Here is a 71,168-nt window from a genome sequence, read left to right on the forward strand (position 1 = left end):
TGCAAACAATTCATCCATTATCATTCCCATTCAGCAATCCAGACGTCTAGATGGTAGATAGCATGTAATATGCACACGTTGTTTGGTTGGTTTGAGATAACGATATAATGAAATGGGATTCAAATGTACATTATTGACATTATTTGCAAGTTTAAGACTCAACTTAAACTTGGATATGAGTTGTATGCTATCCTCATGTCTTTCTAATATCTAGAAGTTAAGTGAGGGCATCCATTTAAAAAAAAAAAAAAAATGACCCTAATTAGCATTCCCAGAAAAGTTCAGCGCACTCCATCTTCTTTTGTAAAGCAAAAAAGGGTTTTTTTTTTTTTTTACAGTGCTAACATTATTTGTCTTAAAAAGCTGAATAATTATTTCTGCAAAGGTCGATTCCATACCTTAACTTAAAATATAGGTGCATGGTTACATATATTTTTACTCTACATTTGTTCAATTTTTACAACCAAACAATGAAAATTACCCCGTGACAAGTGCTCGGTGAAATCAATATGTTCCTCTTAATTAACAAGACTTCGTCAAATTGTCGCGTTTATTCCTCCGTGTGATTGACGAACTATTGTATGGAGCGGGATTTATTCAATGCACACTCTCGGACATCGGTCGTAGTTTCCCTTGTGAAAAATATTTTAAAAAAAAAATAAGTCTCTGTCAAATTGCATCCCTTTTGCTCAAATAGTAGTCTCATCTGGAGATTATTTTTCATCTAGTTGCATGAAAAACAGTTGTTGTCGAATAATTACTTGATGACTAGTCACACTCCTTCAATTCAGTCTTACATAAGTAGTTGTCAAGCATGTTGAACATTTAAAGCGCCACAAGTAAGCACAAAACCCTCATACCAATTCAGCTAGACATTTTCAATGCAAATTGAGAAGCTTTCCCTGTAAACATCATACCAATTGTTGTTTTGATATCCATTGTAGAACTTGATATGCATGCAAACGCACACTTGCATCGGGAAGAAGAAGTGACAAAAGGTCACTTCTGACAAACCTAAAATAATTGTACCCAAAGCCAGGAACAAAAAAAAAGAAATACAGTGAAAAGATAATTCCCATCATAATGTACAAAAGTAATGTGTAAGAGAAAACAAAAAACAGAGAAAATTTTCCTATTGGATTGGAGAGTCCATATAATTGGGGGGTGGAAACTGTAAAATAGGAAAGGGAAGTAAGAGAAAGACTGAAGGCAATATTTTCTTGAGGATAATTGGGCATAGAAGACAGTCTGCTGCTTTGTCGGTTATCTGTCTGGGGGCCCACTCACTTTTGTTTGACCCACATTTGTTGGGTGGAGCTGACATTTGATAAGACAAAGCTGACTAGCAGTCTTTCCCACTTGCAACTTACACACTACCTCAGTATACAGAGCTATTTATTGACCGCCATTGTTTTTAGCCTTGAAAATGAAAAGCATGCCGTCTGATAAGAGTCACATTTAGAGGATAGGATTAGGAGTAAGAGGAGGAGTAGGTTAGATTAATTACTATCATTTGATAAAAAAAAAAAAAAGAAAAGCATGCAAATAATGCAGCACCAAAGTTCCCTTTATCTTATTTATTTATTTAATAACGAAGTGTACAAGTGAAAGCAAAAACCACCGAGTGCTTGTACTTTCTTGAATGAATACCCAATTTCGAAGTCGGAATCTTTTTTCTTTCATGCGACAAAAGAAAATTAAATATTGAGGTGAACAAACAAAGCCAAGGTAAGTTGGCTTAATTCAATTGGTAAGGTCCGACCAATTTTTCAGTAAAAGTTTGTGCATTCGAATTGACATGATGAGGATGATGATACCGAGCAACCTATAAGAATCTTTGTAAACGACTTTATCTCGACAATATACCTTAATTATTGAATTCATTTAACCTTTTTTTTTCTCTTTCAAAAATAAAAAAAAAAAAAAAAAAAAGGTTGACAAGACTCGGACAAGTTCCTAATCCAACTCATGTTTTCCGCCTTTTTACCATGTTTTCCACCCGTTTACTTGCCAAATTTAGGTGTTGACTTATTAAGATATCCAGTCCGCTCCCATCATGCGTATGCTTAGGAAACTTGATTTTTTGGGTTGTGAATTAGCAATGTTTGTGTACCTAAAAAGTTTAGGAGACTCTCATAAAGACTCGATTTTGTGGGTTGTGATTTTTTAAACTGTGTGTTACTATCGCAATATGTAACAGAAGCACGTATATACAATCATTGCTGCGAAGTTGGTGCTCTTCTCGAAGGAATTATGGTAATTCTGCACAATCCATTGAGCTCTGCTTGAGAAGCTGTAATAATTGGGGGGTTGTAGAGAATATCCTTTGGATGCCATTCCAATGGGGATGAGTACAAAATAGGACACTTGGTCGCTGCTGCTTGTAACATTTGTTCGGATGTGCTTTACTTCCAATGAACCAGAGCCTTTATGTGAACGATCGATCACTTCTCCTTTTCGTATGAAATGGACTATGTACAACAAGCTAACTGCAAAACATTGGATAAGAAATCTGACTACCATGCCAGTACTTTTTAACCCAAATGCGAAGGGAAAAAGAAAGAAACAAAAAGATCTGTTCCAATGGGATAGTTGTGGGGCAAATAATACCGTAACACGTTTTTTTTACACGATATCTGTAAGATAAAAAGAGACAATTGAAAATGTGTGTAATCAGATAAATTTGTATAAATAATTTATTAACCAAACACATTCAATTATTGTTTCATGAATCTAAGAACAAAATTTATTGTGCATGATGTTAGGCTGCCTCGCACAAATTGACCTTCAAATAAAAAGAAAAGAAAAGAAAGATCATTCCAAATTCTGATTTCAAAGAAGTAGAGAAGATTTCGAAGATATGCTTCACCACCTCTGTCTCAACATTCATGAAACAAATAGATAAGGTCAGCATGCAGGTATGTGCACAGAGACGATTCCATCAGATTTTTGTGCCGATTGGAAATCATCTAAAGTTGATGGAGCACTTTATTTTGCTTACCAATACTTCTTTCTAACAAGAATATTGCATGGTTCATTGGATTTGTCAAAAAATCATCAGACAAAACTTTATGCACCTAACATTGGAAACTTCAGGCATCGCACATGCTTACCTAACGCCTTAGGTCATATGCATATATAATCCCGTCGTCAAACTATTCTTCAAATAATGGATATGAACATCACTTGACCTAATTTTTAATCTACTACTAATATTCATGCACTTTACGTTAAGTAATGACTAATTGAAGTCAGATTAGTGGTAGATTACACTCCTTTTTCTACCACCTTGCTTTGCTCAAAAACTTTTCTCCAACACACGGCATTATTCATCGAATTCTTCAATGTACTAAATTCAAGTCGGTTCTTTTCCTGTTTATTTTTTTTTGGTTGGTCTTCGGTGATAAAATTCTAGTCAATGACAATGAATAACTTAAACACGTATGAAAGGACTAATCAAATCATCTTTTCCCTAACTGCACAAACGTCATCGCTTGTACAGGCTCGCTTAAATTCATGAAAATTCAAGAATAACTCAGAATACTAGCCTAGAACATATAAATATATACGTACTTGAAGTCTTATGATCTGTGTTGCGACATAAGTTAAATAACATATAGATTATAGACCCTTAATTCCAACTTTAATTTGTAGAACCAGATAAAAAGTAGCTAGCTAAATTTTTAATACAAACTTAAAGACCTCAGCATCGTAGAGCAGCAATATGAGTCATGTTCAGCATAGGTTTTCCTTAGTCAAGATAATTTAATGCACTCCAACCTATGAACTAGCTAGCTAGTACTCAATCTTAATCATGCACAGACCATATGATACGGGATTATGTTATCAGGTTTTAGGTTTAGTGTTTTGCTTACACTATTGATGGTGATAGGAACTAAAGAGAATGTGGTTGGAACTTACTTACATTGTCTTTTAAGTTAACGTGTGATTGCCACTAAGGAATTCACGAAGCCAGGTATTTGGTTCCACTAAGTTATCGTCCGCATGCATTCTCTCTTCTTTCTTCGGCCTCGACAAATCCAGTGGAGTTGTTTGAAAAGGTGGCTTGAACTATAACTTCTAGTAGTATCCGTGTAGGACATTTCATTTTCAGGACTAGGTTTGATTAGTTCTCATGTAAGTTTGTGAAGTGACCTGAGCAAGTTAGTCAATTTAGTTAGCTGATGAAGCTACGGGAGAAGAATTCCCAGGCATGCAAGAAAGGTTCTTTTGAGTTTTGACAGGTATCTGGATTTCACAATCCTGCTGCCAATGATATAAATATCGATAAAAACATCAAACCTTTTATAATTAGATTTGTCAAAAGTAGCAACAAAAGCAATTGATTATTGACACATGGCATCATTTTACTTGTTTCTTGTGCATCAATATTGCTCTCATTTTAGTTAATTAACGGTTCTTATTAATAGCCATGAGATGGTTATTCTTTATTAGAAAACCCAAAAAAAAAAAGAAAAGAAAAAAATGAAGCGGAGTTGTAGGAAGAAAACTTAAAGCGGGAAGGGGAAATTAAGGGGATCAGGAAGACACAGTGAGATATAAAACAAGAGGAAAATCAAGATCGTAAATCAGTGAGTTATATCAGATCCTTCATCAGACAAAATAATTAGGAGTAAGCTAAGCTACCAAAGAATAAGCAAAAGGTTAATGAATTAGACCTTATACAGTTTCAATTCTGTCACAGTTGAGAACCAGTAATAGGTCGAGATTTTCTTGATGAGCCCAGGAATATTGTGGCGATGTGATGACCCTTTTGGCCATAATTAAATAAGTCACGTCTTGTCCAACAAAGTGAAGCAATCCAAAACTTTTCCTTCGATTTGTAATATCTAATTCCACACGAAATTGTCTGGAATTCTATTAATCTTGCCATCTTTTGGAACTTAATGCACCTCAACCTAAAATGATTTGACCCTTGTATACTAGAAAGTGTTTCTAGCTTTTAAGTTATCTCTTCCTCTCCTGTGACTGGCAACTTTCATTGAATTGGAAGATATATATATATATATATAACAGGAAATATATGATTCTTTCCATTTGGGGAATCAAACCCTCCAATACTTCTTTTCTTATACGCTACTTAGTTGTCTTTCAATTTGTCCAAAATTAAGAAAATGAATCCCATTTTGCCTCTTTCTTTTCAGATTCTCCAAAATTAGTAGATGTTTTTCCTGATTACACCCCCTCCAATTTTAGTATACTGTGCCTAGAAATTTAGTTGGTTTTCACGTAAATTCCTATTTACAAACACGGTTAATATATATAAAGTTGCACATTCATCTTTTCAAAAAAGGAACAAAGTTGAAGGGATAATTCTGGCAATTTTTGTCACTGTAAGTACCGTAAACTTCGAGTTAACTCGCTTCGCTTTCAGTTGATAGCTGTTATATTTATTACGTTTTTTTTTTTTGAAACATAATTAGCTCTCCAAACAGCTTATATTAACTATATAATTACATTTGTCAAAAAAAGAACTCTTTTATTTATTATAAATTGGAAAAATTAACGTGGGTACACTTGCTATTACAAATCAACACAAACCGTGTTCCACTAAAACTCAAGTATCATATAACCCTTTTTGACCAAACCCCATCTGTGTTAGACCCAAAAGGTTCCCCCAAGAACCCTTTTCTCTTTTCTTTTTTCTTTTTTTTTGTTAGGGAAGAAAAGATCACTGATATATTCATACATTCATTCATTCAAATCATTTAGATTTCTTTTTTTTTTGAGCAAGAGAATTTAAAGATAGTCAACTGTTATAGTGTATGGGATAATGCTGCAGTGCCCTGAAGGCAAAGGCACTTAGACATGAAAACATGACTGGTATGTTTTCTTAACTAATAAATTTTTTATTCCCAAAACTCAACATAGCTGGGAAAATCATGAGATCTTAATTCGTAAAAACATGAACATTCTATTTTCTTAATCAAGTAATTATCTTTTTCTAAAGAACCATATTAGCTAGAGAAGTCATGACTCTTAAGACCTTAATTGAATTGTTATACCATTTTCTTTTCTCGTATTCATTTCTAAATTTTAGAGTTTCTCTCAAATCAAAAGGTAGGTTATACACACACACACACATGGTAAAATTATATATATATAGGGATAATTTCAGAAATCTCCCCTGAGATTTCTGACAATTTCACTAAACTCCCTTGAGATTTTCAATATTACACTTACCTCCCTTGATGATAGACAATAACTATAATAACCTTCATAATTTTTTAAAAGATAAGCCATTGATAAAAAAGGGGAAAAGATAACAGAAAAAAAAAACAATTTTTCTCGACCAGGCCATATATATATTGTGGCCAAACTATTTCAGTTATGACCATTAAATTGTAACCTTCAATCAAATATGCTAATCAATGGAGACATCTCCTTCCTTCTATCACTCAGATATGCTACTGATGTTGATAATGATGGAAGCAACCATCATTACCAACAACCCAATTATTTATGTCATTGAACACAAAAAAAACTACTTGATAATAAGAAAGTATAATTTGATAGATTGTACTAAAACTACTACCCCAAACTTACACTTTGTTGATGTTTTGCCTGATTCCTCTTAATGGACATCAAACTTGTTCTCAATAAAATTGTGTCAATTCAGAGAAAAAAATATGAGTTGATTTAGGATAACCAACCCAAATGTTGAGAGCAAAGGTCATAAGAATTTTGGTAACTGGGGGTTTTGCCATTTGAGTGGGGAAAAGGTAAGAATTGTGAGTTTTATAACAAATGGTTTGATAGGCAATATATGGAAGAAATCTATAGAGAGGTAAAGATTGTGAAGGTAAGAATTACGACGATAGATTTTGGCACCTAAGATAAAGAGTTTGTTGGAAAGAAAAAGAAATGAAAAGAGTTTGAAAGTTTGGGTAGATGCAAAAAATCATGGGGATGAAAAATATCCGAACATTGGCTAAACAATAAAACTCATAATTTTGGTAGTATACAAGTGTATTCTTGACTTTTAAAAAATTTTACTGGTCATTCATATTAAGGAAATTTAGATGAGGGCAATTTTGGGCATTCATATACTTTTTTGGTCTTACGTTATCAAGTGAAACCCAAACCTATATTTTAGGGGAGGTATGTGTAATTTTCAAAACGTGAGGAGAACAGTCTGAAATTACTAGAAACCTCAGAGGAAGTTTCTGAAATTATCCCATATATATATATATATATAATTCTTATTACTACTCCCATAACCCTATTATTGACTTCTAACATAACTAAACATGAAGTCGTGACTCCTAGGAATTACTACTTTATAACTTAATAATATATTTACCACTCAAGCAGCATCTGACATCGGGATATTGCTCGTTATCCAATCGCTTTGCTGTTCGAGGGAGTAAAAGCAATAAGTTGGCGGTTCAATCCCTTTCTTGCTTTAATGGAGTTAATTCAATCAAAGATAAAGGATTCAAAGATATATTCCGATGTCACATTAAAATAAACGTAACCACCCAAAAAAAAAAAAACAATTTAAAGAAAGAAGATCTTGTTCAACTTTGGATTCAATCCTCATCCAACTGAAAGAAAACAAGCCATCCAATCATGCAAGTCTTTAATTAAAAAAGTGGGTACTACAAAAGCAAGGGAGACACTTATTTGACTCGTCAATTTCATCCTATAAATATAAAGGGCTGTCCAAATACTTGAGGGAGACACGAGGAATCGACTAACCAAGGAATCATACAAAAGAACGACGGAAAATGAATTTAATAGCTAAGGCTAATGCCACCAATACGTCAAATCAAAATAAACTGTTCAACGGCTAAAAACTGCCTTATTGAAATCAGCCCTTCAATTTGGGCCACGTTTACAGGTAGAATCTACTTTCCATAAAGGGATGCCCTTGTCGTCCACCTGATTAAAACGTGGTAAATTGACCATCACCGTCCTTAAGACCGACACGTGTCCTTGCGCCGCGTTTCTGGGAGCCCAGTTAACCGACACCCGCCTAAAGCTAACGGTCGAACGAAATCTTTCTTTTCGTATGGTTAGTAGATTCAGATTTGATTCAAAACCGACCGCATTTGATTGGATCTTTTGCTTTTTCGTGTTGAAAATTAAGCCGAAAAGCAAAAGCATGAATTCCATTCCATTTGGATCAAGCCCTTAATCATGCAGTTGTTCTTTCTCTCTTTTTTTTTTTTTTTGTTGAGGAAATTTGCACTTAATTTTTAATGACGGACATGCGCAAATTCCTAGGCACCAGATTTCAAAGGAGATGCATTTGAATTATGTGGTTCCATTTGGACTGCTTTTTTTGAATTTTCTATGAAAAAATATATTATAACGATTCGATACATGTAAAGTAAAAAAATTATTGAAAAATATATATAGATGCAAAAAACGTAAAAACTTTCACTTATGAAGGTGCCTTCTTGAAACGCCAAATTTACACTTCACTTAAGATGACGGTGATGATATTAGACTAAAGGACAACAAAGAAATATTGCATTGAGGTTAAATCGGTAGGTGTATAGACCATCCACCCCACTAGCTCAAAAAATTATAGCTAGTTTCTTTCACCTAATGTGATGTCGCATCGCACAAAACATCCCTCAATTTTAATTTTTGAATTCTCACAGCAAAATCATATTGATATGCTATCACAGCGAGTGAGGATTCATTGAAGTAGTAGGACATGAGAGAAAAACTTCTCAAGAAAACAACATTGCATATATTTTTAAGGGGATTTTATGATGAAAACCATCTTAAAATATGGTAGTGATCCACTCTTCCTTTTTAACACCTTGCTCAAGAAATCATACTCAGTTGCTCTTCCTATCTTCAAAGAATAATTCATTGTTATCGCATTTCTACGTGAGGTTGCATGACTACTAAATGTTGGAACAAAATATCAGCGGTCATGTGATCAAATCAAAAAGGCCACTTTTATCACCGGTGAGTGGTACACTTCACTAGAAAAATAGGTAACTTTTAAGGCGGCATTGCTTGCAAAGGAAAGGTAAATGGGGTGGCTCCTTATTATTCCCATCTCAGACTTTGTGTCGTCCGTGTTGTAAGGCCCAATATGTGTTCAAATATCCAAGCTCCATTCCAGTATAATTGCTGGCTTCCAGCCTGACAATCTTTCTCGGGCCTTTCAAGTTAGCCCAAGAGGCTAGCTTTCCATTTACAAGATAAAGTAGAAGATACTGCAATAGCTTCACCTATGAGATCTTGTTTTAAAGGCCTTTACGGAATAAAAGCTGTAATCCTCTGCTCAAATAATTGCTGTAGTTTTTCAAGAAAATGTCATATCCATTCATGTGAATAAATCACCGAAAATAATAGTGTTCGAATTGTTTCCTATCACCAAAAAATGACAGGATAATTGGTATTACGTCGACGGTGAGCCCAACAAAATCGTTGAGGCACCATCAAGTAGGCTTCCTTCGAAAAAAAAAAATTATGATTTGGTTTGGCATTAGCTACGCGTAAACCAACTCAACAAAATTCAGCATGATGAGATAGAACCTAATTAGTAATCCAAGAAATACGTGGTTGGTTCATTTGTCCACTACCTGATCAGGCCTTGCCCAAATTCTCTGATCTGGTAGAGAAGTGATTGGATTGGATTGACCCAATCTTTGCTTTGGGCCTTCAAAATTGTTGTGGTAACAATCACTTTGCTGGTTGGGGAAATAGATCAGACTAGACCATGTCTCAGGCCTAGAAAAGTTTAACAAAGCCTAGACCTTAAGTCCCGCATTACTTTTGGGGCTATTGTGGATACAAAGTATTCACTATTTTGCAGTCACAAGCCGCGAGTCCGTTTGGATTCCTCTTTTAGGAGTTCTCGCAAAGAAGACAAAAAGATATGTCATAACAATTTAATGTACACGACGTCGAAAAATAATTAGAAAATATATTTATGAAAAACGTAAAAGTTTTTCTGCTTAATTCTTACTATCATGTTTTTGGGTCTTCCATAGGACGCATCTTTCTTCTCCCTTTTGATGGGAATACATCTGGATGATAAATGTGAATTTATTTGCAAGATCCATTTTCAGTTATTTTTTGTTTCCCTATTTATTACAAGGGTCACGAGGATAACTTAAAGCAATGCTGTAAAACATGTAAATGTATTCAGCTGGCAATTGGCATAATAAAATCTTTTAACACGAAAAATCAATCAATTTGTGGTGGAGCCAACAAACGAGTAGTTGAATCTACTCAATCGATAACATTACTTCTATTGCAATTGGAATAGCTGTGGTTCAAGGAATCATTTCGAATGTTTCATTTTTTAAGACATTGGATATGCTAATTCTGTTTGAATTAGCTATTTTTTGAAGTGTTTTTGAAAAATTTTATTATAACAGTGTATATGAAAAAATTTTACTATAAAATTTTTTTTGAAATATTTGATATATTATATGGATGAAATGTTTTTAAAATTATTGTGTATTACTGTAATATTATATTTGAAAAACTTGTTTTTTTTGAAGAAATGACCAATCCAAATGGAGTTGATATGTGATTAGCATGATAGAGGTTTCAGGACAAAATCATTATAGTGGGTGATTTGTTGCTAGATTTAATTCATTCTGATTCGTCCCTATCCCCCGGTTAACATACCTGAATCACTTTCAACTTACGTGTACACACATATAATCACAATTATTACACCTTTGCATTAATTTTTTTTAAATTAAGTATTTTTATCAAAAAAAAAAAAAAAGAGGAACCCCTTTTAACAAGTGTTTATTGGCCAAACCATTTGAAATATTGGGGTTGAATGCGAATGTGAAAATTTTCCTTTTTTTTTTTTTTTTATAAAACAATTTTCTTCAAATCTAAATTTAGTAAAAAACATATTTCCAATTGGGGGGAATACTTTTAGGACAAGCCTACAACGTCCACCGATTTCTATTTCTGGCTACTCTACATGGTCTCTCTCATTATGCAATCAGGTCCCACATTTTTCACCGATAGTCAACCAGTAACCACCACCAGATCTGACTCTTAAAATCCAACGGCTGAAAACTCCCCTTGACCCACAAAAGGTCACCGCACCACCGCTTGGTGAGTGAGTTGGGAAACACTTGGAGAATTCATGTAATCGAGACACTTTTCCTGTACACTTGAAAGCACAGCTCCAAAAATATAAACAAAGAGCTTCACTTTATTTTAAATGAATTCAATAGAAACTCCAAGAATCAAAGCCTCAGAAAGAAGAAATCTGAACTGCTCATTCTTTTTCAACTTACAGTTCATGGATCTTGAAAAGAAGGGTACCCTTTACTTTTTGTTAATTTCATGAAGTTTTGCTGCTTTTTTTTTGTGTTTTTGTTCATTTCTTTTACTCTTTTATGATCTGATTGGAATATCTGAAGTGGGTTTTGATTTTTGTTCGGTTATAAGTACTTTTGCTTGTGTTTGAGTGGAATTATTGGAACAAAAACTTGATTTTGCAGGTGGGTTTATGGGGTTTTGGATTAGCTTGCATTTGTGGTTTTGTGCATATCTGGTTTTTGTGGTTAGAATTTAGTTAGGCTCCTCACCTGGGCTTTTAAACTGGGTGTTAGTATTTGTTTCACAATAATCAATTTAAAGATGGAAAAGGTTGAGTTGAATTAGTTGAAAAAAATGAGTGGACTAGGTGCATCTTATGACAAGACTTTTCTGTGGTGCAATTATGCTTAAGTTCGTGAATATCATTAGAGGGGTATGATTTTCATCGAATGAAATTTGACAACCTTAATGGCAGTCACAACGGATTAAATAGGTGATCAGTAGAGACAATGTCTATGTACTTAATCTGAGCATTTGTGGAAATAGTGAAGAGTCTTGTGTTAGATGCTGAATACAGCAGTTTGGAAAGTAATTCCGGTTAGCAATGAAGTCAATGCAAGAGTTGAATTTTGTTGATATTTTGCTTGGCTGTTTGAAGTCTGATGCATGAACAGATGCAGGGAATTTTATGTTTTAGTCTTTTGCATATTTGGGAAAATAAATTTTGTGTGCTAAAAAATCGTGTAGTACTATTTTGAATCTGGAGCTTGTTGCTAAGGCATGTGTTCTGATAAGAAAGAACAACATATGTGAATATCAATTTCTACTTTTTTAGGACATTATTTCATCTGGTAGTCACTATAGCTGAGTTAGTACTATTTTTACTACCTTGATTTCTAGTTGTGCTATTATAGTCTCATGGCTCAGAAGAATGAGGATGAGATGTAATTGTTGGTTTTGTTATTGTGTATTCTACTGCAGGTGTGTAGACCAGGGACTATCAGGGGTGGAGACAATTAACTGAGCATGGAGTCCTGTAACTGCATTGAGCCACAATGGCCTGCTGATGAGTTGTTGATGAGATATCAATATATCTCAGATTTCTTTATAGCGCTTGCTTACTTTTCCATCCCATTGGAGTTAATCTATTTTGTCAAAAAATCTGCTGTGTTTCCTTATAGATGGGTGCTTGTGCAGTTTGGTGCATTTATAGTTCTTTGTGGAGCTACGCATCTTATAAATTTGTGGACCTTTACCATGCACTCAAGAACTGTGGCCGTAGTCATGACAGCGGCAAAAGTTTTGACGGCTGCCGTGTCATGTGCGACAGCTCTAATGCTCGTACACATTATACCTGACTTATTAAGTGTCAAAACAAGGGAACTATTTTTGAAAAATAAGGCTGCAGAGCTAGATCGAGAAATGGGCCTAATTCGTACACAGGAAGAAACTGGAAGACATGTTAGAATGTTAACTCATGAAATAAGAAGCACTCTTGATAGACATACTATCCTAAAGACTACGCTTGTTGAGTTGGGCAGAACTTTAGCCTTGGAAGAGTGCGCATTATGGATGCCAACACGCAGTGGAGTAGAGCTTCAACTGTCATATACTCTTCATCACCAAAATCCTGTTGGATTTACTGTACCTATACAGCTTCCTGTGATTAATCAAGTTTTTAGTACAAACCGTGCAGTAAAAATATCACCAAATTCTCCTGTAGCAAAACTCCGACCTTCTGGAAAGTACATGCAAGGAGAGGTTGTCGCTGTGCGTGTTCCCCTCCTGCATCTCTCTAATTTTCAAATAAATGATTGGCCAGAGCTGTCAACAAAGCGCTATGCCCTCATGGTATTGATGCTTCCTTCAGATAGTGCAAGGCAATGGCATGTCCATGAGTTGGAGCTTGTGGAAGTAGTTGCCGATCAGGTTCCAACTTCCCTATCGTCTCCTTCAATTTTGCTGAGCTTTTCGCATGGAAAGTACTTCAATTTTGTGATGTGATGTATATGATGTTAAAAGGTTGTTGGGAATATAAAATGTGGTTGAAAAAACGTGTTTGTGATGCAAGCAAAATAATACTTGGGAAAATTTTGTTTCCAAACACACCAGTTAACATTAGAACTTAATAAACTTAACTGACCGTTGCAGACTTGCAGTTAGTACAGCATATTGTAATGAAAACAGGTCAATGACTTTACAGAAAGTTTTCCTGATTAAGTATTACTTAGATTTTGTTTGAGTAACTAAGCATATGTGTGGTTAATGGACTATCAAAGCAGAAAATATGGGTTTGAGATGGTTTTTGAAATTGGCATTCTCTATCAAAGCAGAAAATATGGGTTTGAGATGGTTTTTGAAATTGGCATTCTCCAATGATCGTGGCCTTTCTAAATATGATGCCAGACCCATAAAAAGGTCTTAAACCAAGTTTTCCTTTCATGGACTACTTTCGAGTTTGCTTTTGACAAGCTTATCCATTTGATCAGGAGTTACATTTAGGCTTTCCCTCTTGTTTCTTGCTTAGTTTTTATCAGTTAAATGTTCATAACTGGGTCAAAACTCAATCTGTGCATTCTGCACTACTTTTCATGGAAAAATATGAGATCTAACATAGGTTTTTTCAAAGTGTAGGGTTAAGCATTCTAACATTACTTGTCTGGATTTATGATGAACTTCACACTGTTACAGACCTGCTTTTGATCATCTACACCAACTTATTACTTGTGTAGCTACAGCAGCTCAGACTTTGGATCAGAATAGTTTGTTTTGGTGACATATGGAGTATATAACCCACGAATTTTTGTTATACCAGGCTGTTGTTCAGAAGTCTGCCCATTAACACTATTAAAGATAATTCTTATTGGTCAGTACGTAATGGTAGTGCAATTTAATGAGAACTATGCCCACTAATGTTCCAAAAGAGAACTCTAAATAGTTAGTGGAAAATGACAGACTATTGAACATGTGAGCTTCCCTCTCACAATTTTACTTTCATTTGTAATACTAAACAACCTTGTGGTATGGTGACTATGTGCTGCAAGTTCTCTTCCTTAATTCCATTTATGAAATGTGTCTCACCAAAATTGACTCCCTTCACTGATGCCTTAATGCGTGTTCCTCTTTTTGTAGTTTGTGTTACTTTATTTGGACGTAGTTGGCCTCCAAAATATGTTTGAGCCAAGAAGTGCTTATCATAATATCTTGTCCTGACCCAGGTAGCAGTAGCTCTTTCACATGCAGCAATTTTGGAAGAGTCAATGAGGGCTAGGGATCTTCTTATGGAGCAAAATGTTGCCCTTGATCTGGCAAGAAGAGAAGCAGAAACAGCTGTTTGTGCTCGTAATGACTTCTTGGCTGTTATGAATCATGAAATGAGAACACCCATGCATGCAATTATTGCACTTTCGTCTCTACTTCAGGAGACTGAACTAACTCCTGAGCAACGCTTGATGGTTGAAACAATTCTCAAAAGTAGCAACCTTCTGGCTACTCTTATCAATGATGTCTTAGATCTTTCAAGGCTTGAGGATGGTAGTCTTCAACTTGACATAGAACCTTTTGATCTTCATGGTCTCTTCAAGGAGGTAAGAACATGATATCCATGAATTTTTAGTGTTTCTATGTCAGTTATGTGTCTTGAACTTTGAGTTTTGTTTCATAAAGCACCCCTTATCCATGGCTGATTGAGGTGTTTGCTTCTGATTGCAGGTTCTTAACTTGATAAAACCTATCGCATCTGTCAAAAAGTTGTTTGTCACACTGAGTATGTCATCTGATTTGCCAGAGTATGCGATTGGTGATGAAAAGCGGCTGATGCAGATCATGTTAAATGTTGTTGGCAATGCTGTGAAATTCTCAAGAGAGGGTGGCATCTCAATTTCTGCATCTGTTGCAAAATCTGATTCTTTGAGAGATCCTCGAGCTCCTGATTTTTTCCCTGTGTTCAGTGATAATCACTTTTATCTGCGTATCCAGGTACATTTTGAATATACATGACTAATATCCTGTCACAATCCAAGTATTCTACTAAGAGACTGATAAAGGGATGATGATTGTGTGCTCTGTGCCTCTGTGTAGGTAAAAGACACAGGATCAGGAATTAGCCCCCAAGATATTCCTAAGCTATTTACAAAATTTGCACAGAGCCAGTCATTAGCAGCTAAAAATTCTGGTGGTAGTGGTCTTGGTCTTGCAATTTGTAAGAGGTATAACATGTTCCCATTTTTCTGAGGAGAGTTTTTTTTCATGTTATATGGCTATTCCAGTTGAAATGTCATTTGCATTTTTCTGATCGTTGCTTGGACTTTGCTTATAAGAATGTATCACGTAGTTTTTTTTTTTTTTTGGGTGCTACCAGGTTTGTTAATCTCATGGATGGGCACATTTGGCTTGAAAGTGAAGGTCTTGGCAAGGGATGTACTGCTATCTTTATGGTAAAACTTGGACTATGTGGGCGTTCAAATGAAGCTAAGCTCCAATACGTGTCCAGAGCCCCTGTAAATCATGGACGAACAAATTTTACCGGGCTCAAGGTCATTGTAATGGATGATAACGGGTTGGTTGATTCTGTACCCTTTTAACCTCTATTGATATCTAAGGGAAGTTATAAGCCATCTGATACTTATAGTAGTTAGAGTCTTGGTAGGCTATTATAGGGCTAAACTTTAACAAGATCTGATGTCTAGGCGGTGAGGTGGGCATAGACTGGGGAAACAGAAACAAACTCATTGAAGCACAGATTCACAATATATTGTCTTATATGGCATTCGGTAAGAATGCAGGGAAAAGGAACGATCTTAAATCTTAGAATCATTGAAGTGGCAAAAAATTCCACATCTTTGTGTCAACAAATCACATTGAAGCACAGATTCACAAACTCATTGAAGCACAGATTGCAGGGAAAAGGAACGATCTTAAATCTTAGAATCATTGAAGTGGCAAAAAATTCCACATCCTTGTGTCAACAAATCACAGTTATTGCGTGACATGTCAAGAAGATGTCAAGAGTCAGGTTTCAGCAGCTGAGTAGTTGTGGCTAAATTAGCAACTTTTTCTTGGAGAGAAGGTTGTACGATTTGTTACTGATGATGGTTACGAAGATTAGCAATATAATGTGCTTCCTTTTGGTATTTTTTGACCGACACTTTTTTTTTTTTGCGACCAACTGTTATTGAGATTTAATTGTTATTACTTCCTCAATTTGGTCTTTAGCTCCATGTAATCCATTGAGTTCACAATTTTATGCTTTTGGCTATGGCCTGTTAGCAAGTCTACCCCTGTTGTTATCCTTGACATTAGCTTCTATTAAATGTAGAGAAGACTTTTGTTCCTAAAATTTTCAATAGCAGTAATATTGGTAAAAATCAATATGGCATATGTATAGGATTCACTTTTAAACTCAGCATACTAGATGGTTGGTTATCAGAGGCCTTGGCATGATGCTGGCTTTGCTTTTGAATCTTATTTTTGTGCACCTGGAGAGTGAAATTGGCAAACTTAATTGCTGCTTGTGTTATGGGTGAGCTTTAGGTTGGTGGTCCCTGGACTGGAGAATTTTCCAGCTAATCTTCATCACTTGGGGTCTTTGTTTCTTTTTTTAGTTTTCATATTGAGAAAAGGAAGGGTTCATAAATCTTGGACTTAGTCTTGTCCGAATTCCACAACATCATTGGCTTCATAAATAAATATCAAGGTGGGTCAGTTATGCATCTGTAATTATCTGTCTATCATTGGTCCTGATGCAGGGTTAGCAGGATGGTGACCAAGGGGCTGCTTGTGCATCTAGGTTGTGATGTTGCAACTGTCAGCTCTGGAGACGAGTGCTTGAAAGTAGTTAATAATGAGCACAAGGTGGTATTCATGGATGTGAGCATACCCGGTATAGACATTTATGCAGTTGCAGTCAGGATACATGAAAAATTTGCAAGACGTCGTGATAGGCCACTCATTGTGGCCTTGACAGGAAACACAGACAGGGTGACAAAGGAGAGCTGCATGAGAGTTGGTATGGATGGAGTGATACTAAAGCCTGTTTCTGTAGATAAAATGAGAAGTGTCCTGTCTGAACTTCTAGACCACGGAGTTCTGCTGGAGGCTCAATAACCAGAACAGAACTGCATTCAGTATGAAGCAGCAATAAGGCAGCTGGTATACCCTACAGGAGTTGCTTGTACATACAAGACAGACATTGCCGCCTTGAGATTGGAGCAGTGGTGCTAAAAGGGTTGCACACATAATGGGATATGCTTGGTTGTACAAGTGATTGCAGGGTCATTGATATAGCGAACATTGGACAAACTCACAGAAATTTTTTCCCCCTCCCCAAGTACTGTGGATGCTTTGTTCATGTACTACTTAAATTTGTCACATGGTGTAGTATAATTCTGCTTTGACAAATCAAAGTTGTATAAATAATTTTGGACACTCTACAGATAATAACCTCCATTTTAGCAGCTATAACTTTTGGTGCAGCAAACAAGCTCAATCGTGCAAGACTAGTTCACTGCAATAAGGAGCTTGATTGGTGCGGTGCATCTTCAAGCTCTATTGAAGGAGATGATTTTTGCAACAAAATGTACCATTTCTAGTGAAGACGCTTCAAATGCTGATGTTCTGGAGCAGAGGAGGTGATGCATTGGTAGTTGCCTGGGATGCTTAAAATATGTTTCATGCCCGAGAGCTATTAGCAGAAAGCTCAGCAATTCTGTCCTTTTTACGTAGCAGTTCACTGGCTATAGTGCGTAGGATGGTACGAGCCTGAAGAGGACGGTCTGACTAGCTGAAATGTCTAACAAGTTGAAGAAAAGTTGGAACATGAGGTTCATGAGGGAAACCACCAGCTTTTGGGCTGGTGGTCACCACCAAGCCATTAAGGCTTCGGTGGGGTGGGAGGCAAGGTTTTGGTGGGGTGGACCCTGCCTCCCACCAAAATGCCACTCTTGTGGCTCTGCTTCAAATTCAGACTGGTGCATTATGCACCCGTTTGGTTTGATGGTGGTTCTGTCTCCATTGATCCTCATAGGCAAGGTTGAGCCTTCTCCGTAGATAGAGTAAGAGTAGGAGTAGAGATGATAATTGATAAAAAAAAAAAAAAAAAGAGGTTCATGAGGGACATTGATTGACAGTGAATTTTGAGAAAAAAACAATTCTATGCGTGCAAGCAATAAACGTATTCGTGCTCTTATTTATTGTTTTTCTTACCATACATCTGACCATACCGTCGGTTAATTATAAGTACCATAAAGTGGGTGATTTTAGCAGGAATAAGAAAAAGCCAGAATATATATATCTGAATTATTGTCTTCATTTGGAAAAGCATAACAGCCATACTCTTTTTTTCTTTTTCTTTTTTTTTTTTTGGGTTTAAGGATAACCGCCATACTTTCTTCCATCATCGAAAAGCGTAGAAGGATAAAAGGAGACGCCCCTGGAAGAAAAGGGGCCCAATATTCCATAAGAGTTTTGATGCTTCTGAATTCTGACTTATGACTTTTATGTATACGCGTCCGCTTGTATTTCTTATACTATTCTTTTGAAGAGAAAAATGCAGTTTTAGTGCTCAATATTTAGTTTTTGTGCGATTCTGGTTTTTAAAGTTTTGGAAAAAGCAAATATAGTCCTTGATGCTTGGCACGCGTGCAGTTTTAGTCATCAAAATTTTAGCGCGTACAAATGTGGTCCTTAATGTTAACAATTTGAAGCAAATTTAGGACAATTGATGAATTTTCTCAAAAATTGATGGAATCAATCACATAAACTCACATATTTCTTGAATTAAATTTTTTAAAAAAGATTTTAAAAAATAGCGAGTAACATTGAACAATAAGAATAACTAACATGATTGCACGTTATTAATTTACACGAAAAAGATTAAGTGTTACAATTGTTTGCTTGGGGTTAATGGAGATAGAGAAGGAAAATAAATTCTGAGTTGATGAATTGGGTGCTTCGGCTAGTTTTAGTTTTTTTGCTTTAATAATTTCTTCTTTTCACTAGTTAATTAGTTAGCAAGTGAGTTATTACTTCTTAAATTCATTGCCTAAAATTAGTTACTATTTTACTTCTTTATTTATGTGACTAAATTCTATTAGCAATTAAAAAATTCTTCAAATATCCTTAATCTACTCTACAAATTTGCTCTTGTCAAAATATTAGGGACTAAAACTACAAATTTACTAAAAATTGAGGATTAGATGTGCTTTTGCCAAAACTTCGAGTACTAAAACCGAACTGTAATTTTCCATTTTTTCAATGAGTTTTCAGTTATTAGATACGTTGCCCCCATGCAAAGGTCTACAACTCCAAGGTAGGAAGTCTTAACGTGGAACTTATTATTGATCAGAGCATCCAAGTATATTCCTTGAAGAGGGCGGCTTCACAATCTTGATTGGCTTTTTTTTTTCTTTTTTTTTTGGCCCACGTTTTGGAGAGACAGAGGGGGGCGTTGAAGATAGCTGTTGATGAAATTTTATACACAATTCGATTTTGCAATAGCACACTAATCTTGATGGCTTAAAGCCCCTCCCCCAGATGGAGGCCCCAAGAAACCACAGAAGAAAAAGTATTCCATCAACAACGACATGGGCTGAGAATAATAAAGAAAGGAAGAAAAGTGAAGAAAAAGAACATAAAATAGCTCTAAGTAATAGAGGCAGACAATTGATTCTCATTGTCAACATTTTCTTTGTCCATAGTTCTTTCGGACGCCACAAGCCTGTACCATATTCCACAACTGTCAATCAAAACATAAAAATTTGGTTCCAGTCTATTGTATGCATAAGATAGACCATATTAAAGGATAAATGACAACCCCCCCCCCCCCCTCTGTCTCTCTCTCTCAAGGTTTAATCAGTTTTGCAATTTACCCCCTAACGTTATTTATTTATTTTTTTTACTTTACCCCCAAAACTGTTAGTCCACTCTAACCTTGCGTAATGGAAATGGAAATATCAAACGGACATTTATACCTCTAGAGGTTAACTCCAATAAATCCTCTTAAGGTTTAACGCGTTTTACACTTTACCCCTCCAATATCATTTTTCTCTTAATCTGTATATTTGTTCATAAAACCACTTAAGATAGATAATGTTTAAAAATATCAGTATCCCTAACATAATAATGAAAATTATTGTACATATACAAATATAGGTCTTGTTAAATTTTATCTCGATAATTATAGGTTTTTAAATAAAAGAAAATATCCCGCTCATTTCACATGATAAGGGGAAAAAATAAAAATTATTAGTGAAAAAGTAAACTATAAGAATATTATTAAAGGTCTATAGATTGAGTTTGTGTGGATTGAAGATTATTTGGAAAATTTTTTTAAAATAATATTATAATACATTTTGTAATTTGATGTTTGTGAAATGAAAAAAGTGATTAAAATTAAAAAATAATAATAATTGAGAAACATGCTTATGATGCAACAAATTTTTTTAAAAAAAATTATGTTAGGAGATAAAGTGCAAAATAAGATAGGAGAATTACTGCAATTAACTATAAAGGGTATAAATATCCTTTTAAAATTACCATTATGTATCGTTGTCGAGACAAAGTAAAAAAAAAAAAAAAAAACTTTAGAGAATAAAGTGTAAAAACAGATATACCTTAGGGGAGTTTTTGTAATTAACCCTATATTAAATTATGTCAACTTTTAAATACATAGTTTTCCTTTTGATAACTACTAATTTTGGTGGTTCACATCAGTTACTACAAACATTTGCTAGAACCAAGCGTAATTATCAAAGGGTGGCCAGCGGAGCTCATTATTAATTAACCAGTACTATTAGTACAGGCCGATGTCCTGGGATTTTGTGACCCAAACAAATTCCACCAATAGCAGACTTCTAAGCTTTGCTCGATTACCACCTTAACCTCTTGTTTGGTGTACGTTGGAATGGACTGCAAAGAAAATATCTTTTTAATTTGTCCATTCCATTCCAATATTTGGTATGATTCATTCAAGTGAAAAAGCCTTTTTCTCGAAGAATGTTGGTTCAAACGCTCATTCCAACCTTTTCTTGGAATCCTATTCTTTTTTTAAAAAAAAATCTAGAAAAATCTTTTTCCACCTTCATCCTAAAAGATCTAAATAGTAGATTGGCAAATTTTTCATAACAATGAATTTCCCTTTTATTACTTTTATATTAGGAAACAAATGTTTTAAGATATTGTTTTAAGATACTTTAACAATTCTTTGACTTTTGACCAATTGTGTAAGGAATTTTTTTTTTTTTTTGAATCTCATATCAAAATTGAGAATAGATTAAAAATAAATTATAATTATTTAACTTCATGTAATTTATATTTTACGTCGCTGATTATGTTGCTAGTAAATGCAATTTTAACTTAAAAGTCTGTATATTAGAATGAATTATAAGTATTACGATTGAAGACTGCCTCAATAATGCCAATATATTGTATTAAAGTCGTATGAAAGAAACCCTTGAGCACATATTCATTTTAAGCAAGAAATCTATTAAAGGAATACAGCGTGCATGGCGGCATAGACATTATCCTCGAAGCATGTCAATAATGTAAAACATATTCTGACCTTACTAATGAAATTGAAAGCTGATCTCTAATCTTATCTGGATTTTACTTGTGCAATTGGAACTTCTCTTGCTCTGGATAATTTCCTTTTCGTGATGAACCATTTTTTTCTATTTGCTTTTGAAGCTACATTCATCATTCTGGAAGAAAAATCCAATACGCACTCAAACGCAGCTTTGCATTGATGCCATCACAACATATGACCACAAGAATATGTACAATCACCATCACGCCCCACCACCATCGAGCATCAAAATTCTAGTGCCATTATGCCAAAGCTACCCTTCAGCTTTTCTTTCTTTTTTGCCTTTTTCTTCTTTTTTTGGGTTTTTTTGGTTGAGTCACTTCCCATTTTTACTTCAATGTTTAGACGATATATACCACTATTTTTAATTAACTAACCATGGAAGCATTTAGAAAATATTTAGATTGAAAATTTTTTCCAAATCTAAAATTTCAATAAAATCACCCCATATACAGCCACGAATCCAGCCACACTAGCTAAAGTGCCAAAGTGTAGAATATGTGAGCCATTGGCTATTGGAGACTCCCTCCTTTTTACCCTATACACCTTTGCGATGAACATATTCTACATTAACGGGCCTCGAGGCCCTTGACCGCATCTCGTGTAAGGCAAGTTTGAGGTGTAGATGGAATTCGGAAAACTCTTGATTCCGACAAAAGGGCAAAAAAATATTTCCGTGTCACAAAAGCAAGAAAAATTTACCGCTGCACTGCACGAGATCAACTGGAACTAAGCACTTTAAATGGTAAAGAAAAACATGAAATGTTCAAGAAAATTTTCAATAATTAGTTTCTGAAGACTCATGATTATAGCTAGGGGTGTAACTGACTCAAATCGGCTAGCAAGCGTTCGTGAGTCGGTTTGATTAAAAATTAAATTCGAGCTCAGTCAACACTGAACTCGAATCGAGCTTGAGTTGGATTGGTGTGCCAATCGACTTAAATACTCACTCATTGGAGCTCATATATTTTAAATATTTTATATTTTTAGTGATAAAAATACATGTATGTCTCTTATATTTTTATTAGTTACTAAGATGAAATGTCAATTTTATCTTTTTTTTTTAAATAAAAAAATATTTTTTAAAATTTTTACTTGAGCTCAAATAAGTTCGAACTCGAGCTTGATTAAGCTCAAACTAGTGTTCGAACTCGAGTTCAAGATTGAATTTTAGAATGAAAGTTTGTCGAGCTCAAGATTGAGTTCGAACCTGACAAAATTGAGTTTAATTCGGCTTGATAAGACCAAAACTTGCCTTGATTTAACTCATTTGCAACCCTAGTTGTAACATTGATTTGAAGAGTGAAGGTTCATAAACTTTCGCTTTAGGATGATAAAATGGATATAAAGTTACGTGTTTAGTCAGCAGATCTAACTTTGTAGCAATGATTTGGGATAATTGTTTAAAACATCTTTCATATTTCATCAAATGAATTTTTTGTCTTTTACTTTTAAAATGGTAACTTTATATACATCAAAAAATCAAGTAGGTAAAATTTTGTCCCAACCTACGTTTTTTACCACTTTTTACCTTGAATACATCACGTGAAACACACATGATCATTTTTTTAGGGGGCAAAAATGTTACATCCTATTTGTAATTAAATAAATGACTCGATCCATATTCATTTTTGTCCATAAAAAAAGTAGAATCTGATCCGAACCATATTCATTTTTCCTAAAAAAGTGAAATCGGACTCAATTTATATTCATTTTTGCCAACTTAAATTTGTAAGGAATATAAAGTTAATATTTTAAAAAATAAAGTATGTAAAATTTTTTTTGGTGAAATGTGAGAAATGTTTTGAACGATTTTCCTGTATAGTCACATCTTTAAGAATTTCAAATTCCTTTGTATTATAATCTTTTCAATTACAAAATGATGATGTATCGTAAATGTTATGTTTTATATATTTACCTTCCCATTTTACCTATTAAGAGAAAACATAGTAGGATAGACCATGACATCGTAATGAATATAGTAATCACATCTATAAGAGTATCAAATTTTAGCTGTATTTATTCAATTACAAAGTAATGTGATGCACAAATCCCATATTTGCACTTGGTTTCCCATTTTAGAATGATAAAATGGATATAGAGTGACGTGTTGATTTGGCATAGTTACCTTTATACTAATAATAATTAATTTTTTTTGATAAAACAAGAACTTTAATAATGAAATTGCTGAATATATCCTGCACGATAGTCACTTATATAAAAATCTCAAAATTTTAGCTGCATTGCAGTCTTTTCAATGAGACAGTGATATGGCATAAATAATGGAATTATGTATCATGGAATTACCTTCTCACTTCACCCGTCAAGAGAAAACATGTTAGCATCATTTTACCTGTCAAAAGAAAACATAATAGTCACTTATGTAAAAGTTTTCACAGATTTAACTGCATTGCATTTTTTCCAATTACAGAGTGATGTGACGCAAATGTAAATGCCGTATGTTTGATGAAACTCACCTTCCTCTTATTTCAACCATCACTACAAAACGTAGTAGTAGCAGAATAAAGAGATAACATCGGCAAAAACCAAAAGAAAAAAACAAAAAGAAAAGAAATAAGTGAGGAGATAAATTACGCAAAAAGAAAAATGAAAAGATAATAAAATTACAATCCCAACAAACCCCAGAAAGAGGCAGTTACGATTTATGAAAACCCATATCCAATGTTACTCAGAAAGTAACAAAAGCCAGGCAGAAGGCTGGTGTCATCTTACGTTAGCACTCTTTTCTCTCTTTCTTCCCCCATTTTTAACGTCCCTCATCACTCACTTTAATACGCTCTTAAATTCAACCCCCATCCCATCTCTCTCTGCACAATATATTGACACACACTCGCACAGTGATATTGACATAGTAGTAGACTGCAAATTGGGTACTTGTAGCCCCTCAGCCTCTCTCCCGTCCTTCTTTTCTTTCTCTCTCACCAAAAGTACACAGGGTAGAGAAAAGCCAAAGCCACCTGTTAATACATTTACAAACCATCACCTAAAACCACTTCCACCTGTGATCACATTTGTTATAAAAACCCTTTAATTAAAATTCCCTTTTTTTGCTATTCCTGTAATTCCTTTTGTTGTTTTCCTTCCATTTCTGACCATTTTCCCCAAATGGGTTTCTATTTATTGGCTTTGTAGGCATCTGCACCGAAAATCTCACCAAGATTTTTTTTTTTTATTAAGATCACCCAAATCTGAAAAACCCTTTCTTGATTGATCTCTTATATATAAGAGAGAGAGATAAAGATTGGGTTTTTTAGTGAGGAGGAGGATAAAGATAGGAACTTTATTTCTGATTGGAATTCTTGGGTTCTGTTGAGAAAATTAGAGTAATTTTCTGGTTTTTCCTTTTTTGGGTGTTTTGGGGTTATTTATTTTAGGAGGTTCTGCTTCCATGGCTGCTGGGACAGAAGTTTCTGGTGAGACAGCGGTGGTGGAGGTCCCTCCTGTTGCTGTTCAGCCAGATGAAACAACTGCTGCTTCAAAAAATAATGTTGATTCTAATTCCAGAATGAATGATATATCTGCTCCTTTAACTAATGGTGCCAAGGAGTCTGATTCGAGTTCCAATAATTCGAATTCAAAATCAGAACTCCAAATGCAAGATATAGTTGATATGTTGAAGAAACTGAAGTTGAATCCACTGGCCAAGGAATTTTTTCCTTCTTCATATTACCGTGATCAAATGGGAGTGACTAATTTTGTGCCAGCTAATATGAATTGGGGCAATGATGGTTTCCCCAATAATCGAAGGGTATAAATTCAATTTTCTGTTTGTTGTTTAATTTTTCTTTTGGCTTCTTGATTTTATCAATTTTATTGCTTGTCTTTTATGGTTTTTTTGGGATGCTTGTGAATCTAATTTTTGCCCTGATATTTTTATCCGCAAATTTCAGTATCATTCTAGTTGTGAAACTGACACTGAAGTTGTGATTTCTTATGGGCAAGTTCTACACTTTCTGTAGCCCTTCCCTGAGTTATATTGGTTGTTGAAGCATCATGCATTGGGGTTTTAACCTATCTGTAAGTAGACAGCATATCATCAGAATGTTACTCCATGCGTGATTTGAACTAGAGTACTAAAATGGCATGCAGGAGAAGTTGGAAGATTAACATTCAATCAGTTCGGAATTAGATTATGTAAATGCTTTGTAAGGAATAATTTTTTGGGATTTCTCTATGGAAATGGGGTTTTGGAGTGAAGTTAATGTTTGGCTTGTAGTCTGCATTCATTTGGTAACATTACTTGATGCAGAGTGAATGCTTAACTTTTACCTGTCGACTTTTTCAACACAAGATATGAATTTCTAAACTTGGTCTATGATAAATGGTATCTTAGTTAGTATTTTTGTTTGTGTGCTATCCATTTTTGGTACTTTATAGGTGGATATATATTGGTTTTGGTGATCTTTCCCCTGTTTTGTTGCTAAACTAGGCTTGACACAGGGTTGTTGGTTTCTGAAGTTTGACAATTAACATTTGAATTTGTTCAAGTTAGACTGTAGGTTGACCACCAAGATTAAGTTTATATTAACTCACATATGCTAGATATTCTGCTTTGCAAGTTGTTCTTGTTGGATGGTCTTCGAAGTTCTTTCATTTGCATCCACCTATGTGTCATGTTGTAACAGTTTGATGTGGCTTTAGTTATCTAATGCACATAGGTTTTTGCAGTCAGTATGTCTGTTCCCTTAGATTGGTTATCGTCTTGGTGATAATTGCCAGCTTTATGAGCAGTGTTTGTTTAAACATTAACTATGCTTAAAACCTCTGTTCTTTTTCTTTTGATATTTTCTGCTGATTGACTTCCTTTATCTCGTCAAAGAATACTGCAGAAGCAAGAATCTGTTTGTGTTCGGTTGTGATGGCCATCGAGATCATTGTCCGTTTTGATATTCTTGTATATTATTAGCGTCGATGTGTTTCTGCTTTCGCTTGTCATTTTTCTATTTTAAATGTGTTCACTGCTTAAAAATGCTAAAGTTGTTATGGATTTGATCTTATTATCTTGATTCACTCTCCTTGTACCTAGATAAGAGTTCAATATTCTCACCATACAATCTTTGTGTTTGCAGAGAAGAAATAACTACAGTCAGGGCCGGAGGCGATTTAATGGTAGGGCTTTTAGAGCCCAAAGAGAAGATAGCATCAGGCGAACTGTCTATGTTTCAGACATTGATCACAATGTAGGAAATGATAGATGGCTATTTGGTTTAACTGTCATTTCTTTGCCTTTTATATTGTCCAAAATATGTGCTGATGTGGTTCTTAACTTCTTTAAATTAGATAACTGAAGAGCAACTTGCTGCCTTGTTTAGTGGTTATGGCCAAGTAAGTTACTGGCTTATTTCAATTGTTGGCATTAATGGTGCAATCTTGGACGTTAACTAAAATTTAACAAAAAATGAGACTGTATAAGTTAAAATTGACTTGGGTGTTATATGCTTATGTTTTTTCTTTGTTTGGGTATCCTTTTTGTCTTGCAGGTTGTTGATTGTCGAGTTTGTGGTGATCCTCACTCCCGCCTTCGCTTTGCTTTCGTTGAGTTTTCTGATGAATGTAAGAATGTTGTTTCATCAATATTTGTTTGTCAGTATAGCTGCCCACGCATTTGTTTAACTTTATACCTCTGACATGTTATATGGATTTAACTTCAACAGACTCTGCTCGAGCAGCTCTTAACCTTTGTGGGACGATGTTAGGATTTTCTCCAGTTAAGGTGTTACCTTCAAAAACTGCTATCCTTCCAGTGAATCCTACATTTCTCCCAAGGGTATGAACAAAATCTTTAGCATTTGCTGTTGCTAGTACGAGTACCTTTTTGCAATATGATTTACTCAAAATGTATTCAAATTGTGACTTTGACTTCCTTTGACTTTATGGATTCTTTCTGTATAGTCGGAGGATGAACGCGAAATGTGTGCTAGGACAGTTTACTGTACAAATATTGATAAAAAGGTATATCTTCAATTCTTTGTACTGGGATATTATAAATCTTGATGTGGTATTACTAATTCATGTATTTTCATAAGTGTTCTTTATCATGCATGGCTTATTGCAGATTGCACTGTCTAGCTTGCGAAGTTGTTGCATTTGTATGACCTGATTGTATTATTTGTCTTTGATGAAGGATTAATGAAGTTTGTCCTGTACAGGTGTCTCAAGCTGATGTCAAGAACTTCTTTGAAACTAGATGCGGTGAGGTCAGTAAGATGCAAAGCACTTCCTCCTGTATTATGGTTGTTTTGAAGTTATCAACGAAGGGATCCTCTTCATTGACCTTAGAAGTTATTTTGTTACAGGTTTCTCGCCTGAGGCTTTTGGGAGACCATGTGCACTCAACTCGTATTGCGTTTGTTGAGTTTTCTATGGTATGTTTTGACGTACCATTTTTTTACCTAAAAATTATGAAAGAAGGGAATTGTGAATGGAACATTGGATTTGTTTCCTCACTTTTCTGTTTCTGCTAATGTAAATAGATCACTATCCATCCTTTATTCTTTTGCATCTTTTCTACATGCTTCAATTTGTATGACTGGGTTTTGGCGAAGTGAGATGATGAAATGTGGAAAATCATTGGTGCGAACCTGGCTTGTACATGCTTGAATCTGTCACTCAGACAACTGTAGATTTTGCTTTATGATAATACCTCATTCTTTCCATGTCTTTCACCTAACGAAGTCACTGACCATTAGAACAATTTATTTTACTTGTTTTCTGTTGTGCAAGCTCTATTCTGATGTATTATTTTTCATACCACTTTTATTAGCTCCTTTTTTTTTTCACAAATGTGCATAGCAATCTTGTTTTTTCAGACTTTGGTATGTTTCAAGGAATGTTTTAACATCTAAGTTGACAGATGGCCAAGTATTATGTTCATTGAGCTGGTGTGAGTTGGAATTTCATACTTCATGAGCTCATGTTGCGCAAATATAGTGCATTACATGTACAGTCAGATTGTTCTCCTTATTTCCCCGTCCCCTTGAAAGGCTGAGGATGTGGAGGGGAACATTTATCACTTAGCCACCTTATTAAGGATTTTTCCCTTCCTCTTCAGATTTATGTTTGGGTTGAAGAATACAAATTCTTGAGTTGATATCTTTCTAGGTTCTTTATGGAACTGCCTTCTGATCAAATTTCTCATTTTGAGTGACTTGCACTACACTCTTAACTATGAACAACAACAATAGATGCTAATTCTTTTGGAACAATAAGACTCTCTTCAAGTGATTAATTCTTGTTTATACCGTTAATTTCTGCATTTTGTATTTCTTTAACTGTGCTTAAGTATATGTGACTGTACGAGTGCTTAAGTATATGTGACTGGACAGTGTAAGAAGGTGTGCAAAGTGAAATTTTGGGTCCTCAACTTGAAGCTTGTTTACTAAACCATGTTTGATAGTTTTCAGGGTCTTTTTATGGTTTATGATGCAATTATTCCACCAGTTATATTCTACAGAAGAAACTTTGCAATTATCCCACCAGTTATATTCTATTTATTTGTTTATTTGTTTGTTTATGTCGATGATGAGAGAGGTGGGCATGGGACATATGGATACATTAGAGAGGCTGAGAATTGAACCATTGATCTTCCAAGCAGGCAAGCTTGGAAGGCACTTGGCTATTTGGGAAATTCACTGCAGTTTTATGTTATTTTTTGTTGAGATGATAGATATTACTTAGGCTTCCTGCAGGTTCTTTCTTGTTTTGTGTTTTGAAAATACTTATTCATATATGTTAGTTTCACTATGCCTTAATACCAGACTGAAGTTAGTTATATAGTTTTAAGAGAACAAATTAACACTAGTTACCATAGGGTTGTCTTTTTTTTTTTTAAGGCAATGTTAAAATTTGGAAACGTTTTTTGGTAGGGTAAATTGGAATTCAAAGCATGAAACTAATCAGTTTTTGTATGGTTACTTGAGTTGAAGGTACTCCAAAACTTTCAAAATAATCTGTCCTATTATCAACCTTTTTGGGAATGCCAATATATCAATGATATGACAAATGCAATGTCTGAGATGCATTTGAGACATCATTCATTTGTTCTTGTTTTCAAGTCAGAAGTTCATGGAAGTTAGCAAGTCAGGTGTAGAGAAAAGCAGCTGCTAACAAATGTTAAAGAGGAAGATGACTAACTTGACAGATGCTTATGAATAGGATTTTTATTGCACCGACAAATGAAGTTGATTCTGTTGGCCTGTCTTTGTCAGTTTTTTCCAATTATGATTTTGTCTACATATTGATGCAGATTCTTATGACATTTTTCATCACCTTCCGAAATCATTTTCATGTACCATCATGATGGTTACTAGATGATGAAGTTAGAACATCTATACTAGAGGTGAAATATATAGCACATTGGAAAAGTAATGCGTTCTTTAATTTGCAGGCTGAGAGTGCAATTGTGGCGCTGGACTGTTGCGGTGAAATACTGGGGTCCCAGCGCATTAGGTAAAGTTATCATTGGAGTGACAAAATTGCCAAAGATTCTCAGTTCTTGAAATTTGGCATGTTAATATGATTCTGACATTGTAGGGTGAGTCCTTCAAAGACACCTGTTAGGCCCCGCATTCCCCGCCCTGTTCTGCACTAGCTGATCTTTGGAACCAAAGATTGGGAGGGACTTTAGCGCTAATTTTGTTGGAAGAGAAGTTTGTCCTGATGGAGGAGGGGTGAAACACGCCTTCCTCATTGTATTTCCATCTTTCTGGCAATAGTACCTTTTTTCCTGCTATCAAGCATCTCTCTTAACTCTCTGTTTAATCAGTCTTAAGGATTGTCGCAATCCTGAGCACTTTTACCAGAATGGATGATGGATTATTTTGTTTCCGCGATTATACAGAAACAGCGTAGTCCACATTTTTGATGATTGTGAGTAGAATTCTTGCATGTTTATTTCTTGCCATTGTGTCCTTAGAGGATACCTGTTATTTGTGTGATGCCACATAGTTGCTTGCTACTGCATATGATCTTTTTCCATAATGGAAAAGAAATGATTAAAGTTCTGTAGATATGAAACCACTGGTTGAACTTAAAATGTTAAATCTCTGTCGAATTCACCCATTCGCTATCTAGGAAGACGGTTCTATTAATGTCCTGCATAAACCAACTGTTGAATGCTGATATCCGTAGCTAGTCAGTTCCTGTAGTAAAATTCCTGTGCTTGAGACCAGACATCAGGACATGAAAACCCTCTTAGCTTATTTTGTCCAAAAAAGATCTGTAACTCTGTAGCAGTAGATGGTGGTAAGGTATGTTAGTGCTCTTTTTGCTCCTCATCTTCCATCCCAATGGGTCATCTAACTGGTGAGGCTCGGGGTATTTGACTCGTGATGGACCTTACATAGTTCCAATTTAGATGAGTTATTGTACTCTTTCCCCTGTTGGAGCATATTTAGATCAGCAATTCTAGAGGCTTGTCCAAAAGGCTGTAAAGCGAGTATTCTGTCTTGTCAGTCATCGCCTATGGTTTGAATCAGCTATAGCTTCAGAGACAAATATAAGCTGCTGGTCAATCACCGGGGCTCAGCACCCTTTGACTCTACAACAAGGGGTGGGTGGCACCTGCTCGTGGCGTGGGTGAGGAAGAAGCCAGGAAGAAAGGAAGTCTTGACTCTGAGGAGGGAGATTGCATTTCCTATTGTTTGCTCCTAGTTCTTTTGATCTTGCGTGCTAGATTGTGCTGCAGCAGCTAATGTAGGAATTATCTGTACAGAGTTTCCTCGAGAAGAAAAGTAGTAACAAGGAGAGCTGTAAACTATTGATTCGATCATTTGCCTAGTTCTGAAAACAACCGGTTCTAGAAAGTAAATGCTCCTCGTCTTTGGTGATGAAGCTAAAGATTTCGTGGAACTTTGCATTGAAAATAAGAAAACATCAACGCAGGAATAAGTTCCAACTTTTCAAAACCTTGAAAACGATTGTGGATGGAACGTAATAAAATCTGTTCACACGAGATTTTCATCTTCAAATTCAATACTGAAAGTGTTTTTGGATAGCAAATTATTGTAAATAATATTTGACCTGCATTAGAAGTATATTTTTCGTCTATTTTTTTTTTATCTCACGTACATCACATCATAAAAAGTGTTACATAAAAAGTGTTACAGTCAAATATAATTTTCATATTTTTCCGGTCTTTTTATTTGATTCTTTTGTTGGACTTGAGGGCAACAAAGAACCTGAAAAATGATGGAGACGTCTTGATTTGGCCACATTAGCTGGCTACTTCGATGTATGCATGAAGCGGTCTTAGTTGACAGCCCGCGTGGTCAATTTGTCCGTAGAGCACAAAAGCGTGGCTCTAAAAAAGAATTAGGGGACCATGCATATTAATCTTCTTGGACCCCAAACAATAAAGAACTCATTTTGATGCCATAAGAAACAACGCTTTCTTCTGACCAGTGTATGAACACAGGTCCACTTGTGCAACTTTTTCTCCATTTTATATCTCTTCAAGTCACTCGTAACTTGATCAATAATACACACCGTCGATATATATTTGTATTTAAGTTAATACTTTATCACTTATTTTTTAAAACAAGTTTTATTTAAAAAATTGGATGCCATTTAATTAATTCAGATGTTCTATTTTTTTATTATCAAACGTGTTAAACTTTGAATCCATTAAATTTAAGTACTGAATTGGATTATCAAATAGGAGCTAAGTTGGACTTTAGAAAAATTGAACCTCTTCTCTCAATTACGAATAACATTAATTTATTGACATGAAATTCATCCGCCACAAAATGCAGCGACATCATCATCTCTTTCAATTGATTAGTAGATGAGATTCACTTATTTTCATTTTCTCTTCAAAAAATATGGATAACTTCAACCATTATACTATTTTCAGCTTCATGATTTCTTCTTCTTGTTGTTAAACATGCAAAGTCCACAAAATTTCAGAAGGTTCATGCATGCACTTCTTTTTGTTAATTGTATTAAGGGTAAGGCGCATGCACTTCTAATATCGTTTTTTCTGAGTTCATACTAGCTATTAGTAGTTAATTAGACACTATATATGGATCAAACCCGTAATAAGAGAAGCTGTTGTTTGTTGAATTAATTCGAGGAAAGTGCAGTTGATTAACATAACCAAACGTAGTATTAAGTTGCTTGCAAGTTGTCAAGTGACTCAACTTGTGGCTCTGGTTTTGGTTCAAAGCGTATAGTAATCCCACCAGCAAAGGGGAGGGCAGAATGACAAATGACTCTCTGATTTTCAAATGATTAATTACTGTCATTTAGGACCTCGTCATGAAATTTAATTATGTTAAAATTTTTTATTTTCCTGGATTTCTTTCTTGAGGGTGGAGGGATTTATAAAAGTTTTCTTTTTTTTTTTTTTTTAAAGATCTTCAAGAAACCGTGGCAGGCAACTCTATTGACTTGTGCAACGAGGGTGGCAATGAATTTGGTAGGAAAATAAACGAGAAACTGTATTACTGTTTCTTCCACGCATACATTAGGACGACCTTTTCTGATGTTTCAGCCCGAATATGTTGTAGTCAGAGTGGATCTCATTTGTGTGACTGCCTCAAAACTTCTACATTAATCCACATGAAATTTCTTTTTGTTTTCCAATATTTAACTGCTTGTTTTGAAGCTAACATCAATTTCTAGAACTGGGAATTGGTAGATTTACGCCAAAACTAGCTTATGTCACCCATAAGATAGTCTGTCATCCTTAATGAAGACTCTGTTTTTCTCTCATGAAATACGTTTGTGACACAGGCTGATCTATTCTGACCCTAATGCTGTACAATTTTCATTGCTAATAGCGCCAGTCATCATTACATCAAAGGTTTAAGATTTGAGATGGAGGGGTGTGGACACAATCGCTTTGATTGCAATTTCAAGCGGCTAAATTAAATCATCTCTTACTTTAGGAATGAAATAGATTGAAAATTTTTACTATTTGATCTACAATCTACATTTGTGCTATAACTTGAGTGGTCCATATTAGGACTGCAAACGAATCGAATCTCACGTCAAACTTGAGTTCGAGCTTGACATTTTGAGCTTGTCGATCTCGAACTTGAGTTCGAGCGTTGTCAAATTATGTTAAAACTCGACTCGATTACATCGAAACTCGATTCGATCGAAACTCGATTCGACTCGACTCGTTAACACCCCTAGTTCTTATAGATAAGGATCACCCCTCTTTCAAGAAACCTACTAGTATCTCTTTTTTTTCCATTATCCAAAATGAAACGTGCATCTACCCCCAAAAAAAAAAAGTCTTGTTGCACAAGATGTAGACTTCAGAACTTTCTATTCTCAAGCATGGGAAAGGGGTTTCATTCTTGTTTTTTCCCTTTTAAGTTAGGGCTGCAAGAAGTGATTTTGTAATCCAGTTTTAGCTGTCCACGTCTTATTTGTGGAATTTTGGTTCTGCGAAATTAGCAGGAAGCGTAGTAGAGAAATTGAACCACGTGCGCAGTCTCAAGTATGTTTGGATAAGAAGTTACATTTTAGTCCGCTGCTGGAAGGTAGAAACTAGAAACAAAATCTTTTGATTGCCGTTTAAGAAACGTAAACAAATAGGTCGTCTAGATAAAATATTCCCACACACATGCAGTTAATTATTGCCCTCATGCCATGATTTATTTTAAAACTCATATTCTATGCTGACCAAAGTAGTCAAATTCAGCAGCTTTAGAGCATATAGGAGGAGTAATTTTTGACTGATTAACGGGATTTGATTTAGCTCTAATCTGGCCACTAATTTTGTGGGAGTTGTCAATCCTAATATCCAACATTATGGCCACATCTTGAGTTGGATCATTTAATTGACAAAATTGACTCTGGAGTTTTGAAGAGTTCAAGTTACAGAATTCCTTTTTTTTTTTTTGGCTCATTTTGGAATTACCTGCATCGAGAATTTCACCCTAGTCGTGAGGCGAGTGGCCAAGGATTTAACTCCTACTAGATATATAAGGATTCAAACTCGGACAAGGGGCACAAACTGTTGCAGGTGCAACCGTTTCTGTCGGTTGTGTGTATTTTTCACTGTGCATAACTTTGATTGCACACGATGTAACTTTCTTTGCACACGACGTAATTTTAGAACAAATTTTTATGGATCCCACACACGGCGTGAATTTCACCCTTCATACTACATTGAACTATAAATGAGGGATTACTTACATATGCACATCATTCTTTCTATGGTAGATATTTTTGGGCATTTTACGTAGACTTGTAGTCATTGTTAAGAACAAAATTTGAATGGTTCCTTCGTCTATACTCATGAATTGTTCAAGTTTCCAAACATCTAGAAATTTGGTGTGAATGATGAACAATGAATCCGCTAGACATGAAATCATTGATCACGTTATAAGAAAGTGTGGCTGAATACTAGTGGCCGCTAATGTTTACTTCATATCTTTTTCAAAGTTTAGTAGAGTTATAAACATGAAGAACTAACCATACAAGCAATCGCAAATTATCATTCCCGAACAAGTTGAGACGCTAAATTCCACATCTGTGAACAAAAAATAAAAATTGATGACTCCATTTCTTGAAGGAAGACATATTAGATTATCGTACAGAAACAGAATACTATTTCTTAATAGTATTTTGTTGACCACCCTATAGTCTATTCTTTCGTGCCTATAATCTACTAGCATCTGTTTTTGCGATAACTTTTTATATATTGATGGTATAGCGATTTTTTTAATACAAACAATTTATGTCACGTGTATATGATTTGAATTTTAAATTTAAATTCTTGTTACATAGTATGATCTAATCCTGCTAGTATAAAAAAAATTGTATGGAGATAGTGTACATAAAACTTTTTTTTTTTTGGGCTGATGGGAGATAAAACATTGACCGGAAAACCTTTGTGCCCTGAGAGAGAGGACTATCCGCAACTTGCATCGTCTTCAATTAAAATTGGGCTTCTAACTATTCCTAGTTTTAAAATCCAAGAGCCGTACTATTTCATGACTATGGAAACAATATAGTAACGGTAAAAAACAAGCGATAGCTGCGAAGACAAATTGGTGGCGGTCAAAAGAAAATTCCCTTTTTTTTCTAACTACTTTGTTGTTTGGTCCAATTAAAAAAAGGTAAATTATACGATTGGAGCTGGTATTGCAAAATGATACACAAATGATTTTTTTTAGCATTTTAATCTAATGAAAGATTATTAAAATAAGTCATTCTTTTAATTCTCCTCTATTAGAGAATATCAACGATGAAAAAAAGAAAGAAAGGAGGATCAACAGTGAAACTCCATCTAACCCTAATTAACTCATCTGTGTAACTTGTATTAGTAGTTTATAGGTATGCTGTAGGTTATCTACAAAGCTTTATTGAGTAATAGACTCAATAAAGTAAAAATCCTAAGGAATTAATGCCTGAAATTTTTCAAAAATAGTTTTGAAAAAACTAATTTGTTGACAAAAAAATTAATAGAGAAAATAACTAGAGATGAGCTTATATGCTTTTCCAATATAGATGCAAAATATTTTCTTTCTGAATATCGAAAAATGTTTCACAGTCGATAACTGAATAATTAATTGTTGAAATTACATTATGGAAAAAAAAAACTAAATCAAGAACATGAGCCCCAATACTAAAATAGACCAATAAGTACTAGCACTTGTACAAAAGCACATGCAACAATTTAACATACAAAGTGGAGGCTCTAGCTTCTTAATCCTTAATGAAAAATTCTATAATCACTTTTGAGAACCATTCCATCAATTTTTATCTCTCAATGATGATGGTATTTCAGATTTTAAACGATTGAAAATATTACAATTTAAGGATCAAAGTTACTTTTTTGTTTTAAATGTAGGTAGGGTGTCTTGAAACCAAAATTCTTCATTTACACTCTCTCTTCCCCGACCCCGACCCCAACCCCAACCCCAGGGTATAAACTTAACCTAAGGACATGATATTTAAAAGAGAACCATAGAATCTCCCATAATTAATATGGACTAAGCTTGAACATAGTCCCAACTAGTTTAGCAAATTAATTTCGGACTTCGGTTTTGACCCGAAAGATGACCATGTAACTTCCTGGCATCTTGCTTGCTTAAAATCGTGGTTTGACGCTTGACCGAATCCCTCTGGTCCTTCTAGACTGCTGCCCAATTTTACAACGGTCAACTATTTCATCCAATACCCCTCAAAAAAAAACAAAAGATATCTCAACTGTCAATATTGAGACACGTACATGTTTCAGATTCACTATAAAAACCCACCACTCGTTTCATCCCAATCATCAATCATCACAAAAATCCTCAAACATCCATATTCTCAACTTTCACAAACGTCACAAGTTTTTCATATCATCCCATCCCACAAAGAAAAACCAGCAGCAACTTTTTAATTTCATCACTATGTCTGGCTGCTACACTACTAGAGACCCTGTGAAGGTAGTGATAATCAATACACAGTACGTGGAAACTGATGCAATGAGCTTCAAATCAGTTGTTCAGAGGCTTACTGGGAAGGATTCGAAAATCGAAATCGACCCTTCTTCTAATTATTCTTCTGCTTCAGGTTTTTATGGTAATAATAAAGAAGATCATCGTCATCAGCAGCAGCAGCAGCAGCAGATGACAAGATATGGATCTGCAACAGGTTTACAAATGTCGGCCAATGTTCCAGTTATGTCTCGAGGGTTGTCGTTTAAGGATTTCGATAGGTTGCTTAAGGAGTTGCCCCCATTGGACGAGCTTTTCCGGCTGTGTCCAGAGTAGTATGCAAGAACTTTTCCATCCTAAAAACGAAAAAAAAAAAAAAGCAAGAACTTTTCTTCGCAAATACATTGCATTTACACATATCATGTATTCGTTTATTCTTTCTTAATGTAGCAAAAATGCTATCTTCTTTTGTGTAATTATCTTTCATGTGTGTATGAGATCTTCTCTACAACGTTTTCAGCATTTTTAGATGTGTTTATGAGTGGTTAGGGTGGAAGGGGCGGCGGAAGGCGGCGGGATGGAGGTCATAAGCCTTCTCGCCGCGAATGTTTAACCTATTGCTAATATCTTTTGGTGGCTGTTTAATATTGGTTAAACACAAAAACAGATGAATTTTTTATGCAATTAGATGAGTAAAATGGTTAATTTACGGCGGGATTGATTTTAGCTGTAGAAGATAAAGCACAAAATATGTTAAGTTTGCTACAGGCTACATGTACCAAAGGAATAGTTAATGGGTTTATTTGCCACTATGCATGTGCTAAATCAACTGTTTGTGGTATTGCTGAAAAAATAAACTGTGTAACCATTGTAACCAAAGCTATTTTTGAAAAAAAGAAAATAAAAAAATCATTTGAGTTTTTAAAATTTATCTTCTTTGTAGTTGATACAATTATTGTAATTGACTATCTATATAAATAGGACCTTAAAACCTTTTAAATAATATGCAAACTAATTTATGTTCTTATGTGCAAACAACAAAAATTTATTTCAGTTCTTACTATTTACGGTAAGAATTCATCATGTTTCATACACAATCAATGTATGGATCTTTGTATGCTAAGATGTTATGATAGATAACATACATACCAGAGAGAGAGAAAGAGAGAGAGAGAGAATTTGGATTATATGGATATCTATATATCATGCAAGATTCATGAAAATATACAAAAAGAGAATTTAAAATTTAAATGGATATTATATGTCATGCAGCCTGGTCTACATTAAAACAATTTTACATAAAGGTGTAGGAAAAATCAATCCATAAGTTTACGCATATGTAACCTATATTTATGGAAAATTCATCACTAAATAAGAGATAAATTATTAAATATTTATTGGCTTACGAAATAAAAATTTGTACAAACATTATAACAAATTTTTATTTTTATTTTTATTTTTTTTTCTACTCGGGGGGTATCCGGGCTTCGAGTATGCCGGACCCGAATAATCCTCCTGAGACCCGAGAGGAGAGGCCCATCCCTTCGAACCGGTAATCACTGGGACTCGATTGGGAGAGAATGGACAACGGGACCTTAGGAGGCTTTCCGAGATCAACCGAGCTTTCTAGGAGGGGCTTATAACAAATTTTTATTTGTTTGAATGGAAAATATGAATATCTAACAAATGAACAGTATAATTTCTAATCGGAAACCCGTTATAAACGTCAAACCCACATGGGAACCTCAAGAACTATATATATATATATATATATATATACATATATATATGAACGTAACACATAGCACAACGGAGCTTATGTGTAAGCTTCCAAACCACATGGTAGTCTTGTGTACTTTCTCTTCTGGCCTTTTTTTCCCCATCGAGGAGCTCACATTCTTGAGATAAAATCGCTTGTATCCGTATTTCTTTTCCCCCAACTAACAGAAAATTGGTACTCAAAAAAGCAAGATAAGGAGGGGCCTGCAAGCAATTTGGCCATTATGTCACCAAAGTACAAGAAGAATAAGTCCGAGGGCGCATGCATTTGGTGAACTTTGGCAGCCCAGAATATGTTTGGTGAAACTGTAGAATGCTCTGCCCCTAGAGTTGCAACTACAAAATGCTGATTCTGATCTAAGTCAGTTAGGTGCATCATCTCATTTCTGCCATAAAACATTAAAAAGAAAGGAGATATTCGCCCAATCCCTTCAAATTCTCCATCTTCTCCTATACAGACAAGAATATACATATCCATCCCTTTTTTTTTTTATTTTTAACAAGTGGGCTCAAACTTAAATTACGAAGCCAATTTGGTCAAAGTGTCACTGCTGCCAAAATACTTAAATGGTCTAAATGCAGTAATTTAATCTATCTCTGGAGTTTTGCAGGTCATTAGACTATTTATATTGTGGTTAGGTTTCATTAGGCAGGACAAACTCCCGTACCAAAGCACAACAGGCAGTATTTGCCAACGTTGAAAATATATAGGAGAGGAAGCAACTCACAAATAAGGAAAAGTTCAAAGAGTACCCTGATTACTTCGTTAGTTCAACTTAGAGACATAGGCAACAGCAACTGCAATGCATTTGGGCCAAAAAAAAAAAAGGGAAAAAAATGAATGGGAGCATTAGAGCATAGAATATAGACATAGGCTATGTATATCCAAGTTTTTGCATGTTAGTTTTGTTGCCCTTTTTGGCTTGTCAATTGCTAATACATATGGTACTTTTTTGAACCCGAAAAGGGACATTCAATATCCAATATCGTAGATTGAGTTTAGTTTATTAAACACATTGTACAAGTAGAGGACAATTGGTCTCGTAATCCTCTTAACAAATTGGGTGAACTAAACACCACAAGGCTGAGAAAAGATGTAGTTGGTACCGCATGATCATTAATTAATCACATGATAGGAACTAAACGTATATTTAACCATCTTGATAGACATTCCTAGTTTCTAAAGCAAAGACAGGAGTCACAAGAGATCTTGATTTTGGTCAACCAATTTAGTGTCTGATACAATGTGGTCCAAGTTATAATAATTGGAGACAAAAAGTGACCATTTCACGGGCCATAGCTCTCCTTTTAGACAAAAGTCATGCCATTGTTTGAAAGGGTCCATGCCATGCCCAAAGCACATTGATGAGTTTGGGTAGTACGGCCACCAAGATGGCCTCACAAAAATGTTCTGTTTGGATAGGAAATTATTTGCGATAATTTTGTAAAAAAAAAATACTATAGTATTTTTTGATATGATATATATGAGGCACAAAAGTGATTGAAAAATGAGTTTTGGATAGTACGGCCATCAAAATGGAAGGTTTAACGAAATGGCCTCACAAAAATCTGTGCGGTCAAGCAATCAAATGAAGCTTATGGACTCTTACCTCTTTTAAGTTCGACCCTAGCGTACTGATATTTTAGGGGAAAAAGACGGGAATAAAACATTACCTCGCAACAAATTTTTCTTTTCTTTAACCATTCCAGTCGTGGATCCAATTCTTCCTCCCTACTTTTATTCTTCTCTACATATGTAGTAATTCATTCCTCTATTATCCTCAAAACTTCAAAAACAAGGAAGCATGGATTCAATTCTGATTAAAACTGAGAAATGTTCAATAAACCTTGATTAGTTTGCATGATGTGCTGATGAAAATCAATCACGTTACTTGCCAAATTAAAATAATCATGTACATGCCAAACGTCGCGTTGGAATATGGGATCTCCAAAACACAAGTTATTACACTAAAATTTTATTCTGCCACGTATTTATTTATTTGAATGAAATGAAGTTGGAGAAGATACTTATTAAAGTGCTGTACAAAATTAAAGTTGTTGCACCCTCTTTATCATCATTTTCTTGAACATAATGTAAGTTGTATGAACGATTGGATTTTCCTCCTATGCAAACAGTAGAAAGGTTATAAAATCGAAAAAAAACAAAACAAAATGACAAAATGCTTATAGTACTTGGTCTAATATTTTGATTGCATTTCAAAACTCAATAGCATCATCATGGCACTAAAGCTTAAAGTTAGATTTCGCTCATTGACTTTAGAAAGGTGAAGTTTGGACAGTAATTTATTTGAAATAATTTTTTAAAAATATATATATTGTAGTACTTTTTAATATAATGTATGTGAGATAAAAAAATAATTAAAAATATATTTATAATATAAATAAATAAATTTATGTAAATAATTCACTGTCCAAACAAAGTTTGTGATTTCGTCCTACAGTTTCTTATGAATGTGTAGTCCAATCAATGAATCAACCAAAGCAAAAACTCCCAAGAGGGAAAGCAAAGGACCACAAACAAACAAGGAGAATAGGAGAAAAGCATCATGCCTGCACCTGCTCATATCAGCGCATGCATTACACTCGCCATAGTCAGCGCGTGTTCTTAATATCCTGTCTCACACACAAAGCCACAATACTTGCCTTTGCCCACCTCTCCCGCTCTCCATGGATTCTTTACGGGTCTGCTACTCCACCCATTCGTGCTTTGCTTTGCTTTGCTTTGCTTCTGTCGAGTATACTCCACATTTTCGTATTTCGAATTTTATTATTGTTGCAAAAAATCATTTTCAAAACCCTCCTTTTCGACATAACCATCTCCCTCTTTACATACCATTTCACGCCGAAAGTGACCAAACCAAACAAACAACAGACCAAAATGGATGGCAAAATTGTTCCCATTTGGCAACCCCACCAAGCCCAACCCACTCTATACACATTGTATAATTAATTGAAGTATTTATAATTTTGGTTTATACTCATTGTTGCAATTTAAGATTTATCAAGTTTTGAAATTCCCTAATACTTCTAAGCACTTTTTTATATAGTAGGGACCCTTTGGCATGAGCCACATTTTATGAGGATTTTTATGTCGAAAACAATCACTACTACCATGTTGCTTTATTTGAAGAAACAGGACGAGAGAGGGATTATAAGTAAAAAATCATGAATTCAAGATTTTTTATTTATAAAAAGGATTAACCTTTTCTACACCGATAGTGTATAGACTGTCAGTATTGGATGAATAACAATTATGAAAAATTTGAATTTGAAATTCAATTTTTACACATATATCATGAATCCAACGATGATAGTGTATACACTGTCAGTGTATAGAAGATTCACTCTTATAAAAAAGCAAAAAAGAAATAGGCCAATGCTAATATAGTAATGTGTTATTAATTACTAAGAATGCTTTAACTGACATATTAAAGGATTTGATTAAGATATTATTACAAGAGGAGCTCTTGTTAAGCCAATAACTACAAACAAGCACCAATAAGCTCAAATTACCAACTTATTTGTTTGATGGGCTAACAATTATCATCTTATCGAAATGAGAAAAAAATAGTGAACATGGTTATTGTGAAAGATGAGTAAATTTTTATTAGTCTAATAGTGAACGATGATAAAAGAACCTCTAAAATCCAACCAACTATAGAAACTGAATCATTAAAATGTCATTAATTCATTTCATGCAGAAAGGCAACAAATTTTTATCTTGTTTATCAGAATACAATTATAATCCATCAAATCTTTATACATGTGATGCTAGTTGCATGCCAAACTCCAACCATTTTATAGAGGGAAGTGTTATTTGCATGCACTTTTATCATTTATTTTATTATATAATCTAAAAAATGAAAATTATATAATAAAAGTAATAGTGAGAGCACGATTAAAGTGCCAATAACATTTTTCTTTGATAAATCCCTACACTTCAACCAAAAAAGAACAAGGGAAATGACAAAAAAACCTTCTTTTATCAAAAAAGGGGAATATTTACTATTTATTCTCCTATTTCATTTTTAGAGAAACAAGGTGATAAATACTAGTAGAACAAAACAAAAGTACCATTGAAAACATAATTAATTAAATAAATTTACCGTATTATTAGTGTGCTATGCAGATAAACTGCATATAAACTAGATACAGACGCAAGACAGTTCTGATCTTGTTCCCCTTCTTCCCTTCTCCTCCTTTCTCTCTACGCACCCTAATACATATTCAGATACAGATAGCATGTGCTAATATACACAACTCTGTACATGTCTACCATGCTCTACTGTTGATATTTTGGGCCAAGATTTCCCGGGTTAGTTCTCTCAAATTCTTTCAATTCTTTCATTTTGCAGTTAATATGATTGCTTTTTTCACATTTTTGTTGTCTTCTAATATATAATAAGAGCTTAATTTTGGAAAATATTTGTTATTTGCAGGATTTCAGTGTGTTTCTTGGGGCGAATTGAATTGTTCTTGCCTTCAGGTGGGGTGGTGGTGTTTTGATAGTTTAGTGATGTGAGAAAAATGGGTTCTTAATTATTTCCTAAATGTTAATCGAAAGATTTAAGCTTTTCGCAATTTTGGGTTTTGGATTTTTTTGTTGTTAAAATGGGGAATAAGCTGGGGAGGAGGAGGCAAGTGGTGGATGAGAAGTACACGAAGCCTCAAGGGTTGTACCAACACAAGGATGTGGATCACAAGAAGCTCAGGAAGCTCATACTTGATTCCAAACTCGCACCTTGCTACCCTGGTGATGATGAATGCGGCGCCTGTGATCTGGAGGAGTGCCCCATTTGCTTCTTGGTCTGTAGTCACAAGCATTCTTTTTCTTGTTTTAGGTGCTTTTATCTTATGATCATGAATTGAATTTTTTCTTGGTTCTTTCTTGATATAGAATTTGTTTGAACGCGCGACAGAATTATTGTACTTTAGACAATAGTGTATTTTTTGAATATGGCTGGGTGAGTTAACTTACTGTGTTTGATGAACCTTTGATTGTTCTGGAATGTGAATAAGCAGAAAATCACAATTTTTTGGCTATAAATTTTGAGGATTCTCCTAGTTTGATTCTTGGGATGTTTGTGCTTTTACTTTTACTGTACCATGATTGGCAATTTGAATTGTTGTATTGGCCCATTGGGGGAGTGCAGAATATAGGTGAGGCTTGCTCTATCATGTCATGCACAGTAACCGTTGCTATATGTTTATTGGCGGCTCATAGTATTGATTGCATAACTTGATACAGACTAAATCAGAAATAGATGAAAGAAACTTGAGGGAGAGAATCAACACAGCTACTGAATGTAAATGGAATTAAAACTATGTGAGATTCTGCTGGAGGTCATATAAAGATTGATTTTGAGTTTCTGAGAATCAACTTATATAACGCTTCTTTGATTAAGTTAGTTGTTACCTTCTTCCTCAGCATCTAATAGGCTAAAAATGGGAGACCAATAAGAAAAGAAGTGCTGTTATGTGAAACCTTTGTAACATTGCATTTGCTATCATCTTCTTCTCTTTCTTTTCCCTTTTTATTGAAATTTTTGAGCTGTCAAAGTAATAGTTGTATGTTGGAGTTTCTTTTGAATTACTTTCCTTCCACCAACACTGCGCTCTTCATCCAAATCTGGAAAATGATGTGGGCAGCACAGTGGTCCAACCGTCTTGTTTGCAGAATAGTTATAATAATATGCAGTGTATGTTGATCTACTAGAATTATGTGGATAGACTACCGTAATACATCAATGCTGTCACTCTGATTTGAATTCTCTTTAAAATTGCAGTACTATCCTAGTCTCAATCGTTCAAGATGTTGCATGAAAGGCATCTGCACAGGTATTTATAGCATCCTTTGGAATCTATGAATGTTTAATGAAGAGAGTTCTTGACTACTGCAGTATTAATAAGTGTATTTTCCAACCTGTTTCTTTGCACCAGAATGTTTCTTACAAATGAAGACTCCTAATTCGACTCGCCCAACACAGTATCCTTGATTTCTTGGGGTATTGTTGTTGTTGTTTTTTTTTTTTTTGGTTAAAATGAATTGGCATAAGTTCTTTTGTACTTTCTCTGCTATTTTCTTCTATCTGCTGTTTCCAACTGGGGCCTTAAGGGATTCAGTCATACCAGATCCCTATCTCTCTACCATCAATAAATCTTATCTCTTCTCATTTAGTTTTGGGAAGATTGCCTCTTTGCAAGTGCCTGGAAGGGGTATGGGCTGGGAAAGAGGAACTTTGGATTTTGGGAAGGGGTAAGCTTGCTTGTCTTCCTTAAATTTTATCAGGTGTCCTTTTTGTAAAACTTTAAATTACGCTGTGGAGTATCGAGGTGTCAAAACAAAGGAGGAAAAAGGATTAGAGCAAATTGTAAGATTTCCTGCCCCTTGTTATTTAGTTGATATTCTTTTGAGTTCAGCGTGCATTACAAAAGTGAATTTCTCATTGTGACTATTTTTACCTCTTTAGGAAGAGCAGCGAGTTATAGAGGCCAAAATAAGGATGAGGCAGCAGGAACTCCAAGATGAAGAGGATAGGAAACTGAAACGTAGAGAGTTTAATTCTTCAAACAGTATGGCTGGGCCAACTGAATCGGAGCTTTGCTCCACAGCAGGTAATTAATTCAACTAGCAAATTGGTATTGTTGGTTGGGCAGTTTCTGTTGCATTCAATTGATGTTCATTTTGTACACAGCCCCATCTTTTTCTTCTGGTGTAGAAGAAGGTGACGAAATTGTCACTTCTCAGGAGCCTTGTGCTGCCCCAGTTGTCAGACAACCTCTACGCTCAAGGCAGAATAGGTATAGAAAATTACTTACTGTTGACCCCGTTCATTTTGTTTCATTCTAAAGGTTGGAGTGTTTTGTCCTTCCACTGATTGAGCAACATAGAAAAACCACATCCTTGTTAAGCTTTGTGGTGTAATGATGTGTGGTTTAGTCTCACTTCCAGCCAAGAGCAGATTTTTTCAGAATCAGACGTCTTAGAATCATTAAGACACTTGACAATCCTAAATTGTGTTTCTGTATGTTTTCAGTCAGTTTTAGGAGAAATTGCAATCTAGGGATTTGTTATGTTTTCCTACTGGCCTTTTCATCATCTTCTATTTTTAGTCGTGGTTTTCTTTCTTTTCTTTGCTTTTTTTTTTTTTAACCTTTCTCTGTAAATGCTAGGCATTTTTTAAAAGGCATCTAAATGTCTATCTGATCAGTTTCTTGATTCCCTGAACCTGAAGGCATGCCTTTCCTGGTGACGTTTTCTGCTAGAAATACATGAAAACTATTTTGCCTTTCATGGATTAGTCATTTTTAAGTAATTTTCCTATTTTGTTTGCCTCCTTTCTTATCCCCCTCCTCCAAGATACGGTTGATTTTAGGTGATGTAAAATCTATTTAGCATTAGTTGCTTGAGGTCATTTATCTGTTGTGAGAATTTTAGACAAATTCCTGATGTTCAATACCCCTCTCTATGGCGGAAATGGAAGTTTAATCATCCTTATTTGATATGCATTTGCAATTCTTAATTTGTAAAGTTTTCAGGTTTCTCTTCAGATGGTTGACATATGGCTTGTCCTTATTACTTTGCCTTATTTCTGAGTCTCAGGGAGGATGAATTTGACCTTGATCTTGAGGACATCATGGTCATGGAAGCCATATGGCTCTCCATTCAGGTACTTGTGTGAGCAGTTGAGCAATTACTGCATTAGGATGTTTTCAGTTACCATTTATTCCTTTATTAAGCTTCTATACTTACCAAAAAGATCACACGTATTAATAAGGATAAGATGGTTAAAACCTTGAATCTGTCACGTCAAACTCATATATTGTTATTAGTTGTTTTTTATTAGCTTATCATGATCCTAGAAATTTCAGTCTAGTTCTCCTAGTCAAAGGTTCGTCTCTCTTTCCAGGTTTGCATTTAATTTATTTCGAACCATTTTTAGCTGAGCTCTGCTTGCTACTTTGTTAATATTGTAATAGCTGTACCATCGTCTGATTGTTCGCATCAGATGGTCGCTGTCATGTACTTACTCTTTGCCTTTTGAGTTGAGATGTGATTCCATAAACTGTTATCGTGATAGGATAATGGCAGGCGGCGAAATCCAGTCTACGTTGAGACTGCTCCATCAGAGCAATACACGGCCGAAGAACAGTGCAATACGGCTATCATGGGTCCAGTTGCGGGATCTTCCTCCTCTCCTTCGGGTGGTCTTGCATGCGCAATTGCAGCCCTTGCTGAACGCCAGCAAATGGGTGGGGAGACCTCCAATAGCTATGGAACAAACATGTCTGCGTACAACATGCATCCTGGATGTGACAGGTTTCAGAACACACAGCATGAATCAGAGAACTTTGCTGCTGCAGGGAACTCGGTCGAGGTGTCACCTGATATTCAAATGGCAATGACTAGAGGTGATCGAGAGTGGGTAGATAATAGATCAGAGATTGCAGATGTGGGAACCAGCTATGCAGGTTCTGATGATGTAGAAGATGATGCAGCTCATGCAGCATTGCCATCACAAGATGAATCTGATGGCACATTTCATCCTGTTGGAGGTGCAATCGTTCCTGAAACTTTTGAGGAGCAGATGATGCTGGCTATGGCTGTTTCACTGGCTGAGGCTCGAAATAGATCAAGTCCACCAGGTGTTGCATGGCAATAGCCTTAAAAGAGTCCTAAGGATTGGTTCTCGGTTCCTATGTCTCTTGTGACCCGCCTGCCTCTTCTCACGTGAAGTATTTCTCCTGTCTCTTCTTTTTTTTTTTTCTCGATATACAGTGTAAGCAGGAAAAAAGGAAAAATGATTCTAGAGAATGAATGAATGATCCTAGTATCAGTCTTTTTAGATTGAGATCCTTAATCTTCATAAGAAGTGATGTCCAAGAGATCGAGTAAACGGGGGCATGTAAATGTGGTTCCCAGAGTTGATTAGCTTCATTGTTGTATATTCGCCACAATGTCTTGGTACATGTGATCTGATTTGTTGCTCTTGATATATATATATATATATATAGACAATTTAAATTACGAGGTCTGGAAAATCAGTTTTAAATCTAGTTTGATAGACACTTCGAATAACCATGCATCTCGCAACTCGTGAACATCTATAAAGCCCAAGAAACAAGTTTTTATTTTCATTGGTGAAATAAATCTTGAAGACCTGAGATTTCCAATCTCAAACGATAGGAGTATGTTTTTGTATTGGTGTGTTGGACCTGGACTTGGAGTATGATTTGCACGATCAACATGTAAATGAAAGCATGGTGCAGCAAAGAAGTTGAAATATTTTGCTTGAAATATTATCAGTTAAAAAGTTGAAACAGAGAGAGTAGGGATGTCGCAGACTCCAGAGCAGATTTGGTAAGCCAGAGGGTGTTTTAGAAGGAAAAATAAAGAGGAAGAATGAACACGGGACTCTTAACAATTTCGCTCTGTTATAGATTTAGCCCTTTTGTATATCATGTGGTATATCATATAGATGTGTATGGTAATGTACGCGATGGTTCAAGAAAAAAAAATCAAGTAACCTTATTTGGAATAAAATAAGGTTACTTAATATTAGCTAACTTTATTTGCATTGCCATTTTTATTTTCAAAAAGTTTTTATATTTACTGGAAACAAATTTTCTAATCACATTTTACCTTACACTTGTTACATTATTATGGTACATTTTTCCGTAAAAACTCTAAAAAATAGCAATCCAAATGGGCTAAGTTGTATTATATGTATCACATACATCATATGGTATATTCTTAATATAAGAAAAGTGACGTTGAGTACACAATTTCTCAATGTTTGCTAATAATATGTGGTTATTGCCTTATTGGGTCTAATGGACCATCAGACAATTTCCAAAACACGGGCTTTATCGCATATATATTAAGGGCTGATTTTGAGCAGGTCCAGATCAATGTATCCTTGGGCTTGGACAATCCAACAATAACCGAATCTCAAAGTCCAACAATGACCGTAACTATGGCCCACTGGTAACAGTAGAATGGTAAACGTGCTGGAAAGAGTTAGATGCTCCACTGTTCTTACCATTAGGCTTCTGTGCTTCGTGTTTGGAAGCCCTTTTCGAATCATTTAATATGATCTTGATGATCAACTACTTTTTTGTCCCAGAACCAATCGGTGGGCCTTTGATGCTAACATCTTTTATATCGGCAGCCATCATACCTTACAAAAAAATCTTTCGTACAACATAAAATTAATGGAAATGTTGGATTTGCAGCAATAATGTGAAAATCTAGACTCGGGAGAATAGATATTATCTTCAGTTGGTTCATTGAATTGGGGCAAGCAAAGATTAGGATTTTAATTTAGGTTAAAAAAAAAAGAATCCAATGTCATATTTGCAGAAAATAAAAATAAAATAGGAGTGTAGCCAGGAAGACTGATGTTCTAGTACCAATCAAGTTGCACATTGAAATGTCAAAAAGTGAACTGGGGCAAAAATACAGGTATAAAGGCCCACATAGTTAATGTGGTGGTTGAATGATTGATTTAAATTATTTAATTAGTCCGCAAATGAAATTACACCCCACTTTTTTTTTTTTTTTTTATGGGAATCGTGCCTTCAATAGTACGCATAGATCTTCAATCTTGATTGTACCATGTCCACCCGATGCAATTTAATTTGTGGTAGCCAACTTCACTTAAATTTGAATGTAAAGTCTATTCAATTCCATTTTCATTTCACACTCGCAAACATTAGAGCAAATTATCTAGGTGGCCATCAAACTTTTAAAATCATTAAATTTTGATTATTGAATTAATAAAAGTTTGATTTTGGTTACTGAACTATTTAAAGTTTAGATTTTAGGTCATTTCGCTAGATTTAATCGTTAAACACGATAGATCGGAGTGCTCATACAATTCATGAGACTAAAGAAAATGATATAGTTAACGATTAAATGTGACAAAATGGTTTGAAATCTAAATTTTAAATGATTTAGTGATCAAAACCAGACTTTTAATAATTTAGTGATAAAAAATCAAAGATTTCAAAAGTTTAGTGACTATCGGATAATTAAGATGTCAGAATTTATTAAGATGTCCTTGGAGTAGTTCAAAATATTAATAATGGAATTTTTAAATTGTTCTTTCGTTACATTTATTTTGCTGTACATTTGTATATTGGTAGGGAAAATTAAAAGAGGAAAAGCATAACAAATTTTTACTCATTTTGTGTTGTTTTGAACTTAATTATAACACAGATTTTAGGAGAAGAATGGTTTAGATATTAAAAGTCTAGGACATCTCGAGGACAGTTTTCAAATATTATTATTGGGCTGTACGAACAAAGGGAGAGTATTTCCGCCGTTCTTCTGAAGCGCAATTTTGTTCCCTTCTTGATTTTATGTCCATATTTTATTGATAAGAGAATAGCAACCGAAGCTATAGCTTTGGAAAATTCCCTAACGCACACCCTATCCCTAAACCTCAGAGAAACTGTACAAATGCATTATTTAGTTTGGACCGAGGAATTTGATGAAAGATTTAAAATTCGTTGAATAGCTGTAGCGAATCACATGTAAAAAACCAGGTCCCGCCGGATCTCTGATTGAACCTCCAGATCTCGACTGAATCACGTGTAAAAAACCTTGCCTCTTTTTTTTTTTTTTTTTTTCACGCAGGGGTGTCCAGGTCAATCCTTACCTATGTTGTTAACGATCCAATCTACGATCCTATTATTTTTAATAAATTAAATAACAATTTTAGTATTTTGACTATATTTTTGTGTAGAAAACTCAAAATTGAGTGTCGTTTGTTGCGTTGTAAACTATATTCATAGTGCTTTTAATCCATGTAAATAATTAAGCCTAATTCCAAACCTAGAAAATTTGATGAATCTTTAAATTTGACTCATATAATTCACTAAAGTGAATGAATGATCTTTGTTATAGGTTATCACATGGAACTAGTGTTTTGTGTCTTTATTATAATAATTTAATATGGTTTAGAGCCTTTAGAAATGAATTAACCTTAATTAACAATATAATTATATTGATTGCACATGAATTGCAGTATTTGTTACTATATTTATGAATTGCAAACTTAAAAATTATTAATATGACAATTTATTATATTTTTTGTAGGATGCAGACCGCTCGAGATACCCTGCGGGGGCAAAGACCAGCCACGTAGAGTGGCAAGTTGTGGGAGGCAGGGGTTGAACCCCTAACCTTCAGCATCTCAAAAGAAGGGGATGACCACTGCACCAAATGGCCACCTACTGGAATTGCACCCAAACTTCAAGCCTAGTCATGGCTTTCTTTTCTCTCCCTTCATCAACTCACCCCATCTATCCAACCCAAATTTGCTCATCTTCTCACGCATTTCCACCAACTCGTGTAACAAACTACAATCTCCATGCAAAAGCTAGTACATGCAAAGACCAAAATGCAGAACATCGTCAGACCCCTAGTACTAGTACTGATGGTAGTATTAGTTCATCCAAATCCAAAAGTGGTAAAACTTCAGCAGGGAAATTTGAAAGAAGGGATGTCCTTATTGGCCTCGGTGGGCTATATGGTGCAACCACACTATCAAGGCCAGTTTCACCTGATGTTTCCAACTGTACCGAAGGCAGGAAGACTCCAAGTGGCATACCTGTCTACTGTTGCCCTCCCTCCGCCGCGGGTTACAGTGATTATACACCTTCTGCTAGCGAAGTCTACACAAGAATGCCGGCTCACACGGTCAGCCATGACTATATCAAACAATATTCAACTGCCATTGCAAAAATGAAGAACCTTCCTCTGAGCGACCCGCGCAATTTTTACCAACAAGCAAACATCCATTGCGTGTATTGTGATGAAGGGTACACTCAATCAGGCTTTCCAGACAAAAGGTTGGACATTCATAAATCATGGCTATTTTTTCCGTGGCACAGATGGTTCCTTTATTTCTTTGAAAGAATTTGTAAAAACTTGCTCGATGATGATACGTTTACTTTGCCATTTTGGCAATGGGACGATCCTTCAGGCATGCAAATTCCACCCATGTATAACGACAGCAAATTGTCCCTATACGATTTCTTGCGCAACCCAAAACACTTGCCTCCTAAAGTGGTGGATTTAGCTTACAACGGCACAGATTTGCAAATCGACCCCAATATTCAAATCCAGTACAATTGTTGCACAATGTACACTCAAATGATCACTCACTCGTCCACGCCTCCGCTTTTCTTCGGACACCCACTGTTGGGGGGTGATGATCCCGATCCAGGAGCTGGTTCCATAGAGACTACACCCCACAATTGTGTGCACAATTGGCTTGGCGACCCTTCCCAGCCTAACCACGAGGACATGGGCGTCTTATTTTCAGCCGGCCGAGACCCTATATTCTGTGGTCACCATGGCAACATTGATAGAATGTGGTACATTTATAACAATGTTTTGAAACGCAAAAATATTGAAGACGCAGATTGGTTAAATTCCTCTTTTATTTTCTTCAATGAGGCGGCGAGACCCGTTAGAGTGACGGTTAAGGACTCCACAAATCTCGCCAAGCTTGGTTATACCTATCCTGACTTGCCACTTTCTTGGTTAAAATGTAAGCCGAAAGCGCGTAGAAGGGGCCTGATCCTGACAAAGTTGTCCGTGAATGCACCTAAGGCTAATGAAGTGCTGCCAATGAAATTAGAGAAACCCATCAGCTTCATGGTTCAACGGCCTAAGAAGTCAAGGAGTGGACAAGAGAAAGCAGAGGCAGAAGAGGTGCTGAAGATTAAGGGAATCGAATTTGATAAAGGAGAAACTTCGGTGTTCGATGTGTTTGTGAACGAAGATGATACGAGTCAGAGTAATCCGTGCAAGGCTGAGTCTCTAGGAAGCTTCAGCAGCTTGGGGCATGGACATAGCATGAAATCTACCACTTCCCAGATTTTTACGATTTCAGAGGTGCTGGAGGAATTGGGAGCTGATGATTTTAACAGCATTTTGGTCACTTTGGTCCCCAGATTAGGGGTTGTGACAATAGGTGGCATCGAAATTACCTTTGTTCCTAAACCATAGCTTTAAAAGATCCCATGTCATATTTGCAGAAAGAAAAAACAAAATGTAGGACCGTAGCCTGGAAAATTGATGTTGAAATGTCAAAGGCCCACATGTGGTGGCTGAATTATTGACTTTTTTGGTGGAATCGTACCACGGTTTTCTCCGTAGTTAGACCCACAGTTAATTCAATCTTGATTGTACCGTGTCCACTCGATGCAATTTAATTTGTGGTAAAAAAACAGTTTCCTTTCTGATCCAAATTCAAATGTCAGAATTTATTGAGAAGTAGCTCAGAATATTAATAATGGTTCTTTTTCGACACGTTTTCTGTCGTTACATTTATTTTGCTGTACATACATATATAGATAGGATCTTCTGTCACACATCTTGTACCACTCTCTGTTCCACTTTTTATTATATTACTATTTTTTCTATATAAACATTATGTTTTAGTTCTTTTTTGTTTTCTTAAGATCCAATAACTATTAATTGAGTAATACACAAAATTTAACAAACTCAAAAAATTAAAATGCATAAAAAATGAGATTTTTTATGAATTTTCTGCTATATTTTTTAATTTTCTATTATATATTGCTTTTTTTAAGATGCTGTATTTATTTTTACTTAATTAATAGTTATTGGATCTTAAGGAAATAAAAAAGAACTAAAACATAATATTTATATAGGAGAAATAGCAATATAATAAAAAGTGGGACATAGAGTGGCACAAGGTGTGGGACAGAAGGCCCACATGTGGCGGTTTTTGGTGGGAATCGTGCCTGCATTACCACCCATAGTTAATTCAATCTTGATTGTGCCATGTCCACTCGATGCAATTTAATTTGCGGTGGCCAACTTCACTTTAACTTCGAATATGAAGTCAATTCAACTCTATTTTCATTTCAAACTCGCAAACATTATGATAAACAGTTTCCTTTCTGATCCATATTCAGATGTCATAATTTATTGAGACGTTCTTTTTTTTTTTTCATCGATACGATAGAATTCCTATAACCTAAACTAACCTATTCTAGGGGGAGGGGGAGGAGATTCGATGTGAGTAGAAACTCCATCATAGATGTGAGTAGAATTCCTTTTTTTTTATTGAGACGTCCTTGAAGTAGCTCAATCTTGATTGTTTGGATAGTGATTTTATCCCAAATAGTAATATTTTACTTGCATCATAAACACATTTTCTAACCCACCTTTTTATATTCCTAATCACCTTTTTATCTCACATACATCACATCATAAAAAGTACTACAGTAATTATTCCAAATAATATTTTAAATAATACACTATCCAAACATTTATATTTCAAATGGTTCCGCGTTTTCTTTCGTTACATTTATTTTGCTGTACATACATATATAGCTAGGGTAAAGTAAAAGAGGAAAAGCATAACAAATTTTTACTCATTTTGTGTTGTTTTGGACTAATAATACAGATTTTAAGTGAAGAATGGTTTAGATATTAAAAGTCTAGGACATCTCGAGGACAGTTTTCAAATATTATTAGGCTGTACGAAGTACAAACAAAGGGAGAGTATTTTCCAGAATTCTTCTGAAGTGCAATTTTGTTCCCTTTTTGTTTGTAAATCCATATTTTATTGATAAGAGAATAGCAACCGAAGCTTTAGCTTTGGAAAATTTGCTAACCCACATCCTATGCCTATACCTCAGAGAAACTGTACAAATGTATTATTTAGTTTGGATTGATAAATTTGATGAAAGATTTGAAATCCACTCAAATCACTACGTTTGTTTTAATTATTTAAGAAGCATTTGAATTTATAATTTATCAATTATTAAAATATATTTTAAAAACTATAATAATGTGTGATTCACAAGTCCAAATACCTCTTAAATAATCTAAACAATTAGAGTAATTTAAGATGATTTCAAATCTTTCGTCAAATCTCTTAATCCAAATGAAACTTAAGAAAATTTATTTTTTTTTATTATTTCAAATAATATTTTGCTTGCATCATAAACATTTTTCAACTCGCCTTTTTTATATTTCAATCATTTTTATCTCACATATATCATTACAAAAAGTGCTATAGTAATTATTCCAATTAATACTCTATCCAAACAAATCTAGGATTTGTTTAGGGAAAATGATCAAAAAAAAGAAGTGTTCTCCAAAAACAAGAAGTCCAATTACAATCATGCTGTGGAGTTTTCAACCCCTTTTTTGGCACCATTGAGTTGACTATATGAACGAGACAAGTTTTTTCTGTTTTTGAGTGCATGTAATGTTGGGATAAAGTGCCGAAGTATTAACGAGTATGGGAACTAATCAACAGTTAAATGGGATCCGGTAATGCTGAAACCGTTGCGGTTGAAAGGTGCTATTTTTTTAACATCCTCTAATGTGGGAAAAAGGATTGCAAATTTGCCAACTGACTGGTCAATGGAGTCAGTCATAGGCTCATAGTTAGTGGGGAAAACAAACTTGAAATTGACTGCACACCGTTAATAATCGGACTTGATGTATGACTGCCGGATTTGATGAGAAATTCCTAATTTTATGGTGAAATTTAAAATTTTTTTTACAAATGGGCTTTTTGAGTGTAGGATTCCGTCAAGTGATGTTTGCGTTTGCAGAATGCGAGCTCACTCAGGTCGCATTTCGCAGATGCGATTTATCATTGAATTTTAGACATGAAAAAACCAAAAAAAAAAAAAAAATTGCTTCAGTCCTCGCATTTGACAAAAGTGAGGTTTGAAACCTTTTAGTTTTGAATATTATAAATTCATGCTCATGCATTTCTATTTTTTTGTTTATAAATTCAAGCAAATTGTTTTTGTTTTTCTTGTGAGTGTGGGTTTTGCTTTTTATTTTGTGAAATTATGGAGAATGAATTTTTAGGTTAACATTAATTGAACACTAATATTACCTGATCCCATAATCGGATTAGTACCTGTTGTAAACCCTATTTAAATTCAACCACTTCCCATGCTATCCATGTATGTCTATTGTTGAGTAAGTTATTGAATTAGTTAATTATCATATTAGCATATGGTATAAAAATAATATTATTTTTCTTTGACAAAGATGTACAATATTATCTAGTCAATTAATAATGATAGAAGCAATGCGTATACTACATTGTACTACTTCATTGTACTACTTTATTGATAAGAGAGTTACAATTTTACTAAGTTCTGAATACTAAATATATATTAACAATAGTTGATGTAGAATTAGTTGTCCTAAGGCTTACTTCAAATATATTAAAAATCTAATTCTAACTACGAAATATTAATTGGGTTGGTGCAGAGGCCCCGTCCTGGGCCTGTACACGTGGCAGCCCAGGGAGCTCCGAGTTGGGCTTAGACCCCGGGCCCATGTGAACTGTCCCGCGGCCCTCCGCCGCTAGGGCTCCAAGGAGCTACAGAGAACAATCCCGCATAGGTCGGGATTGTTCCCCCCTCAGTGCGGGATTGAGGCTATTCTGGGCAAGTCCCGAAACGTATGGAGGTCGGACTCCTAAGCAGGTATAAATGGTAACGCACAGTGACTGCGCAAGGTACGCTCACTATTGGACAATTACTCCCGACCGTTCTACTTCCCGTGAACCTCACTCACCGGAAAACTAATTTGACCGTCGGAGTGCCCTCGGGGACAACCTCAGGGCCCCTGTTAGTTCACTCTCTTGTTTGTCTTTCAGGCTTAGGACGCGCTCTTTCCATGAGCAAGCCGAGCTCATCAGCTCAACTCGGTCCGGGGAAGTTCCGTGCTTCTTCAGTTGGCGCCGTCTGTGGGAAGGAGAAGGCACGAGCGTTTGAGTTAATGGCGAGAACGTGTTCAAAGCGAACCGTAGAGAACACCGATCTTGGAACCGGTGAGGGTTCCCGGCGAATGGAAGCATAGGGGGCCCGAGGCGCCGGGGGCTCGGCCCTTTCAGGGGAACGGAGACAGTAGATATTTCAGTTTGTAACGGAGAACCTCCCCATGCTGGAAGACATAATCCGGCAGGTGAAGGAGGGGGTGAAGCCGGGGGTGCGCAGACCTCTAAGGCGAAGGGGAAGGAGAGGGAGTCGCCTCCCATTCTCTCGGAGGACGAGTCACGGGACCAGCCCCCCAGGAGGAAACGGCCGCGGACTCCCCCTCGGCCGTGGGCCTCGGTGATCGGGGACAGTGAGAGATATTCTCGCGACCGGTCTGCTGGGGGCCGACCGAGGAATCTTTCCTCGTGGAAGCTTGCGCGGAACGAGTCTGAGCGTTCCCCCGCCCGATCTATCAAGAGCCGGCCGCGGGACCCTCCTCAGTGGCAGCCCGTCCGGGACGAGTTCGAGCAGATCCTGCGTCCGCAACTGTACGAGGACAACTACGCAGCCTCGCCCTTCATCCGAGAGATAGAGGACTACCCGTTACCTCGGAAGTTTAAAATCCCGAACATCGAACTGTACGACGGTTCAACTGACCCGGAAGACCACCTCTCGGTCTTCCTGACGCACATGCGTCTGCAAACCGCTGCGGATGCACTCCGTTGCAAGACCTTCCCCATATTTCTGAAGGGTAAGGCCCGACTCTGGTTCCAGGGCCTGGCACCGGGGTCTATCCGGAGTTTCAACGAGCTGGCCAGGCAGTTCGCCGCCCAATTCGTCTCCTCGAAAACTTATTCGAAAAACACGGCTCACCTGACGGCCATCAAGTAGAAGCCGGACGAGTCCCTAAAGAATTTCATGACCCGCTTCAACACAGAAATCTTGCAGATCAGGGACAAGGATGAAAAGGTAGTCATGGCTGCCTTCGTAAACGGGCTCAGGGTGGAAGAGCTTTTCTACAAGCTCGCCGAGAAGCCTCCCGTTAACCTGGAAGAGCTCTTGACCAAGGCGCACGCTACGGCCAATGCGGAGGAGGCAGCTCGCCTGAAGAAAGAGTCACATCGGGAGCTTGGAAATCGGAGAGGACGGATAAACCCCCCCGAGAACAGGGACGGCCCGGCCGCGAAGAATGTTTTCGACCCGCTCTCAAAGGATAAAGCCCCCTCTCAACCGCTGCTTCTAGAAAAAGGCTACACCCCTCTCACTCGGCCCAGAGCCCAGATTCTGGCCGTCATGGAGGCGGAGGGCCTAGTGGAGCAACCACCTAAGATGGGGACACCCCGGAACAAGAGGAACCAGGACCGCTACTGCGCCTTCCACCGTGACGTGGGGCACGATACGGAGGGGTGCTGGGCTCTGCGGAAGGAGATCGAAGATCTGATTCAGCGAGGTTTCCTAGGGCAGTTCGTGCGGCCAGGTCGACCCGGCCAGGGGCCAGGACGCGGGGACCGGGGGGAGGCCAAGCGTCGCGACCGCCCTGAGCGCCGTGACTTTTCCCGGGCCGACTACCCCGACCCGGACACCCAGAACCTAGCAGAGGTGATTAACACCATCGCTGGGGGCCCTACGGGGGGGGGACAGCCATGCAACCAGGAAGAACCGGTGACCTCCCCCCGAGGGGGATGATTTCCTGAAACGTCTGCTCATGGACGAGGAGATCACCTTCGAACCGAGGGACGAGATTCCCCTGGCGTCTGGTAACCACGAGACCATCGTGACAGACGTCGTGACCAATAATTATCGGGTGAAAAAAGTGTACGTCGACCTGGGGAGCGCGGTGGACATCCTGTTCTACCGGGTGTTCCAGGAGTTCGGCTTGGAGGACGGACAGCTCACTCCGGTTCGGACACCCCTGGTGGGCTTTACCGGACCGCCCATCACTCCGGAGGGGATGATCACCCTGATGGTTACGGTAGGGCGGGCGCCCAAGTGCCGGACCATCCCCGTCAATTTCGTGGTGGTCAAGCAACCATCCCCGTACAACGTGTTCTTGGGACGGCCCGCCCTGAACGCCCTCCGAGCTATCTCGTCGTCTCTCCATCTCAGTGTCAAATTCTCCACCCCGGGAGGAATAGCTGAGGTGCATGGAGATCCAGAGGTGGCCCGAGCTTGCTACCTGACCGTGCTCCAGGGACATGAGCAGGTGGTCGTCCAGACGACCAATTTGGAGCCTTATATCCCAGGGGAGGAGTCCCAGCAATTGGGCACCCAGGACGAGGTTGAGGAATTCCCGCTGAGAAAGGACAGGCCTGACTAGGTCCTCCGCGTCGGTGCGTCGCTACCCCCCAAAGAGAAGAATGACTTGAAGGCTCTACTAAGGGAGTACGCCCAGGTCTTTGCGTGGACAGTAGAGGACATGCCTGGGATTCCGATTGACCTGGCCGTCCACCACCTCAACATAGATCCCCGCTTCAAGCCAGTGAAGCAGAAGAAGAGGAACTTCACTCCAGAGAGGAAAGAAGTGATCAGGAAGGAGGTCGGTAAGCTGCTGAAATCCAAAATCATCCTGGAGGTCTACTACCCGACCTGCCTAGCCAACCCTGTCCTGGTGAAGAAGGAGGACCAGTCCTGGAGAATGTGCGTGGACTTTACAGATCTAAATAAAGCCTGCCCGAAGGACTGCTTCCCCTTGCCGAGGATTGACAGGTTAGTAGATGCTACTGTTGGTTTTGACGTTTTGTGTTTCCTGGATGCTTTCAAGGGATACCACCAGATAGAGATGGTCGAGGAGTATCGGTAAAAGACTTCATCACCGAGGAAGGAACTTACTGCTACCGGACCATGCCGTTTGGACTAAAGAACGCCGGAGCTACCTACCAACGTCTGGTCAACAAGCTGTTCCAGAATCAGATCGGCAGGAGTATGGAGGTCTATGTGGACGATATGATCATCAAGAGCCGAACGGATCAGCAGCTCGTTCCCGACCTGAGGAAAATCTTGAACATTCTGCGGGAAAGCCGGATGCGGCTGAACCCAAAAACGTGTACTTTCGGGGTTAGGTCGGGAAAGTTCCTGGGCTTCCTGGTCTTCCGGGAAGGGATCCGGGCCAATCCGGACAAGCTCCAGGCTATCATGGACATGGTCCCCCCAAAGAGCGTCAAGGAGGTCCAACGGCTCGCGGGGAGGATGGCCGCCCTGAATAGATTTCTCTCACGCTCCGCGGTGAGGAGGTTACCCTTCTTCCGGATCCTGAAAGCGCCAAAGGACTTTCAATGGACAGAGAAATACCAGAAAGCCTTCATCGACCTGAAAGCATACTTGACTGAGTTGCCTGCTTTGACTGCCCCGGAGCAGGGGGAGACCCTGTTCCTATACCTGTCTGCTTGCAACGAGGCCGTTTCGGTTTTGGTGCGGGAGGACAAGGGGGCTCAAAGACCGATATACTACGTTAGCCGAGCCTTACAAGGGCCGGAGACGCGGTACACGCCGGCGGAAAAGTTGGTTCTCGCTTTGGTGCACGCTGCCCGGAAGCTCTGACCTTACTTCCAGGCCCACAGCATCACTGTCCTGACGGACCAATCCTTGCGGTAGATACGCACGAAACCTGAAATCTCGGGCAGAATGACCAAATGGGCCGTCGAGCTGGCCGAGCACGACATCGGCTACCAGCCTCGCACCTCTATCAAAGCCCAGGCCCTGGCAGACTTCCTCACCAAGGGAACCAGTTTACCCGTTTCTGAGCCGATCTCTATGCTCGAGGCGGCGCGGCCGGAAGAGCCGTGGGTACTATTTGTTGACGGGGCTTTAAGTAAGGAAGGAAGCGGAGCTGGCCTGCTACTCACCTCGCCCATCGGGGAGGAACTGACTTACGAACTTAGGTTTGACTTCCCGGCATCCAACAATGAGGCTGAGTACAAGACCTTATTGACAGGATTGCGGATAGCCCACCAGATGGGTATAACCGCGATCAGGGTACGGAGTGACTCTCAACTTGTAGTTTACCAAGTCCGCGGGGAGTACGAGGCCAAGGAGGACGTCATGAAGAAGTATTTGGCCAAAGTGCAGGAGGCGATAAAACTGTTCGACATCTTCAAGGTTGAGCGGGTACCAAGGTCACAGAACAAGCGGGCGGACGCCCTATCAAAGCTGGCGTCCTCCTCGTTCGCCCATCTGAGCAAGGAAGTTTTGGTGGAGGTGGTCAAACAAAAAAGCATTGACCCGGTACGGGTCTTGGCCATAGACAGCCCGGCCACTTGGATGACTCCTCTAGTGGACTTCCTCAACTCGGGTGTCCTCCCCAAGGATAAAACCGAGGCTCGCCGACTCCAGCTCCGAGCTGCTAAATACGCCTACCCTGGGAACACCCTCTACCGGAGGTCATATTTGTCTCCCTGGCTAAAGTGCGAAACCCCCGAGGAGGGTGACTATGTCCTACGAGAAGTGCACGAAGGCCTGTGTGCGGCACACGTAGGGTCCCGAGTGTTGGCCTTCGGTGTTTCCGGATGCCGCAGTCCTTGTTCAGAAATGCCGTGTTTGCCAGGTGCACGCCCCGCTGCACCATCGACCCACTCGGGAGATGGTCCCCATCCATAGTCCTTGGTCCTTTGCCCAGTAGGGGATTGACCTCCTGGGTCCCTTCCCCCGAGCTCCTGGAAGGTACGAACAACTCGTGGTGGCCATCGACTATTTCACAAAATGGATAGAGGCCGAACCCCTGGCCGCAATCTCCGGAAGGGCGATTTAGAAGTTTTTCTGGAAAAAACATAGTCTGCCGCTTCGGGATTCCGCATGTCTTGATATCCGATAATGGGCGACAATTTGCTGAAAATCCCTTCAAAAGTTGGTGCGTTGAGCTCGGGATCAGCCAACACTTCACCTCGGTCGGGCACCCTCAGGCCAACGGTCAGGTGGAGAATGTTAACCGAACCATTCTGCAGGGCTAAAGACTAGGTTGGAACTAGCCCAGTCTAACTGGCTAGATGAACTCCCTAGCATCCTCTGGGCTTACCGCACTACGCCAAGGACGGCCACTCATGAGACCCCGTTTTCCCTGACCTACGGGGCGGAGGCGGTGGTGCCGCGGAGGTCGGTCTCCCCTCGCCTCGGACACAGAACTTCGTGGCGTCAGCCAACGAAGAAGAACTGAGGTGCAACTTGGACAAATTGGAGGCTAAGCGTGAGGAAGCAACGATACGGATGGCTAAGTATAAAAGCCAACTCGCCCGCTATCATAATGCGAGGGCGAGGAATAGGCAGTACCAACCGGATGACCTCGTCCTGAGGAAAAATTCGGTCAGTCGAGCTCATAGCTCCAACAAGCTTGACCCAAACTGGGAGGGGCCATAGAAGGTCTTAGAGACAAGCCGGACTGGGTACTGTAAGCTTGCGAGATTAGACGGAGCAGAGGTACCCCGTACTTGGCACTTCTCAAATTTACGGTTGTTCGTAGGATAGGCTAGTTCAGGGTATTTTACTGTATTTTTTGGAATTCTCGTACAAGTTCATCATTGAATAAATGTTGGCTTTCCAAGTTTTAAGTCCCTTCTCATTTTTATTAAACTTCTCACTTCTGCACTAGCACACTCAGATAATCCTGAGTGTCCTAGTGGGAGGCTCGGGGGTGATATGACCGAGATAATGAATTGGCGGAGATAATGAACTGACTGCCTTTAAAGTTGGGGTTCGACCCAAGAGGTCGGCATGATTATCTTCAGGATTTTGACGCTCGACCCGGGAGGTCGGCGGCAAGGGGACAAATCGGAATAACGAATCGACGGAAAACCCTCAAAGTCTGAGAATTGATGCTCGACCCAAGAGGTCGGCAGGGCATAAACCCTTAGAATCTGACGTTCGGCCCAAGAGGTCGGCAGAACTGCCTTTAAAATCCTGCCGCTCGACCCAGGAGGTCGGCGCAGCTCAAAAACCTCAGGGCTCGATACTCGACCCAAGAGGCCGGCACGCCGCTTCAGTAGATCAGGTTTGACGTTTGACCCAAGAGGTCGACGTAGCTTGAAACCTAGAGGTTCTCTGTTCGGCCCAGGAGGTCGGCGGGTCACTCCGATTATTTGGAATTCGACTGCCAAATCAGCCTGATGGTTTGATGGTTTGGTGTCCCTGACAACTTAGTTGTTAGCTTAAAGGGCGATAGATGTTCGACCCAAGAGGTCGACACGCGACCTTGGTGGATCTATTTGATGCTCTACCTGGGAGGTCGGTGTTCCTTTTCGGTCACTAGAGTTCACCGTTAACAGGGAATTGGAAGACAAATCAGATAGCTTCATTCAAACTTCATCTCATATATACATTCAGGCCCTATCTATTACAAAGCCTACCGAGCTATGCAAGGAAAGGAAAACCTAACTATGCCTTCCTCTTATTGACGACCTGCTTGAGGTGGGAGCTGAAGGTACACCTTAAGCATGTTGAGAGGAGGGGGGAGAAGGCTGTTAAAAAGGATCTGTGGAGATCATGAATTGCGGGGCAGGGTCACATCCTTATAAGAGGATGGAAAGGGTTTCTGGAGTGACCGCTGCCCTAAGCCACTGGCTCCTTCCCGGAAGCCCTGCCAGGAGTCTCCTCCTCCTCCAGGGGAAGCTCCGCCAGCTCGGTCCCCACATCGCTCCTGCCCACCAGGTCCTTCAGGGCATGCCCTTTGCAGTACTCATCGAAAAGCCAGTCCAGCTTCTCCTCGGCTGCGGGGTTGTAGTCTTTGAAGTCAGCCAAGTTGAAGCCAGGTGGATTGAGGCTCTTCACCAGGTTCAGGGCCCGCGTGGCGTCGACCTGGAAGATGGGCTGGTTGAGGAGGGCCACGTCCTGGGCAAATCGTTCGGAGGAGATGAAATCCAGAATAGCCTTCTTGCGCTCCCGGCTGACGGTGTCGGAGAGTTGAATGGCGTGGTTTTCCCTCAACTTCGCCACGCCCTTCTTCACCTGGTCCAGTTCGGATCGGGTGGCGGCGAACTGGACTTGGGCCTCCTCCAGCCCCTTCTCGGCCTTGCCCAGTTTGGCCTTAAGGGAGCCTGCCTCCTTAAGGGCCTGGGAAAGCTTCTGCTCGGCTTCCCGACTCTTCTTTTGTAATTTCTCCAAGTCGGGAGACAGTTCGAAGAAGCGGGTCACCATGGCTGCACCGGCGGCATGGGCATAGGGAGAGGAAAGTAAACATTAGCACTTCGTCAAGGGAAAGAACAGAAACCCAAGGGGCGTAAGCGAAAAAGGGGCTTACTTAGGCCTGGGCGGTGCAGTACACGTTCTGGAGCTCGGACGGGGTGGCCAGTTCCATCCACTTTCTGTCACGTGGAAGGACTGATCCCGCAACCCACTCGCGAGCCACCTCGGGGAACTGGACTCGGTCATTGAGGGAGAGCTTCTAGGACAGGCAGAAGCGACGGGGGTCGTGCATGGTGGGGGCCTGTCCCGGCTTCACGGGGGCCACGTGGCGGAAGTGCCACAAGCTCGGAGGAGCGCTCTCCCGCGCGCGCTCCTCCGCAGAGCCAACCCCCAAGTGGACAGGGCCCCCCGACGTCAGCTGGAGAGGGCGCTGTGCTGAGACCTGAGTCGGCTTCTTGCCGGGTTAGGGAAGGCTCGTCCTCTCGATCCCTCTTCTGTCCCGTCGCCTTCTTTTTCCCGGCGACCTGGTTGGAGGGGGACTGAGACTGGGAGGCCTTCTTCTGGGGGGCCGAGCTGCCCCCAGGTGTCGCAGAGGCCTCCGGGGCCTTCTTCGCCGTCTCCGTCTGCGTGGTAGGGTCGGCCTGCTCAGTTGGCGCGCCCAGTAGCCTTGAGAGCTTCCTCACTGCAGCAAAACACCGCAAGGTCAGTAAAAAAGGTTAGTAACAGAAGGGAAGATGAAGCAACAGATAACAAAGGAACATGTGCAGTATTACAGGTCTCTTGGTCGGCGGGGGAGAATGCCACTTCTCAAGGGGACTCGGACAACGACCCCAACAGCCCGGCCGCGAAAATCTGCTCGGTGGAGAATTTGGCTGCGTACAGCTTCACCGCAGAGCCCAGCAGCTGGCCGAAGGCCTCAGGGTCCAGGTCCTCTGGACAGGGGTCGTCCCCGACCCCCCCAACTTTCCACGCATTGGGATGAAAGTGGGTGATTTTAACGAAAAAGAAGTCCCCTTTCCAGTTTTTTACGGAAGAGGGGACCCCGTAGAAAAGATTTTGGGTGCCTTTCCCGCCGCGATTGCTGGCGGACCGGCGGGAGAATTAGTACCACCTAGGGAGAGAGGCCTTGAGGGCGTAGGAAGCACGGAAGAGAGAGAGAGAGTAGGGGATGAAGCAGATTTGACAGTAGATCAGGAATCCGATGATGATCCTGATCGAGTTAGGGTGGACTTGGGCGATCCTGAGCCCCCAGTAGCTCAGGATCTCGGCCAGGAACGGAGGAATGGGAAGTCGGAGCCCCGCGACCAGTTGCTCTTTGTAAATGGCTACAAAGCCCGGGGGAGGTCGGCAGGCTCGATCGGCGGGTCCGGCGGCTCGAAGGCCGGAGGGATGGAGAATGACGCGGCCAGCTCGGCCACCGCCCCGGGTAAGAGGGTGACCTTCTCCCAGTCGGGGTGACCGTAGTTGAACTCATAATCGTCCCCCTGCTCGGCAGCAGGGGTCCCCTCAGAGGAGTCCTTGTCCTCCCCAGCTTCCCCCTGGGTTCCGCCGGGGGAGTCATGTGGAGACTTGGGGGAGGGAATATGATGAGATTGAAGATGAATTAATAAAAAGAGAGTTGTCTCCTTTTATGGAGTTCCTTGATGGAACTTGAGTTTTTCTTGAACTGTATCAATTATTTAGCTTGGATACTTGTGGTGTTCAAGGCAAAATGATTACATCATCTTGTTCTTTCAAGCCAATAGCCAATCCACTATGTTTCTAGAGACGGGTTCTTTTTAGGTCTAGCAAAGTAGTTATTGTTCCTTAACCAATAATCAATCCACTAGGTTTCTAGAGACGGGTTCTCTTTAGGTCTAGCAAGGTGGTTATTGTTCCATAACCTGATCAAGATAGATCCTTCCGCTGCCTGATCGACTTGGTTCTTCAAGACAGGTTCTTGCCAATTTCGGGACGGTACTGTTCATGACTGTAGTAGTACTGTTCATCCGATTTTTTTTTTTTTTTTACCTTTGTTTGTTTCTTGATACTTTGAAAACCCTAAAAAAATCATCCTCTTGAATCTTGAAGTGCAGCTACCTTATTTTCTTGAATTGGCAGGTTAGAAAAACAAAAAAAGGGAAGAAAGAAGGAAAAAAAAAAAAGGCAGCATTGCCTTGAATGGTTTCCAAATCTTGATTGATATCTTGATTGATTGCCAAATCTTGATTGATTTTCAAATATTGGTTGACTTCCAAATTCTAGCAAAGTACAATTGGGTGAAGATATTCTTGACAAATGGAGCGTGTGCAATGGTCCGTGTTCATAATCAAGTTGAGTTGGCGATATGATTCTTGGATTGCATTTATCAAGACATTCTCCGAGTTACTCCTTTGTAAGCAAGCACTCGATTTTAGGACAAATCGTCTTTCAAGAGGAGGGGAATGATGAGATTGAAGATGAATTAATAAAAAGAGAGTTGTCTCCTTTCCTTGATGGAACTTGAGTTTCTTCTTGAACTGTATCAAGTATTTAGCTTGGATACTTGTGGTGTTCAAGGCAAGATGATTACATCATCTTGTTCTTTCAAGCCAATAGCCAATCCACTAGGTTTCTAGAGACGGGTTCTTTTTAGGTCTAGCAAGGTAGTTATTGTTCCTTAACCAATAACCAATCCACTAGGTTTCTAGAGACGGGTTCTCTTTAGGTCTAGCAAGGTAGTTATTGTTCCATAACCTGATCAAGATAGATCCTTCCACTGCCTGATCGACTTGGTTCTTCAAGACAGGTTCTTGCTGGGTCGAGTTCGTATCAGGATAGAAGTGGCTTGCTGCTCGATGAGGGCATCGAGCTCGGCCACCTCCTCCAGGAGTCGGGCAGAAGGAGAATGGACGGATGGAGAGCTCATGATGTCAATGGGCTCTAACAAGTTAGGAAGGAGGAAACTGGGATTGGAAGCAGAGGAAGAAGAAAGAGGAGGAGGAGAAGATGAAGAGGAAGACGGGGACGAAGACGAGGAGGAAATGAAGATTCTGGGGGCTATACGGCGGATAAGAATATGGGATGCGGTGGAAGTGACGCCGGAATGATCAGACATAAAATGCAGAAGGTGGCTAAAGGAGAAGAGGAAATGTGAAAGAGGAGGGGAAAGAACTTACTGATGATCGAAGTGAAAAAAGGATGGAGAATTCGCCGGAATCTGGGTGCTGGAAGCCGGAAGCCTTGTTGCTGGAAAATTGAAAATGCACGAAGGAAGGGAAAATGACGAATAGAGCCTGAGAGAGTTTGGGAGTCCCTATTTATAGGGGAAAGAATGGGGGGAAACGGTTGCTTGAATTTGAACCGCCCCATGTGAACGCATTTAAGAGCGGTACGGAGACCAAGGGGATGCGACAACTGAAGGGACGCGGACGCCACTTCCCAATAACAGCACTGTACCGGAGGTGACCGCGGCAGAGCAGTGCAACGATGGGCTCCCACGTGACAAGGGAATAGATTAGGTCTGTCTGGAAGCCCTACCTAATCTAGGGAGCTAGTGCAGAGGCCCCGTCCTGGGCCTGTACACGTGGCAGCCCAGGGAGCTCCGAGCTGGGCTTAGACCCCGGGCCCATGTGAACTGTCCCGCGGCCCTTCGCCGCTAGGGCTCCAAGGGGCTTCAGAGAACAATCCCGCATAGGTCGGGATTGTTCCCCCCTCAGTGCGGGATTGGGGCTATTCTGGGCAAGTCCCGAAACGTACGGAGGTCGGACTCCTAAGCAGGTATAAATGGTAACGCACAGTGACTGCGCAAGGTACGCTCACTATTGGGACAATTACTCCCGACCGTTCTACTTCCCGTGAACCTCACTCACCGGAAAACTAACTTGACCGTCGGAGTGCCCTCGGGGACAACCTCAGGGCCCCTGTTAGTTCACTCTCTTGTTTGTCTTTCAGGCTTAGGGCGCGCTCTTTCCTTCAGCAAGCCGAGCTCATCAGCTCAACTCGGTCCGGAAAAGTTCCGTGCTTCTTCAGTTGGTATTTAGTATTGTTTAGATTAGTGACATTAGGGATCGTACAAGTCAATAGATTATACTCTTATATGACAATTAAGCACCATTAATGCTAAAAAGATTAGCTAGAGTATGTTGAGTAGGTGTTTAAGAGAGAGCTATCCAATATTATTTAGCTTTATCATTAAAGCATGCAACTGTAACATGTGCCGAGGATCATGAAAGGCTGCACCCAGGTGCTATTGCCCATCCTATCAAATGTACAATTTCCACCAGTTTTACCAATCTACTAAAGCAAGCAGTGCATCTTGAGCTTTTAAAGGCGTTGTCTAGGCTCATATCTAAACAAGATATTATTAATTCTTCACTATAGATGCTTGATTTAGATATCTCATCATGAATACCATTGAAATAACTTTACAACATTGATGTACACGAAACAACAAAGCCTTGATCAATCTTCTGATTTGCGTGCTCCCGCGTGAATGGTCCAGCGGTAGCACCTCTCACCGGTGACCAATAGGTCCCAAGTTCGAGTTTCTACTCTGCTGGATTCCTCCGCCCACATATCGTGCTTGGATCGGGTTGGGGCGCCTGGCTGGGCCGCAGGGGATTAGTCGGGCCCTGTAAGGATTGACTCGGACACCCCTGTGTAGACAAAAAAAAAAATCTTCTAATTTGCGCGGAGAAAGATTTCAGGTTTGCCCAGAAATACTCAGTTATTAAAGTTTGATTAGTGATGCACTACATTGATCCATAAAGTTACATAAACCATATTATAATTTTGGTATTGACACAAGGGAAACTAGTTTGTGGTACAAGGATGGGTATTTAGTAAACTAAATGCACCATAAAAACTAATAAATGGATAAATGGTACGGTAATGTTGCCCAAAAACTCTTTAAAACTTAAGGGCTTGTTTGGGATAAAGCGCCGAAGTATTAACGAGTATAGGAACTAATCAACAGTTAAATGGGATCCCGCAATGCTGAAACCGTTGCGGTTGAAAGGTGCTTATTTTTTTAACATCCTCTAATGTGGAAAAAATGATTGCAACTTTGTCAACTGAATGGAGTCAGTCATAGGCTCATGGTTAGTGGGGAAAACAAACTTGAAATTGACTGCACACCGTTAATAATCGGACTTGATACACCCTTCGTCCCACTTTGATAGTGCTGGTTTTTTTTTTTCACACAGTTCAAGAAAAAGTAATTAACTTTGTTGGAACAATCAATTTAGGTAGTTAGTTTCCTAAAATACCCTTACATTAAATAAAGTTGGCTTTTCATATATCAATATGTTTTGGAAAATCTAAATGCATTAAATGGGTAGGTTATATTCAATACTAACAATCTATATTAAATAAGGTAGTTTATAGTAATAACAACTTATATTAAATAAGGGTATTTTAGAAAAATTAAAAAAACAACTACATTTTTCAATTGAAAAGTGGACTACAATTTAGAACAGACGAAAAAGGAAAACAGGACTATCAAAGTGGGACGGAGGAAGTATATGACTGCCGGATTTGATACTTCCTAGGAGATTTAAACTTCAAAAGAGTCTTGGAATCAATAAAAACTATGGTTAATAAGAGAAGAAGCACAGATTTCATGCATATAATTCTGTCAATGAGCTGATTAATTGGGCTTCTATTTTTTCTTTGTACTTTTAGTTCTTCAATGCTGCAGGGAACTCGGTCGAGGTGTCACCTGATATTCAAATGGCAATGACTAGAGGTGATCGAGAGTGGGTAGATAATAGATCAGAGATTGCAGATGTGGGAACCAGCTATGCAGGTTCTGATGATGTAGAGGATGATGCAGCTCATGCAGCATTGCCATCACAAGATGAATCTGATGCTCACATTTCACCCTGTTGGAGGTGCAATCGTTCCTGAAACTTTTGAGGAGCAGATGATGCTGGCTATGGCTGTTTCACTGGCTGAGGCTCGAAATAGATCAAGTCCACCAGGTGTTGCATGGCAATAGCCTTAAAAGAGTCCTAAGGATTGGTTCTCGGTTCCTGTGTCTCTTGTGACCCGCCTGCCTCTTCTCACGAGAAGTATTTCTCCTGTCTCTTCTTTTTTTTTTCTCGATATACAGTGTAAGCAGGAAAAAAGGAAAAATGATTCTAGAGAATGAATGAATGATCCTAGTATCAGTCTTTTTAGATTGAGATCCTTAATCTTCATAAGAAGTGATGTCCAAGAGATCGAGTAAACGGGGGCATGTAAAGGTGGTTCCCAGAGTTGATTAGCTTCATTGTTGTATATTCGCCACAATGTCTTGGTACATGTGATCTGATTTGTTGCTCTTGATATATATATATATAGACAATTTAAATTACGAGGTCTGGAAGTTGGTTTGGAAAATCAGTTTTAAATCTAGTTTGATAGACACTTCGAATAACCATGCATCTCGCAACTCGTGAACATCTATAAAACCCAAGAAACAAGTTTTTATATTCATTGGTGAAATAAATCTTGAAGACCTGAGATTTCCAATCTCAAACGATAGGAGTATGTTTTTGTATTGGTGTGTTGGACCTGGACTTGGAGTATGATTTGCGAGATCAACATGTAAATGAAAAGCATGGTGCAGCAAAGAAGTCGACTTGAGTTTAATTCATTAGGTCATATTTTGCTTGAAATATTATCAGTTGAAAAAATTGAAACAGAGTGAGTAGGGATGTTGCAGACTCCAGAGGAGTGGCGAGCAGATTTGGTAAGCCAGAGGATGTTTTAGAAGGAAAAATAAAGAGGAAGAATGAATACGGGACTCTGACAATTTCGATCTATTATAGGTTTAGCCCTTCTGTATATCATGTGTAGAGGTGTCAAAATAGGTTACTTGGGCGGGTTTGGGTTGGGTAAAATGGGTAATGGGTATAAGTGAGTCAACTCATTTATACCCATTTAATTAGATGGGTATAAATGGGTAAGTCAAAAAATGAATTGGGTAACCCAATTACCCATTTATAACCCATTTATTTTAACTTTTTGTAAACTCATTTAAATTCATTTTTGCAAACTAAGTTATCAATTTATACCACTCTTTGTACCCATCATTAGTTTTAAATATTTATTTATAATGTTCAATAAACTTAATTACCAATTTTTTTTCATTTATACTCTATGTCACAAAATTACCTATTATTTAATAATTGAATAATAAGAATATAAAAATTTGAACTAAGTACTATAAAAATTAATATAAAAACTTAATCCAAAAATTTTGA

At 38.2% G+C, this 71,168-nt stretch overlaps 6 protein-coding genes across 7 annotated transcripts; all 6 read left to right on the forward strand.

Moving 5' to 3' along the window:
- Nucleotides 1-11,123: 11,123 nt before the first annotated feature.
- On the forward strand, nt 11,124-17,748 carry LOC113770046 (ethylene receptor). Its single transcript, XM_027314395.1, has 7 exons — nt 11,124-11,285; nt 12,268-13,215; nt 14,505-14,873; nt 14,998-15,264; nt 15,367-15,494; nt 15,647-15,844; nt 17,034-17,748. The coding sequence occupies exons 2-7, from the start codon at nt 12,313-12,315 to the stop codon at nt 17,389-17,391; spliced, it is 2,223 nt and encodes a 740-aa protein (XP_027170196.1). The 5' UTR covers nt 11,124-11,285; nt 12,268-12,312; the 3' UTR covers nt 17,392-17,748.
- A 6,932-nt stretch (nt 17,749-24,680) lies between these two features.
- Nucleotides 24,681-30,786, forward strand: LOC113770717 (polyadenylate-binding protein-interacting protein 8-like). Its single transcript, XM_027315276.1, has 10 exons — nt 24,681-25,637; nt 26,959-27,069; nt 27,170-27,214; nt 27,370-27,442; nt 27,544-27,656; nt 27,782-27,841; nt 28,039-28,086; nt 28,186-28,254; nt 30,276-30,337; nt 30,422-30,786. Exons 1-10 carry the CDS (start codon nt 25,278-25,280, stop codon nt 30,477-30,479), a joined length of 999 nt encoding a protein of 332 aa, XP_027171077.1. The 5' UTR covers nt 24,681-25,277; the 3' UTR covers nt 30,480-30,786.
- Nucleotides 30,787-37,143: 6,357 nt separating this feature from the next.
- LOC113772326 (VQ motif-containing protein 10-like) lies at nt 37,144-37,748 on the forward strand. The gene has a single exon (XM_027316919.1). The coding sequence runs from the start codon at nt 37,246-37,248 to the stop codon at nt 37,606-37,608; it is 363 nt and encodes a 120-aa protein (XP_027172720.1). The 5' UTR covers nt 37,144-37,245; the 3' UTR covers nt 37,609-37,748.
- A 5,496-nt stretch (nt 37,749-43,244) lies between these two features.
- Nucleotides 43,245-48,100, forward strand: LOC113770548 (E3 ubiquitin-protein ligase DA2L-like). Of its 2 annotated transcripts, none has more exons than XM_027315036.1 (9): nt 43,245-43,387; nt 43,512-43,878; nt 44,859-44,910; nt 45,013-45,058; nt 45,362-45,443; nt 45,543-45,687; nt 45,768-45,873; nt 46,676-46,742; nt 47,154-48,100. In XM_027315036.1, the coding sequence occupies exons 2-9, from the start codon at nt 43,684-43,686 to the stop codon at nt 47,733-47,735; spliced, it is 1,275 nt and encodes a 424-aa protein (XP_027170837.1). In that variant the 5' UTR covers nt 43,245-43,387; nt 43,512-43,683; the 3' UTR covers nt 47,736-48,100. The 2 variants fall into 2 exon arrangements, with proteins under 2 accessions (XP_027170837.1, XP_027170838.1); XM_027315037.1 differs by having other exon boundaries at nt 45,792-45,873.
- Nucleotides 48,101-51,200: 3,100 nt separating this feature from the next.
- On the forward strand, nt 51,201-53,355 carry LOC113770547 (polyphenol oxidase I, chloroplastic-like). Its single transcript, XM_027315035.1, has one exon. The coding sequence runs from the start codon at nt 51,302-51,304 to the stop codon at nt 53,093-53,095; it is 1,794 nt and encodes a 597-aa protein (XP_027170836.1). The 5' UTR covers nt 51,201-51,301; the 3' UTR covers nt 53,096-53,355.
- A 4,416-nt stretch (nt 53,356-57,771) lies between these two features.
- On the forward strand, nt 57,772-58,539 carry LOC113771880. The gene has a single exon (XM_027316428.1). It carries the CDS (start codon nt 57,772-57,774, stop codon nt 58,537-58,539), a length of 768 nt encoding a protein of 255 aa, XP_027172229.1.
- The last annotated feature ends 12,629 nt before the right edge of the window (nt 58,540-71,168 follow it).

This window comes from Coffea eugenioides, chromosome 5, assembly GCF_003713205.1.
Source record: "Coffea eugenioides isolate CCC68of chromosome 5, Ceug_1.0, whole genome shotgun sequence".
In the NCBI taxonomy this organism is placed as follows: Eukaryota; Viridiplantae; Streptophyta; class Magnoliopsida; order Gentianales; family Rubiaceae; genus Coffea; species Coffea eugenioides.

What these genes read in the sequence shown, in the direction of transcription:
- LOC113772326 (XM_027316919.1), top strand. Translation starts at nt 37,246, where the DNA reads ATGTCTGGCTGCTACACTACTAGAGACCCTGTGAAGGTAGTGATAATC.
- LOC113770548 (XM_027315036.1), top strand. Translation starts at nt 43,684, where the DNA reads ATGGGGAATAAGCTGGGGAGGAGGAGGCAAGTGGTGGATGAGAAGTAC. An exon ending in CATGAAAGGCATCTGCACAG is followed by an intron (nt 44,911 to 45,012) that starts GTATTTATAGCA and finishes TCTTTGCACCAG; the next exon opens with AATGTTTCTTACAAATGAAG. An exon ending in CCATATGGCTCTCCATTCAG is followed by an intron (nt 46,743 to 47,153) that starts GTACTTGTGTGA and finishes TTATCGTGATAG; the next exon opens with GATAATGGCAGGCGGCGAAA.
- LOC113770046 (XM_027314395.1), top strand. Translation starts at nt 12,313, where the DNA reads ATGGAGTCCTGTAACTGCATTGAGCCACAATGGCCTGCTGATGAGTTG. An exon ending in TTCATGGTCTCTTCAAGGAG is followed by an intron (nt 14,874 to 14,997) that starts GTAAGAACATGA and finishes TTCTGATTGCAG; the next exon opens with GTTCTTAACTTGATAAAACC. An exon ending in ATTGTAATGGATGATAACGG is followed by an intron (nt 15,845 to 17,033) that starts GTTGGTTGATTC and finishes GTCCTGATGCAG; the next exon opens with GGTTAGCAGGATGGTGACCA.
- LOC113771880 (XM_027316428.1), top strand. Translation starts at nt 57,772, where the DNA reads ATGACCCGCTTCAACACAGAAATCTTGCAGATCAGGGACAAGGATGAA.
- LOC113770717 (XM_027315276.1), top strand. Translation starts at nt 25,278, where the DNA reads ATGGCTGCTGGGACAGAAGTTTCTGGTGAGACAGCGGTGGTGGAGGTC. An exon ending in TTTCAGACATTGATCACAAT is followed by an intron (nt 27,070 to 27,169) that starts GTAGGAAATGAT and finishes TCTTTAAATTAG; the next exon opens with ATAACTGAAGAGCAACTTGC. An exon ending in CGTTTGTTGAGTTTTCTATG is followed by an intron (nt 28,255 to 30,275) that starts GTATGTTTTGAC and finishes TTTAATTTGCAG; the next exon opens with GCTGAGAGTGCAATTGTGGC.
- LOC113770547 (XM_027315035.1), top strand. Translation starts at nt 51,302, where the DNA reads ATGGCCACCTACTGGAATTGCACCCAAACTTCAAGCCTAGTCATGGCT.